We start from the raw sequence: 72,089 nt of genomic DNA, 5'->3' as shown, positions 1-72,089 counted from the left end.
TGTGTGCGTGTGTGTGTGTGCATATGGCCACATTCACTAGACCACCAATGAAGAGACGTCCAAGTCCAAGTAAGCACCCAGTTTCTGTTCTTCACTTCTTTTGAATTATCACCCAGACTACACAAAAAAACAGAATGCGAAAAAAAACAAAAAAACAGACACATGTCCCCCTTTCACCTGTGTATCTGCGGCTCATACCATGCTTGCAATGGCCGCAGTGACCTGTCTCCCTCTCTCTGAGTGTCTCTGTGTCCCTCTCACCTGCCACCCCCTCAACCTTCAAGAGGCGATGAAAGAGCTTTGCGGGTCTGCAAATATATAAAGTATGTAAATGACACGGGAGACTGACACTGCATTAATAATCCACAGAAGACATCACAGGTAATGCCGAACGCGGTGTACGCCGCGCGGATAAATAATGCATCGTGGGAGAAGATCCTTGTTTATTTTCTGACTGGTGTTATTCTTCACAGACAAATTATGCCACACCAGTGACACGGGCCACCAGAACAGACAATAACACTGAAGGTATGTCTTTGTTGCTTCCTCTTTTCAGCCGGGCTCGGAAGAGAAATGGAGGTTTCTGTGTCATTCAAAACTGGCATACATATTCATGTGCTGCAATATAAAACAAAACCTAGTTATCCAAGATACCCTGCCTATTGTATCAGAGACATGAAAGCAATTGTTCCTCAACTCTGCCTATGGTGGGGTGTCACTGGGAGTGTAATAAAAGTGCTGTATAGTGGCCATAGCAACAAACACGGGGCTGCACTTTCTTAACGGCAGATTATTCACATTGTCAGAAATACACATCTATTGCACCAGACTCACAGTCTTTACTGTCTTTACAGTACATATAGGGGCAAAAGGACTGTTATATTTGTGGACACTGACACATGGACAGAACCAGACCAGTGGAGGAACCTGTAAAGAATGTGCACTGGTAAGTGCATGTATCAAGGTAACTGTGGCCACGTTAAATATGACCGGTAAAGGATACCTCACGCTCCCTCACACACGTCGCCCGGCAACATGTCACAATTGTCTCGGACACCCAAAGGTGTGAACTGACTCTTCGTAAGGAGAAGAGTGGCGGCATCACCCAGAATTAGCAACAGCAATTAGAGGCATTGCACCAACTAACAGAAAGTAGCAGCAGCACCCCCCCCCCCCCCCCCCCCTTCCCAAAAATGGAAGGCAAGCACCTCCGTGTAAGTCTCCGTTTGGTCGTGTTTCCATTCCCTTTAGCCAAGGAAACACCAGAGCGAGTGACAGATCCTGCATTTGGGCCACGTTGCTGTGTGATCACTCACTCTGAGAGACTAAGAGAAGGGAGAGAGGATGGGAGAGCTCTGCCGGAAAACAAAACAAAAAAAAAAAACGGAGCCCGGAAAAGTGTTGAAGCCGTGGTGAGGGATCTATCAAAGACTAAACAGATGCCATGGGAGGCTGGGAAAGGGGAAGTAAGGAAAGAAATAAATAACCAATCACACAGGAACACCCCACCACCACCACCCCTCTCCCATCCCTGGAAATAAGAAGGGAGTAAGCACAAGTGCTCGGAAAACAACTGCAGCGGCAGCGGTAGAGGGGAATGAGAGAATCTGACAGCGTTGGTATGGAGTGAAAATAAGAGCATGGTTTTAAAAACCAGACAGGAGAAGACAGAGAGACAGAGAGAGGGGATGGAAGAAAGTAAATTCCATCAGCAGAGGGGCACAGTAATGCAGGGTGTGGGGGGGGGGGTTGAGTCTCGGAAGGGCAACGCAGAGTGGTCACAGGTGACTGTCATGTGTGATAATTATTATTACTGTACACCTGCTCCTCCACACTAATTAACTTTGGATATGCAAATCAGCCCTATTGCATCATGGCCCCTCTCTCTCCTCCCCTACAGATAAGAGGATGTTCAGCTGCTGGATTTAATTAGGATAATGAACGCTCGGACCACTGCGGCTTAGAGAAAGGGTGGGAGAGAGATGGAGAGAGAGAGAGAGGAATGGGGGATGAAGGCCGATAACGGGGGAATGGTGGAGGAGACGGGTAAGGAGTTAAAGGCTTGAAAGTGGGTAGGTGTGGAGACAGGAATAAAAGGAAATCGGGATTGTGTGTCTTGGGAGAGCCAAGTTTGGAAAAAAAAAATACAGGAGAAACAAAGGGAAGTGCCCTGGAATAAGTAAAAGAAGGAGGAGACGATGGGATAAACAAGATGAGGAGGGAGAGGGGGTTAAAAAGGGTGGAACTGTAAAAGACAAAAAAGAAAATGCATGTGTGTGTGTGTGTCTCTCTCTCTCTCTGTGGGTGTGTGTGTGTGTGCTCAGAAACCTTGAGAAATTGAGACAGTGTACATCATATTTATGCAAACTGCTGGAAAATGGCTTTAGTGGCGTGCCGTGGTCAGGCCCAACCCCCTCGATTGTTGTGCATGTGTGGCTGTGCAGAAACGTGTGTATTCCTGCACATGCGGGTGACCTCTCTTCTTGTGTGGCGCTGTAGTGGTGGGCGCGCTGGCAGTCGTCTCCATGCCAGCAGTGATGGGTCTGGATTGATGAGGTGTCTGTGTGGGAGGAAGGGGTTATGGAAGCGGCGCTGGCAGAAGAGACAGCAGGTGTTCTGACAAGGACAACAGCCTTCCTGCCTCCATGCCAAACCCCCATCCCCTTCACCGACGAGGGGCCCGCTTCCCAGCGTCACATCCCCCAGCAACTCTGCCTCACCATAACCTCAATTTAATTTCACTTTCAATCTCATATTCATTTGCCATCTCTGTGAACGTCTGCAAACATAAAATTAAAAACTGTACATTTACTATGAGAGTCATAACAACCACCACTGATCCAAATCATCTGTGAGGCATTTATGAATCTACTATATTTTAATATGATTATGACTTTTTAAAGACATTTAATTTCAAGGTAATGCAAGAATCAATGAAATCCTTTACAGAACCATCCTTTGTTTTCATATAAAGCCTTGATTACTTAGACTCAAATAGGCTAAAGAAAAAGAAAGCATAATTGTGTTCTGAAAGAGTTTGAAATCCCTTAGAATTAAACTATAATGGCATGCAAAGATTACTTTTGTCATAGTTACATAGTTCTGGTGCAGAAATGTTGTTACTTGCTGTAAATAAAACATCAGTATACACAAGCAGGTTTAATGAGTACTGCCATTAATAGCTATATTACCTGCATCACTACATGAGGCATTGCAGACAAGCGTTTTAACACTTCATGCACATTTGTAAATGAATGGTAGACTGTGCTGGGTAACTGTAATTGTTCATTAACAGCTCAAAGGAGGTTTTGTAGAGTGTCATAAGGTAATTAACCATGTTTTGTAGCTGTAGCCAGGGTGCTTGTCAGCGTGCAAATGGCAAAGAGCTTCGGGTCCTGCAGCCCATTGTGACAAATTGATATCAGAACACACACAAATGAATAAATAAACAAATAAATACTACTATTTTAAAGAACAAAAAAGTGCTCCACCCACAGGTCTTGCAATACCAATGTGTACTGTTCATAACTTTTGTTTTGTTGTTGATACTAATTTGTAAAGAAATTATTCTGGACATTCCAAGAACAGATATTGGGGAAACATTTTCCATATTTCCTCGGGCTGTTCAATTATCCACAACAACATTCATAGCACCATTGATATGTTTGGTAGTGACAAAACACTGACTTCCCCTGCCACATTATTATTTAAGAAGTAAACAAACCAAGGAAGACCAGTCATCATCCCCATTACAACATTATTGGGGCTACCATGAATGTACTATAAACATCTGCAGACAGGGAAAGGGGTGAACGTCCTACCTTCATGATGGTATACTACCCCAGTTATCATACAGTATAGATTTGTCAGGTAGCCAAATCTTGCACATTGCACACTTCAGTTTAAATTTAATTTGTGCTTTAGAAGATGGTTCCCAATGGCCTTTGTTGGACACCTGTCAGCTGGAAGGCCAAAAAGACTAAGTACATGCAGTGATCTATCAGGCCACATCTTAGCAGCTCAATACAACTACTTAGGAAGCATGCTAGAACAGGAAACATATTGAACAAAGACAGTCTGTTAGATACCCATTTGACACGTGGGGGCTGAAAACAGCCGTGGTGACGATCCGTGTGTGTGACGGCTCAACAGGCCACCGCTTGGGAGTGCTGCGTCCACAGTCTTTTATCGGCCCTTCAGTGCAAACACAGGCTATTACATCTGTGGCATTAAATAACACGCAACACACAGAGCAGAGGCATCAACAAAAAGATGCTATTAATTATTTAAGGCTGTTCCCACTTCTGATTCATTGCCCAGATCTCCCCCAGTACACAGGTAGGTTACCGGGGGGAGGTAGCATTTATCACTGCTCTGTACATGCTTCAGCACTAAAAATGTAATCAGAGTGTTATTAAACACACTCGCGCACACACACACACACACACACTTACACACAACTGCATGCTCAAGTCTTAATATCAGCCACCACATGGAAGGTGCAACATGAATGAAATTAATGATTTTAAGATTAGATTTTTGCAGTAGTGGCTGCGAGAATCCTGCAAAACCATTACACCTCTACATGTACCAAAGGTTTTTTTTTATTAATTAATTCATATTTTTTTTATTCTTAGTCTTTAGTGCTGCCATGTATCCAGTAAATATGTGAAACACATTTTGTTCTCTGCATGGTCTGGCTGTGCTGCACTCGAGGACAGAAAAGGCGGTCTTTAAAACCCACCGCAGCTTTTACCGAGCTCCCCGCAGTCTCCAGTCTCCCTCTCTTCCCCGTACTTTTAATCTTTCTGCTTGAAGTGATTGATTGGAAAAGGAATGAGCAGTTTATTGGATGCAAGGGAAACAAATTGCTGTTTTAAGTGTGTTGCCTTGATACCAGACATGACTCAAGATGAAGCATCTAGCACTCTCTCCCTGGTGCCCGCAATCCGCAGCCTTCATTTGGAGCCTTGCCACCGCAGCCTCACTCTCTGTACACACCGTCGAGGCAAACAGACAAACACGTGCGAAATTTAACACCGCTTTTTTTGCCTTTAGCGTTTTATTTCATAAAAAAAAAAAGTCATGTCCTTTCTCATATGACCACAATGAGTGAAACCTAAACACATTAAGACATATTGTATGGTGGGGAGAAAAAGAGTTATCAAAGTCACCTCTGCAAACCTGGGACTGCAAATTCAATCAGCACACAATGGCCAAGGCAGGAAGACACACATTTACACACAGTGAAGGGTCATTTTTCCTTCCTCCGTCAAACAGAATCAGCGATGACGGTGTCCGACTCAGCTGGGTCCTCTCATTAACGTGTGTTGGCAGATTTGATGATTATTGGACAGGCACCTGTCTGGACACCTTGGTGGTCTTGGGCCTCAGCCAGACATCCCACAGGCCCAGTGGTGTGAGGGACAGATGGAGCCATCTTGGCTCCGGTTCTCTGCACCCTGCGAGGGCATGCCCCATGGACGACTGGTCATAATTACCCTACATGACGATGAGCGGATAACAGGCTGACTGGAGATGGACAAAACTCTTAGCCGAGAGGACCGTTTTGTCGTGACCTGTCTGCAAAAGTGCCTCAAAGTGGCAATAAAAAAAAAAAAAAAACTAACAACAGCTTTATGCACCATGTGTTAGCGGCAGAGTGAATATTAGGACCTCCTCTTACAATCAATCAAAAGGACCAACACTTCTGCTTTCAACACATTTATTAGATTAAAAACTCCCCCTTTCTCTGTCACTTTATTGTTTTCTCTCCTCCATCCCTCCCTTTCTTCTTTTACGGCACAAACGTATGTGCCTGTTCTCAGGGGGAGTTTGTCACATGACCTACTTAATGACAATCTGTCTCCATGCTCACATTTCTCCATGCCTGCTTATTTATTTGATAAAGTGCGATGCCTTTGCTTTTGTTGCCCTTAATCGCAGCTTAACGTCTTTACTCCGAGATCAATAAACTTTATGAATTATTTTGCCGGCGTCTATTTTTATGGCCCCGCTCCCTCATTAGCATGCCTGGGTTTATTAGCTGAGGCTGCCAGTGTCTTTACCCCGTCCGGTGTTCCTTAGGTACAGTAAATATCACTCATGTTGTAATTAATATGCACACCCTCAGCACTAATTAAAACAGAGACCCCTCCAACCAGCTGAGCTTTCTTAGCTCGAGCCCGGTGCCACACTGCCGTAATGAACTTGTTGTAAATGTGAGCCTAGCCATCGGATATCATATCCCTGGGAGCTGACAGCCGTAGATGGAGGGGGGAAGTAATAAGATCTGTGAACTTGTTAATACCCAACCAGCCTTGTACCCTCCTCGTCCCTTCCCCTGCCTGAAAAAAAAGAGGATATTTTAATGACACCACTCTAATTAAAGCTTCATTTTATCTCCTCTGTTTGCTTAAGACTCTCAAGGTAAAGGAGCGGGAGAAATTATTCAGACTTCATTCTGGCTGAATTAGAGAAATGTGATAAAATTTCATTTAAGGTGGATACATTACACACATTAGTCATATATGTGACTGTGACTGGCAGAGAACTAGACAATTAGAAGAGGTCCCTGGAAGAGCTGACAAAACTAATTAGAGTGGCCATTGCATTAGATACACAAATGCTTTATATGGTGCACCTCCAGGTTTTTATGTAATCTAATTACCAATATATCAGATGGACAGATTCAAAGCTTTTGTTGTTCCCTTCTGACATTTAAAAAAATTGTTAGATCATGTTGTATCATAAGTAACGTACCAGCTATTTCTACTGAACAAGAGTTTTTGATGTTTTTTTTTACATTTTCCATCAAAAGCAGGGTCAATTCTGAAACAATGTGATGCCTGCATAGCATTATGCAATTTGCAACTCTTTTAGTCTCTTTTTGAGAGGAAACATAATCAGGTTATGTATCACACTCTATGTCTATTTAATGTGATAAAACTAAGACAATATTTACGTGCATCTAAAAGCTGTTGGCCAATATCACTGGCTAATCACTCACAGCCAATTGGTGCCAATACATAAGATATGACCATGAGCTGTCCCACATGCATAAATTAATTAAACGTCTCTAAAGGTGTTTCAAATTAACTCTTTATATTAAAAAGGTAATTGTGGCACTTCATAATAAGATAAGTCAATAAAATCCCTTAAATAAGTTTAATGAAAGGATTTGGTCTTCACAGCCTTTCATTAATACAGAAAGTTTACTTTTTATGTAAATTGTGAAGCTGGGTCTCATGAGTACCCTTCCTTACTACTTAATCTGTTATAATTGTAGCTTTAATAATCTGGCAAACAGTGGAAAAGGTCATGGGTTTTAGCAAGAATATAAAGGTGAACACGAGGAAAGAACACAACAGTCCTCTTCTCTTGCTCCCTCACACAGCTCTGCTTCGGCCACTAGTCTCTGCTCTTGCATCACGTTTCACTGCCGAGCCCCAGGCTCCTCAGTGCAGGCCAAAGGAATCTGAGTAGTAAGCAGTACAATAAATAAATTATTGCATTTTTAAAAATTGCAATGGTATTAATAATAACACATATTATTATGCATGTGTAAATCTAATTTATTTGTCTAAAAAAAGGGTTGTGTTACAATTAATATCTTGTTTTTTATACAATTTGTAAGGTTATCTGTCTATATCAGGCATAGCTGCATCATGTTTTTCCCAATTAATCCATTTTAATTTAATAATAAATAATGTACACATACATGTACATTACACAGTTTTTTTCTTTATTTGCTGAAAAAATGTGAAGTCATATCAGTTTTGCTCCTCCACCTATACTTCTGTAAACTTTATTAAACAAAGTTGCAAACAAACTGTCACCCAGAAGGAAAAGAGCTGTTCAAGTTATGAGAAGCTAATATCATTCTGAGCTTTATTCATGATGCAGCTAAACATGTGGTCCAAGTTGAGACTAATGAAGTCTTTAATTTGGTTACAGTTTATTAATGTCAGAGACACACGTCCATTAATCAACTTATAATACAACTGTGTGCTGAGAGAAATGGCAGCACTTCCTTTGGTAATAAAATCACATACATTTTAAAGGGCTGCCATTATCTCCACGGGTTTTCCAGCTCAAGTTAGAACTCCAAAAATGATTTTCATTCCAAACTCATTAATATGCAAAATTATTCAAATGAGATTGTAATTAAGCATCTACTCAGTGGAAACCCTTTTCATGATAATTTATGATAAATTCCGTAGCCGCTTTGATTGAGATTGATTTTTTTGTGCTGAGAAGCCATCGTGAATACCAAACTGTACCTAAAAAAACTGAAATGGCAGACGTAAGTTGCACAAAAAAAAAAAGATTTTTGACATGGGTTAGAAAATGTTTTTAAAAAGACAGGATTTGTAAAAACATTACAAAAATTTTAAATTTTAGTGGTTATAATTTACTTTAATTTCTTAAAAGTCCTGCTTTGACTGAAAACAAATGCAGATTGTAATACCAATGATGGTTGTTGAATTCCACTGGAAGTGCTTTTGACTTCCTCGGGCTAAGAGCGGGAGAGCGAGCTGGAGAGATACTTTTATCATGGCTGAATGCGATCCAGCATTTCTTGCCTTAATGGCGCAGTGGTGGCTGAATTAAAAGGCACTGTTAGTTATGTGGCCAGCCACAGCTCCGCACTCACTATGTAATGGGTTCTAATGCCTTATGCTTTATGATCTGATGAAGCTACATTAGACAGCACACTGAGCGGCAGTTGAAAATGCAGAATTAATAAGGAATCAAAGAGGGATGGGGTGGGAAGAAAGGGGGCTGATTGGGATGCCTACGATGGGGGTTAGGATCAGCAGGCTATGCTCCAGTGGACCGTATGGGTGATCCATCTGTATGGAAAAGCAGGCTGAAGCAGGGGAAAGCAAATGCAAAATATATATATTATAAATATAGTCTTTTTTATTTTTGTCTGGGCATTGCTCTAAGGAAAAACCTTTTTTTTCATTGTTCTGGATTCTATGCAGTTCTACATTGTGATAAACTTCAGCAACACTGCAAAAAGTAGATGTGGGTGGAGATATGAAAGGGGGCTAAGATGCAAATGATAATCGCCATTGTAATTAACAGTACACAACCAAACACCTCTGGGAGAAAGTATGTATTCATTGTTATTTAGGAGCAACATAAAAGGGAAAGGTAATCTTGAGAAAATAATATGAATGTAATTGGCATACATGGGTGTATTATGGTGATATTCCCCGAACTAGTTAGAAGCCCCATGTGTGATCGGGAGATAGTGTATTGAAGCAGGAATGACTCATGCGCATCTCTGGTGGCTTTGTCGGTGATCTGATTCTCATTTAAACAAGGAAAACCTTGAGAGAAACTGATGCTCCCATAGGGTTAAATCCTTGGGACTACAGCAGATGTACAGTAAGCTTTCGACTATTTATTAAGGTCAGAGTGATGAAGTTTTAGGTAAACCTGAGATTTTGCTTGCAGAATCAGCCTATTAAAACTTTTTTCAGGGTTTCCTCTGCTCATTTTCTGTTTCTACACCAGTGTGCACTCATAGTTCTGTCCTATGTACCATGGCATCCAGATTCTTGTCCTGTTTAACAAGGTTAAAGTGCACTTCTCGACTTCTAGTACAGTAATTCGGCACTTTGGAGCAAGTAAATAGTCTGAGCAACAGCTCACCACCTCTCTGACGTTATGGGAAAAGGCCAAGTGCAGATGTGAAAGGTCACAGATGCAGAGGTTTCAGTCTGAGTGGTTGACAGCGCTTAATTGTAATCAGGTTCTCTTCAGGGGGGTCAAGTGGCGACCTATGCATTTGGGCTGGCGTGGAGGAACCGATCATGTGGAGAGAAAGGACTGACCTGTGGCCAGTGTGAGATTAGCCTTCTGCCGCTGTAATGTAAATATCGTGACTAAATGAAGGTTGCAGCAACATAATGAGGAGGCCTCGACGTGATATGAAACTAATGATAATATGCAGGGAAACACTGCTACAGGAAGTGAAACATTCAGAATATGATATGCAGATGCAAACAAGGTCATAAGCTGCATCGCTGATATATAGAATTTATAATCATTTTATCTATTTTTTGCAATTGAAGGAATTTAAACTTCAGTTGCAGAAGGTAAAGATTATGTCAAGTGTTTAAATTTCTCTGTATTTTTTCTCTTTTGCACACACACATTCACACACAGATAGACACACATATATTAAGCTTGGGCCTAAGGGAGAACTGGTACTAGTGGTTAGCAGTCTCACTCCTCTCCTGCGCTGTGTGGTCCTAATTGGCTGTCCTGCAGGGCCAGGTAGGGAGCACCTATCTGGGGAGGTGGTGTCGACGCTCCTCAGCAAACAAAGACACTTTCTAGAGAAATTCCCCAGCGTCTGCTGCCATGGCGGCTCACCCAAGCCTGTGACCCCCGATCGATGTGTCTAACAGAGGCAGGGACTGGCCGGGTCGACAGCGAGGTTGACACAGCACTCAAAGGGCCAGCCTGTTTTTCCACAAGCTTCCAGGCAGAAGGCAGCAGACAGCTTAATTAACCCAGGGAAACGTCAAACCCAGTCCAGCACATCAGCGGCCAAGCCAGGCCCTCGCTGTGTGTGGCTGCAGAGTGGATGGTTGGCATGCACATGGTTGGCAAGTGTGAATTCCCATTGCTCTCTCTCCCTCATATTCTCAGTCCATATCTCTCTTTCACTCTCACTTTCTGCTGTTTCTCCTATCCCTACCACAGACCTCTTCCAAAATGTCACCGGAAAATAGAGCAATGGTAGACAAGTTGAATGAGCTTATTAGCCCCACAAAATGATGGAAACTCAGAGAGAATCGGTGTCTTCTTATTGACCTTTAATTTAGTCATCTCTTTCCATAATAAAAGAAAACACTGGACAAAGAGTAACACAAGACAAAGTCCCTTAAAAGCAGGCTGTTACGTGTCACTTATTCTGCATCGCAGTGTCCTTGGTGGAAGACAAACAAATAGCGGGTCTTTTGTTTTTGCCTCCTTGTCTTGTCATAAACTAGTCCTTCAGGTCAATCCTCCAGCTCACATGAAACACAGCTGCACACAGAGAATAGGAAATCACAGATGCAAGAAGAGAGTGGGCAAATCACAAAGAATATGAAAAGAATGACATCAATAGCCTTGGAAATACTAAAGTGGGGACAGATTCAAATATGGAGAAAGAATACATGAATGAGAATCCACATGGAAAAAGTGAATCATTTGTACGAAGCACAGATTTTATTGAGTATCATGTAAATAACAACAACAACAACAACAAAAGACAGCTTGTGTCTTGGATTAGGGAGATCGTCAAGAAGCATCCAGTTATAATTATATTTTTGTTTTTATTAATTGTATAGCATATATACTGATTTTATAGATTACATTGAACTAAAATAGTCAGAACAAATTCAACAATTCAAACTGGCAATACCCCTCATAACCCTAAATAGATTTTATTCATTTGTGTGATTGAGGTTTTGCATTGCACAGATGAAACATTTTGGTGAATCTGTACTATTTGTTGTACTTTGGAATCATAATTGTGGTAAATAAAATGTCTGTTGTACTGCATTTGCCTCAAACTCTGGATTTAAGAAAGGTGTTATTGTCATTTCAATTAGCCTGATTTTAAAATCACGAATCTGGGATTGATGCTTTCCATGACAGTAAGTATGTGTAACTCTGTGCAGCCTAAAATTGATTACATCTAAGTTTCGACTGTTAATAATGCATAAATTATTCCAGCATGAGGAAATTATTGTGCCAGAATTAAAGTGCAGTTCTGTGAAAAAAAAAATGCAGTTCAACAACGTACGCTTCTCAATATGCACAAGCAGCGCTGTGTCTAAGCAAGAAATTGAGACCTAAATAATGTTTGGTTTGAGGTTTTACATTTCTGTTTAGCCCCAGGTCTAAGAGACATTAAGGTCCTAATGTAAATTCTGGTCAGTGCACGCTCCCTGTTGACACTGGGGTTTATTAAAATCAGGCTGGCCCCTCTTCATAATGGCAAAACAGCCTCTCATTATTGATCATTATAATCATGTTAGTTGTGTTTGACATAGAAATAGTTTTCTTATAAATTAAACAGCTTTAATAAGAATGGAAAAAGGCACAGAAACAAACTGGCTTGTAATTGGTACCTGGCACAGAAACATGGATGCGTTTTCATGAGGGTTTCTTTTGGAATATAGCGTTATGTAATCAGGGAAGTGTCCTGCAGAAAGAAACAATCCCGCATCTGAACAGTTCAGGTATGATAAGTCCACATGCATTTTACAAGGCACCTTGCCATGCCCTGGATGAATGTGCTCTACATTATAAAACAGATGCAATAATCTGCATACAAAAAGTGGGCTGTTTATTCTGTTTTTTTTCAGTGGGGTGATTCAGACCAAGACTTCTCCTGCAGGTGCTTCTGGTGTAGGCAGTGAACAATTAAGAATGAGTTTTGAGTTCCAAAAGTTTTGGGTTGACGTTTTTATTAAAGGAGGGGAAATTAGTGCAAAGGCAATGCAGGCTTGCTGTGGCTATCATTAATTGATAATTGTGAGGGGTTGTGTGTGCAAGAGAGGCAATGAGAGAGGAAGCAAGCCATGACTTTTCTGAAGCTGCAGTGGCAGTTGCACGAATGCCCATTCATCAACCCATGATTGCCATGGTGGAAATTACAGCCTGCCTGCTTGTCATCCATATTGAGTATATATTACTGATGGACATAGCACATTAACTGTCTCATTATCTATTTCCTACCATATGGACCTGGGCTGGGGTGGGTCACAGCAATGGCAACCTGAGGTGCTCTGTCTAATTGCTACAATTATGCCATCTCCATCACAAGGGGCATTTACAGAAAATGGTGTTGTGGCCTATGAAGATTGGTGTCAGCGAGCTCTGGGCTACAAGTGAGCCTAAGAGGGGTGACCTGTGGCTCAAACATGACCTCAGGGTGCCCACATCACAATTACTCTGGCTGAGAGAAAATGGACTGGGAAAATGGACAGCTTGTGCAAAGCTGAAAAGTGTTGATATGGATTTTATGAAATTTCTAGGGAAGTTATTAATATTTATTGTAGGTCAAATAAGTTCACTGCAAAATGAAACAGCAATATTTCCTGCTGTGATGTGTCCTCCATGCAAAATGTATGGATTTATACAATTAAACTATAATCAACTGTTGAGTCGTATTCATTAAACAAAAACAAACTAACTGTAATCATTATTTATTCATATATTCCATTTATTCATTTCTTGCTAAAGAACCTTGAAATAGAGTTTTGCAATACATACACCACAGCATCAACCTAGACTGCAAACAAATTATTGAGGTATTCATACATAAAACCCAATATTAACATGAATATATCCCACATGCATTTGTGAGGAAGTGAACCGACAGACTTGATTTTTCTTCATTGATCTTTTGGGGTTTATTAGTTAAAATACCTTTTCATGCCTGATTATTTAGCGGTTCTTCCTGACTTCATATAACAGGCATTAATGCGCTTTTGAAGAACTCCTTGAGCCCTTAAATTGAGCCCAGAGGGTGCAACCTGATCAATACACTCCCGACAGGTTTGCAGAATGAAATACACCAATCCCATTATAGACTATGGTAACAAAGCTTCTTTCACCGCTGGGCTAACAAATAACAGAAAAGAATATCAGAGACTGAAATTAAAAGAACGACAGCAACATAACTTAAAACATCTAAATACAGTTTTAGTTCAAAACAATTGGGTGAGTATATTTAAGTAGAATCTGTATTGATCTGACAGACTATGTAAACAGGGAACAGCATCATTGAACTTTGAACATTTTTCCAATTGAAGTTTCAGCTAAATATCTGCATACCTACTGTTCGTGTCTAAAGGTGTAGTGTAAATATGACATTGCTGAATGATATGCAATATTGGAACAATACAAACATAAGCTTTGTACAATCTTGCATGTGGTCAAACTAAGAATTTGTCTGCTCATGGAATGGCACAAATTGTATATTAAGTAAGACATAATTAGTTGGTGTTTTTTTTTCTTGTACACTTGCTACAATTCGCTGATTATTATCATCAGGCCATGTTTATGCTGTACCTGTTATTCCTCAAATTTATTCAATTAAGTAATGACTTATGTACTGAACTCAGTTCGAACATCCCCAGCAGTCTGCAGATAAACCTAACATGTAGTCGAACAGTCGAAGCCGGTCAAGCGCAGCGTGCAGTTTGTTTGCCCGCCTCCTCCTTTCATTCATTGGCTGAGTCACGTGTCAATCACCTCAACTTTGATTCTCACTGGCCAACTTCAAGCCAGCAGGGGGACGCGGGCAACTTCAGGAAGTTGTCTCGGCGATGACATGTCCCATGTAGTTACGGCGCTCAACGTCCATGCTGATGTAAACGTTGCCAGTGTCCCCAGCACAGGTTCGGTCCGCAGCGCTTATTCACGTCGACGTGTTTGAAACGAGCCTCTCCCACGTTTTCCCTCGTCCACATGCCATTCGTTGCGCTCTCCGGGTGGTTCCCCGGTTAACCTGCTCGGTTTCAGTTTTGATTTCCGATAATCCACGTTCGGTTAATAACGAATGGACGCCGAACCGTTTTTTTTATTGAGCTCCACACGCCCACAGAGTTGAGTTATGCCCGCTAAAAGGAAAGCGCTGCCCCCCGCTTTGCCTGAAGGATGGATTCTGACCGACACGGAGAAGAAACGGTGGAGACTTGGCAAGGTCCTCGGCAGCGGCGGCTTCGGATTGATTTACTTGGGTAAAGTTAATTCCTCCGCCCGCTCTGCTGACCCGTGGCCTGGGCCGACCGAACGAGGCTCATTTGGCCTCTTTTAAGACGCTGGAAAAGTGACACGTTTAATTTGTCACGTAATTTCTTAAGCGGCAGATACAATACTGTTCAGATTTATTGTGGACCGTTGCTGTTTACTTGACTTGACTTTTTACTTTACTAGTCTAAACAATTAACGTGAACACGTCTGAAATGTCCCTGTCCCTGTCCCCAGCCTGCCAGGAGGGTGACACGTCTGCCAATGATGACGACTGGCGTTTTGTCATTAAAGTTGTAAGTACAGTGGTCACTGCAGACACTCGATGTTCTTTGTTTCATTCTCCTTCTGCCTGAGGTCCACCAGCGAGTTGCCAATTTGCTTGTGTCTTGTGTCCAGGAGTATCGGGAAAATGGCCCGTTGTTCAGTGAACTTAAATTCTACCAGAGGGCCACTAAACCGGAGATCAGTAAGTGAACCGTAATTTCTTACGTCAGGGTCAAGATTCAAGATAGATTTATTGTCAGTACAACATTATACACAGTACACCGTGTATTGAAACACTGTTTCACACAGATCCCCATTGTGCAATGGCAAAAGAAAGAAAAATATGTGTAACAGGCCAAAAGTTTAAACACACCTTCTCATTCAATGTATTTTCTTTATTTTCATGACCATTTACGTTTGTAGATTCTCACTGAAGGCATCAAAACTATGAATGAACACACGTGGAGTTACGTACTTAACAAAAAAAGGTGAAATAACTGAAGACATGTTTTATATTCTAGTTTCTTCAAAATAGCCGCCCTTTGCTCTGATTACTGCTTTGCACACTCTTGGCATTCTCTCGATGAGCTTCAAGAGGTCGTCACCTGAAATGGTTTTCCAACAGTCTTGAATGAGTTCCCAGAGGTTCTTTCTGCGGTCCAGCTCACCCCAAACCATCTTGATTGGGTTCTGGTCTGGTGACTGTGGAGACAAGGTCTCCACTTTTTGTTAAGTACACAACTCCATATGTGTTCATTCATAGTTTTGATGCCTTCAGTGAGAATCTACCAACATAAATGGTCATGAAAATAAAGAAAACGCACTGAATGAGAAGGTGTGTCCAAACTTTTGGCCTGTACTGTACACAATAAACTATACTAACTGAACCTTAAATACTGTACAGTACTAAGAATGAAAAGTAAACATTTTCTGTACACTGAACAAGAACAAACAGGACAACATGTCACGTCCCCGTCTAGGGGTTGGGAAGCCTGAAACAAGGGGAATGTGTGCGGTGGGAATACACAGATATCAGGCCCAAGTGAAATATTGTCCTTTTATTTACAGTGAGTAAACAACAACCCAAATGTAAAGTGCTACAACAACAACACAACAATCCACAGGAGGACAACACACCGTGAAACATATACAAATACACAACCAAGCCACAATCACACTAATCACTAACACACAACAAAGGCTTATCTGTAACTCTAACACAATCCAAAATTCCAACTCCAACACTCTACTCTCGCTTCCTCCTCCTCCTCCTCCGGCTCCACAACAATGAGCCTCAAATGGTGGCTGGAATGGTCCTTAAGTAGTTCTCTGTCCTGTGCGTTGATTGGCTGCCAGTTGACGAGGGAATCGGTGGGCGGAACCTTACTCCCCATCTCCGCCCAGCAGACAGCTTAAAAGAGAACACACACAACACCCCAAGCCATACTACGGCCCAAAGGACGTAACAAACATCATGTAAGATGCTTGTAAGAGGACATGCTGGGTATTTCAAACAGGACACACAAGATAAGACAAACATGTGCTGCTGGTGGACCACGTTTCGTTTTTTTCCCTTAACAGCATTTACCAAAACTTGTATGCGTTTACATGAAAAAGCATGAAGGCCACTTGGCCGCTCTGAGAGCGATGACACCAGGACTGCATGTCGCTCATGAAATTACCCTGGCTGGGTGAATTAATAAGCCAAAGCAAACATGCACCTCTGTGGTCGTTAGAGCAATCCCAGCTTGTTTTAGCACTAATTCAGAAAGAGTGACCAAATTGCAGATAATGATGCCGGTTCCTCCAAAGGGCCCCTGGCCACCTGTCAGGCTGGTGCGGAGCCAGTCGCAGACAGGACGCACTCTCCCTCCACCCAGACACGCTGTGTGTTTGAATTATTTTATTTTTTAGCCCCCAAATGCTTTTTTTATGCTCTGCTGCATGAAATATGTTAAATGAAATAATAAATAGGATATTTTACTGTGCCACTTGCACGGATGTTCTTTCCTTTGATGTTTTAGTGCGCAAATGGATGAAGGCCAGAAGGCTTGACTTTCTGGGAATACCGGCTTACTGGGGATCTGGACTCTCAGAGCATAATGGAACAAAGTAAGGATGGCAGCATTGGGTGCAGTGTTTGGCTTAGGATAGGCTTAATAACTATTGTTATTAATGATAATATTATGATGGATGTTATTGCATTGTTCTTATTCATGTCAGTTGGATGTGAGAAGTTACTGGTTTGTGGGATTTTCAGGTACAGGTTTATGGTTATTGATCGCCTGGGAACCGATTTACAGAAGGTCCTCCTGGAAAATGGTAGTCGGTTTCAAAAACACACAGTCTTGCAGCTTGGTGGCCTTCTGGTGAGTTTAAGAACATTCCAGGCTGATTTTGTGTGTTTTAGTTACATTATATGCAGTGTTATTTGAATTAGGTGATACATTTCTGAGGTGCAGGTGAATCTAGACCTGGTACTAGGTGCATATGTGTGTTCTGTGATGTTTCAGGGTTCAAACTCACTGCTTGTAAGCTCTACAACTTTTAAATATAATTTTTAATCAGCATTTATCAGTCGTAATTAGAATTTTCACAGGCTATCTTTTGCACAATGATATTTCACAGCAGTCATTAATTATAACCCATAATGTGTCAGAACCCATTAGAAGTTCAGTTTAGGAGGAGTTTAAATTATTAATCTTTTAACCTTGCCCCTTTTTGCCCTGCCCTGAGCAGTTGGACGTGCTCGAATATATTCATGACAACGAGTATGTTCATGCTGACATTAAGGCTACCAATCTCCTAGTGGGTCACAGAGACCCAAACAAGGTGAGTGGGTCTGTGTTCATGTAAACAAAATATGAAACATTGTCCTTTTAATAACCAAACACCCATTAAATGTTGAGCAATTTTGATCATGACCTTCAGTCACTGTAACTTTGAGCAAGGACTTCAGATGGAGGAATTACATTTGGCTTTCACTGGGGGAATTTTCTTTCTTTTGCAGGTATACTTGGCAGACTATGGTCTTGCATACAGATACTACCCAGATGGGGTGCACAAGGAATACAAAGAGAACCCAAAGAAAGGACACAATGGTACCATTGAGTATACAAGCCTTGATGCTCACCAAGGTGTAGGTAATAATCCATTTATGTATGGCACTTATTGCACAGCAATCACATTACTGGCTGCTATTCTCTAAGGGCATAATGAATTCTGTAGTGCTTTTTACGTCCATAAAATACACTGACCTTAACTCCAAAAGTGGTCTACATTTGTTCAATTCTAAACGTATATAGCTTCTTAATGCATATTACTCCCCTTCTAATGAGCCGCATTTGAACTCAGCCTCTCATATCTTAACTCTTAACTTCTGGCTCAGATATTGGAAACACATTAACGGGCAAATTGCATATAGTCCTTTTTATTGGACATTGATTGCTCTGACCATGTATATCTGGGCAGGCAAAATGAAACAATTCCCTAATTATTCCCTAAGTTATAACTTGCATTCTGTGTTCATTTGCCGTTAATCAAAGTTAGTTGCAGAGTTGACCCTTCTTTACTAAAAAAAAAAGTTCAAGCTATCTTGTCAGCATTAAAAATAAAGTGGAACTTCATTCTGTCAATAAATGCAAAATTCAATAGTGGTTTACGATGTTTAAATGTAATTTATTGTTGTAGTTGTTAAATTATTGACCTCTGTCATCATATGCAACTTATTCCTAACATCATGTTGTTGTTGAAAGGATACCTGAGATGCTGGTACATAAAAGGTAATCTTCAATTTGACTGAAAGAAATATGTTTAGGAGCGAGAGCTAAAACGATCATGTGATTTATTGTGGGTTTCACTAGAGCTTATACTGACATGAGGATTAATATGAATGAAAGTAAATCACATGGGGGTTCAGGCAAGGGTTTCTCTTCGCTCAATGACCTTCATAACATGCTCTTGCTTTGTGCAATTTGTTGTCTTTGCGCAGAGTTTGCACTACATATGTTCTCCATTTGTGGTCTCTCATCCTCAGACAGATGGGCTCTGTCACAGTGTAAATCACACTCTGCAACTCGCATCAGGTAGCGAGGTTGTAGTCTGGAAGAACTAAAACCTCAGATATCGGATGAACCTCGGTGTGAACATGAACACCTAGGTCATTGAGATGAGTGCATTCTTTGGTCAGGTAGCTCTACTTCAGTGCTGCTAATGCTGAGATATCATGTACGACCTTAACACGCCTGGATGTGAATGGCAATTTTTCAGTCCCACACCCTGCCGAATACACGCGTCCCACTGCGTAGACGTTGATGCGTTACCATGGAGAAAGGAACAGAGAGACAGTTTGCCATGTGTCCCGCTGAACTCGACGCTAAAGGCCTAATTATCACCAGTGGGGTCGAAGGGATGTGGCGGAGATTCTAAAGGAGAGGTTCAAGAGTTTGACACGGCGCTTTGGGTAATCTGAATAACAATGGGCCGGTAATTATGAACAACATTCGCGCGGCCACGTTGTTGTCTGTATTGTTCCAGCAGATCCACCCTTACAGCTGGGGCTATGTTGGGGTCTGCCCTGTTCTCTCTCCGCCTCGCCGTCTGTCTCTCTGCTAGACACACACACATTCACGCTGACAGACACAACATGTAAACGATGAAAGCTAGCATGGCTGATGTTGTGAGCCCTTAATGCAGGAGTGTTAAGTGTCCAGCAGAGCTGAAATGTAATTGCTGTCCCTTATAATTGCTGCAATGTTTTAATGTTGCATGAGCACTGTTTAGTGTAGCACTACGGTCGGTCCCCAAAACTTTCTTATGGCATTTAATTACAGAGATGCACCTGTCCCTTTCGTTAAATTTCATTCTAAAGTATAAAGCATACCGATAAAACCTGTTTCTCTGATGTTATGAGTGTTATTTTTTTCTTTTATCATAGCCACTTTGAAAATGCATCTTGCTACTGACCTGCCCTAACCTGCTCATACTGGATATGTTTGGGTGGACCAGTTAAACAATCACTTCATATTGGTGCCATGAATGAGAATAGCCTACTGCATACATGACATCAGCCTAACAGAAAATGGCCCTTGATTGCAAAAGTAAATCTCCAAAGCTTATGATAAAGTATGTGTACCTAATAAAGTGTCCATTGAGAGTACAAACACCTGATAGGACTGGTAGGGGGGAAAAAAAAAAAAAACATAAATTAAAGCTAATAAAAGCCACTGCTGTGCAAGTTTGGGCCCGGGCCTTTGATTGTCCAGCGGGCAGCGTGGCGGAGTCTGTAATGGGCATGACTGGGATCAATGGCCACCATGGATTGAGGCGGAGATTTTTCTCCTTTGATGAATGCAGTCAATAGGTAATTTCTCAGGAGATGTGCCGCAGTTACAGTATTGAGTTGATAAAGCTCTCCAGGCAGGAACCTGAGATGGGCTTAATTTACCCTTATTGATGGACTCCAGCTGGAGTTTGGGTTTTATATGAAGGGACACGCATGTGTGATTATGTTAACTTCTCCTTTATTTTGTTTAAACTGGATAGAGTGTCTGCGTTTGATGATGGATGCAGGCACATTCATCAGCATTTCACAGATGAGGTTTCGCTGCATGCTTTTTCATATTTCTGTTCAGGCAGCGCCAATGCTAATGAAGGTCACCATTCAAGGCCTTATCATTGGTGTTCATTAAACTAGATTATTCTACAGATTCGCAACTGACATATCTGCTTGTTTGGACAAGCACCACCAAACCTGAGGCTCTATACACAATCCAGCCCAACTGGCAGAAAGGATTGTTGTGCAGACGGCAGATTGGGTAATGTCTGCGAATTGCTAAGCCAAGATGGACTCATCCTGCAGCTGCTGGGTGTGCGCAGTGTATGTGCCATCTCCTATTCTATAAGCTTTGGACCTTGTGGGCTTACACAAGGTCTCCTCTCCACTCCATAGAGGAGGGCAGTGGCATTGATCTCACAGCTTCTTTAGCATGTTGGGCTGAATTAAGCATGCTCTGGGCGCTCTCGGAGTAAGACAGCGCGATCAGGGAGATGAAATAAAAATTTGGGAGGGTTAAAAATGAAAAAGCAAGCATGAATCTTCTAGCTCACATGGGCTGTGGGACCCAGTAGAAAAAAAAAGCAGAGTTAAAATCCTTTGAGCATATGAACTGAAGGAGGATGTGTTTACACTAGATGGCAGTTTTGTAATGTGCTGTGAAGGTCCTGGGCATGCAGGCATATCCTCTACTCTCCGGGTCTCCTAGTAAGGCCAGTACGGACCTCACGGAATCCAGGAACATGTGGGAATAATTTGAGCGTAGACATTTATTTCTTTGTTTTACTGCCTGGCTCTCTATCGGAGAAAGTGTCGAGCCGGGCCACGGGCTGTCTGGATCATGTCAGAGGCCGTAAGGATCAGGTTCCTGGGACTAACCGCCAGACCGGGAGATGAGGGGAGCGAGGGAGGGTAGAGAGAGGCAAGGGCTGTTTAGATGAAGCTGACCGGCACTCTTCTGCGCACAGCACCTCTGAGGGGGGGGAAAAAAAGGGTGAAGACGGGACTCTTTACCCCTGAAATAGGCCAGGTCTCCAGCTGAGAAAACAAAATACTCCTCTTTATCACCCCACCCCCCCCATGAAGACATATTTTACCTGAGTGACATAGCCCCTTAATCAAGGCCTCTTTTTTACTGTAAGTCCTCATGCTCACCTTTAACCTTCTCTCCTTTCCTGTCCATCCCTCCCCTGTTGTCTGTCTTGCAGCCCCTTCCCGCCGTGGGGACCTGGAGGTGCTGGGTTACTGCCTGCTGCATTGGCTGTGTGGGACTCTGCCCTGGCTCTCCGTCTTGAAAAACCCACTTTTGGTCCAGGAAGCTAAGGCCAAGTAAGCACTTCCCCTTTCCCCAGCCCCCCAGCTCCAGACGCAGTGTATGATGTGGCGGCCTGTGCTATGTACAGTGGCTGCTGCTGACAGGCTGTGGGTCATCTGTGAGGATCCATCACGGATTATAAAGTTAGAATGTATGAAGATGGCAAGGACCTTGAAATGTCCTGGTCACAAAAAAATAACTGTCTCCTTATAGATAAGTTTTTAAGGTGCATTAACATGTTAATTTTTTTAATATTATTTTGAAGCATTACAAAAAAAATGATAGTTAAGGTAAATTTGTGATGTTTGATGCATTTTCCCAATTAATCATGACAGAGTGAAACAGACCATGCAAGTCTGTAATCAATATTGTATACTGAATATTGTAATATTCAGTAATATTCTGAATAGCGTAATCTTAAAATGAATATGCAATATGTATTTATATACTATATACTTTTTTTTTTTTTTTTGTACTTAGGCTGATGGCGAATCTGCCTGAGTCGGTCATTCAACTGTCAACTGCAGGTTCGGGCACTGGTGAGTGTATTGCCTGGGTCTCTCACAACCACCATTACATCAACAAGCAGCATCATAGCCGTGGGCTCACCCTGGAGGGCAGATAGCACCTTCCTTGCTCCCATTCCTGCCTCTGACTGCACCCCTCCACTACAGCGCAATCTCTGTGACCGTCCTCCATCAAAACATGGGAAGAAAGAGTCCTTTTTCAACCACCCCATTATCTCCCCTTTCCCTCAAAAAAGGAGAGGGCAGGCGGATCGCGTCAGGGAGGCGTCTTGATCTATGATTATTATGAGGTCTTTTACCCACACCTAGCGGAGCAGTTTCCAGCTGGAGTTGGGAGATAAGACCTCCAGCATGCATCACGTCTACGCACGAGATATACATTCACACGCTTCTCCCCACCGGCCTGCGTACATGCGCGGTGTTTTTATTACCATGAGCAATGAGAGTTGCCATGCTCTTTAAGTGGAAAAAGTCACAGATGCGTGAATTTTGAGCCACGCCCAACTCCTGGCTCCCTCGTGCATCTGTAGGTGCCTGGGAGGTGACATTTCACTTTGGTTCTAAATGTGAGAAGTTCAGACTGACACAGGATGATTCAGAGCCGCTGTGAAGTTACGAACCATGTGAGAGCTCTCACCCTGAGTGCACTTGTGGCACTGAAGTAAGGCTGTTGCTTGTGGGGAAGTGATGCTTGATAGTGTAGCACCAGGAAAACAGACAGAAGTGTTGTCTGCTCTTGCATCTGCAGAGTGTGAATGAAATAGGGTAGTGGAAATAGTCAATTTCCGGGGGTAACTAGTGGGGTGCTGCGAAGAATTGCTGACTTTGCTGTTTCCCTGTTGTTCATTTCTCTCCTTCAGGTGAGCTGGCTCAGTTCTTGCTGCACGTTAAGGCACTGGGGTATGCGGAAAAGCCGGACTACGAGGCCTTGAGAGTGGTGCTGAGCTCGAAGGCAGCATGCAGCAGGGGCTTCGTGGACCTCTCCAGGCCAGGAGCAGAAGACCAGTCAAGGCCAGCTGCTCTCAGGGTGAGTGCGAGTGAGAGTGTGAATGTGAGAGGGCTCCTGGCCCATCGTCAGTACTCCTGGCTTAACGGTGAACAGATGGCGTCCGGGTCTGGAGCGTTACAGCAGCCACAAGGGGCTGCGTCAGATTTATCTGTCTGGGAAAGAGCGAGAGAGGAGCTGCGGATGCCTGGGTCTGAGAACCCTCCAATGACCCTTTACAGATCCAGAGAGCCTCACTCCTTTGCTGATAGCTGTGAGATTCCTCAGGCTGATTCCTTGTGCTCGTCTCGTCTCAGTTCTGCTGCTCGTGGCTGCCTCGCCGGGCCTGAGCCCTGTTGGCAGGGGAGATTTATAGAGTGGTGACAGCAGCAGGCCTGTTCAAAACCCCTCCGTTTGGAGCTGCAGCTTTGAGCAGCGTGGCCATGCAAGAGAAAGCCTTTTAATCAAAGGCCTAGTTATTTACTGCAAATCATAGACACTCCATAGGCCATATTTCACCTGATATATGGCACTTCTGGTGAAAACCCAACATACTCAAAATGTGTGTGTTGCTACACTTTTATTTGGTCTGCGCTTCAATCTGTAGAATTATGAGATGACAAAAGTAACCCCCCCCCCACCATAAGAAAGAAGGTGGTGAATCTTGACTGTCATGTCCCAGGTCAAGGGCGTCCGGGCTTGTGAAGAGGTCTCGAGTGGAGGGGGAGCTATCCATTCATCTCTGAATCTCTTCACAAGCGATCATGGCTAACTTGAACCACTGAACTCCACAAAAGCCCAAGCAGGCCAATTTGGAGAGTTTTGAATACACATGCTCTACCACAGGCCAGGAGGTCGCCCAGTGGGATTGCTGTTATTCTCCCCCTCCCCCCAACATGCTTCAGTTTTCATGGTGTGTGTGTGTGTGTGTGACTCCACAAATACGTGATTCATGGCTAAATGGCACTGAAGCATCAGAAGGCTAGTAAATAACATCAGGGGCAATTTACTGACTCTTCACATGCAGCACTTAGATTTCGTCATCCCAATGACCCATCCATTTAAAACCATAGACCGGCTGTTTGTTAATAATTTTCAGGATTCACTTTGAAGGTGCTAGAAGGAGCACTGACCACCTGTGGAATCCATACTCGACACCAAACAAGTAGGAGCATCTTGTCACCCTAAATCCCAACCCAATTTAATTTTCATTTCTTCAAGAGGATGTGCTGTATGTTATAGAACACCAGTGTATTGTTTCTATTGCAGCATATTTTATCATTTCTCATCACACAACTATAAAGAGAGAGTTTGGCCTGTGCAATTAAATCTAAGTAGTGGATGACGACCAGTAAAATAAGGTAAATATGATGTAATGCGGTTTTAAGAGATGGCATCACAGTGTCGCTATTGTGACACATCTGACTGGCTCTCAAACAGCTGCAGCGAAAGAGCAAAAATAAATGTTGAATAATTCGTAAATGCCACAGCTTTTTAAAGTCTCGCTTAAAGTTGTTCTATTTGACATTAAAATGGTCTCCGCATGAAGAGTATTTTATTACTGGAGTTAAAAAGTGGTCACATCCTTAGTGGACCGTTGTACGAAAGTCTTGTATCAACACTGTATCAATCCATTGTTTTTATTGACCAAATGTATATATTATGTTATATATAGTTGTGGATCTTGTTGTGCATTCAATGTTTATGCAAACACTGTAAATAAAACTGGTGTAAATAATTGATTAGCTGTTGCTATGCCAACACTGCACTTGATATTCAGTTAAATACAGAGTAAAAGCATGTGGTTTCAATAAGCATTTAATAACTTCATTTATTTGAAATTATTGAGGGTGTAATCATGAGCCATGTGATCATGTTGCGGCGATCACAAGGGCTCTGGAGTGGACTAGCATCTTGAGAATAAAAGGCTAACCCTTTCCTACTCTACAAGTCTGTCATTATTCAATTTATCATTGATATATCCTTACAGAGGAATGTTTGAAGCTTTGTTTCTGTTACACAATGACCTGGACTGTATGCAGATGGAAAATATTACTTTTTTTCTGCTTCTGTTTGTTTCCATCTGTGAGGTCAAGCATGGAGTTTAATTAAAAAAAAAAGTTAAAACAACACCAATGTCACCCTGCTGTCTCAGCCCTCGTGTATCCATGTCACATGGGTGAGCTCCAGCTCAGCTCTGCTCCCCGCACTAACCCTCCTGCAGTTTATTTTGCCTGCACCTGACCTCACCGGTGATCTGTGGCCAAATTTAGTTTGGAGAGTTGCCACCTTTGGGAGAGCAGTGTGGGCCATTAATCACAGTGGTGGTGGGGTCTCGTCCTCTCATAGTTTAATTTTTTTAGAATGTAAGGGAGTCATAGAGGAAAGTATCTATTGGCCATGGCTTTTGGCCGTTGACTATTACTTTCCATAAATATAAGGGAAGGTCAGTGATCGGAGGTGAATTCAAAAAATAATCTCCTGAAGTAAACAAGCGAAAAACATTGTACACATGTATTTCCCCACTGTTAGTTATTAAAACAGTCATAAGTCATTATGCGTATATGAACTTTATAAATGACCAAAGGAAGTTTCAAAAGCATATTTTTATGGTCTGTTCAGACAAGGCCTGGAAAAAGGATTACTGTACATTTATAGTCACTTTTTAACCAAATGAACTCTTCTAAAATATCTTCTCCTACCTCTTCCTTTCACAAACACTCAGAATGTAAGACAAGCAAAGCCTGCTGCAAAAAGAACAGCCAAGACAAAGGGTATTCAGTTTGGCAATGATGAAGATGCTGTCTCTGATGAAGGATATGATACCAAACCAATGGCGGCAAATAAACAAGTGAAACCATCATCAAGGTCTCAGAAACAGGTAATGTCAACCCACAGTTACAATGATTACGGTATACTTCTAATAAAATACACTAAATGAATACACTTAAAAATGCACCTAAACACTTCAATCATATCAGACTATTGTAACCAACTGAATGTGAAGGGTTGGGGTGACTCTACCTATGTGATGGACTAAGCGTGGTGACCACTGTTAACACAGCGCCATATCTGATGTGTCTGTTGGGAGATAAACATTCAAATCACCCCTCCAGAACTTTTTATTTTGACTGCGTACCTTTTATGGTCATTGCTCAGTATTCTGTAAGAATACTAAATGCACAAACAACACGCCAAATACTTGTGCTAAATCAACTTATTTGTATTACAGACAAAAAGCAGCCAAGGAAATGGAGGTCCCAAACCAAACCCAGTGGTGGTAGAAAGTGATGAAGACGTTCCCAGTGAGGGGTCCATGCCCGTGCTAAACATTCAGAGAGCAAGTCAGACACAGGAGCATGTAATGCTAAGTCACATTTATTGATTCATATATAATAATTTATGATTCACATTTTTATTTCTTATTTCCAAAACCAGAAATTTAGTAATACTGAACGAATTGAAAACCTCAAATGGATATCGCCTGGAATGGGAAGGATTTCTCAGGAAGTGCACTATTCCAGTAGAGCAAGAGCTTGTCCCCTGCCAAAAAAACAGTTGAGGAATCCCACTCAAACTAACAGCTGTCAGACACAAAGGGAGAATAACAGCTGGGAGTTTGCGCCGTACCAGAGACAACGCTGGAAGAGCTCCGAGCACCAGTACGCTGAAGATCGGGAAGAGCACAGTAGCTACTCTGAGAGCTATATTTGTTTTTCTGGTGAACACACTGGCCAGTGGAAGCTTAAGTGGCAGGATGTGCTTATTATGGTTCTCCTTGGTCTCCTTGTAACTGTATTTGTGCTCTGTTGCCTCAGGTAGTCCATAAGCAGTCGGGATGCCACTTCTCTGTACTGTTTATGAATCTAGTTTATCATTGTTTATGGACTGCTGTCTTCACTGTGATAGGCTGAAATGAAAAAAATACCTGGTTAAAACATGTTTTAATATGCAATGAACTTGAGTTTGCAAGCCTCTGTAGGCTGCGTCTCATGAAAAACTGTACTGAAGGAGCTCAATGTCACATCTTATATTTTATTATATTTATAAAATTATTTTCCTGGACAAATTATTCTGTATAAAAAACCTTTTACAATTCACAAGATTGATCTGCAAACATTAAAATAAATGTTTTAATATACTATTACTATGTGCTCTTGGTATCAGGTTATTTTGTTTTTTCCAGGCAGAGTTATAGAATGCTGAATTTCTGCAACTCCTTGACTGACCAGTGCTGTTTTTTGGGGTGCTATTTAATCATACTAAGCCAATTTAAATTTAGAATGAATTACTATGATGTGGCTATTAGGCGTACTGTACCTTGCTGCAGTATGGACACTCTCCAAACACTGTGTTGAAGCTCTGGCGGCTGGTAGGCAGTCCTCTCAGCCACTGTGGAGAGGAGAGGACAAGGATGCTTTAGACCAACCCCATGCCTTCTAGTAACAATAATAAAGTAAAATAAAACAATAAAAAAGTAATTACAGTACCGCTCTTCCATATTTTCAATAATATTGCACTGCTGTGTTATGTAATAAAATCTATATTCCATCAGCTCTCACCTCATACAGACAGGCCTGGTGAAATGGCTGCCCACAGCGAGGGTCATTGCACACTTGGTCTGGTATGGCAGACTCCAGCCGGAAGGAGTAGCAGATTCCACACTCTGTGCTGAGACTCTGGTGGTATTCAGCACCAGGCATGCACACAATATTTAACAAGAGGCACAAAAAGACCATCAAGCCACAATTAATCTCTTGCTCTAGAGTAATTTAAAAGCAGAAAAGTCATGGAAGAACTTTTCACTTGTCCCCACCCCCTCCTCTTATACCCATTCATTTCCTGCCCTCAAATGAGCTGAAATGCATGGGCTCCATGTTTGTTTAAAATTGGTTAATAAAGGCTACTGGTCTTATCATACCTGGACCGACCTGAACCCACCCCCCCACTTCAGAAAATCCTCCTCCTTAGTAGCACCATCAAACGTCTTTCCCCATTCCCACTTTCTCTCCTCTGCTCCACTCACTCTGTTTGCATATTGCTTTTCAGATAATTAGGAGCTTTTTTTCGTGAGCAATCCATTAAAAGGACTGTAGGTAAAATTTAAACATCTGGTCAAGTAAACTTTTCGCTCTTCAGAATGTTAATGATGGTGGAGCATTAATCACTGGTGCAGGCTGCGGATAAACACGCTGCCCTTTCAACCCACCCACACAAGGGGGGGGAGAAAAAAAGATAAATGTGAATCTATGATTAAACAGTTCTTGATACTGCAGAGGATTCAGACACCTTTGTTTTTGTAATGATCTTATCTGTAAACAACCCAATTAAAGGAAAAGCGTACCCACCTCTACCAGCTACTTGGGGATGGGAAGGGGGTGTAAAAAAAGGAGGAGGTAGCAAAGAGGGGAAAAATAAAATATGGTAATTATAAGGGCTTGTGTATTATGTTTTTAAAAAAAAATTGCTACGTACAGATTTTTCGTGGGTGGCGGGTGACGGGAATTCTATCTCAAGCACATCTTTCAAATTCTGTAGAACGCCGCAGTCCGGATTCCTTTAAGAAAATCGCAACAGTTACAATTCATGGATTAATTAAATGGACTAATTACATGTAAATGTAAATAGTGATGTGTAAATGAATACGACTTTACAATTAAACCACAAAAATCCTTATACTCTTGAGAAAAAAAAAATTAATGGCTTGGGACAAGATATTTACAACATTTGCCTTATGAGATTATGGCTAATTTTAAGAGCGTATGAAACATGGGGCTTACAGCATGAAACACCGTTCAAGGGATTAGGAATTTGTAAATAAACACAAATTTGTGTCTCAAAACCATATCGGACAGGCAGAGCATAATCCCATTGATTCAGTGTGATTTTTATCTTTTGCAGAGAGGCCTGCAATCAGTTGGAGCAGGGCGTTTAAAAAAAAAAAAAAAAAAAAAACAACTCTGTAACCTTACCATAAATGCATGTTAGTGTTCAACTTGCTCCTCAGGGGGGTGACCACTGCAAGAGAATAGAAAAACCACAATCATGCAGCATGTCCTTACTACATTACACAACACGTACACACACGTTTATTTATTGTTATTTTATTTGTCGAAAACCAAAAACATTTTGGACAGTGGGACAACACGGTTGGCATAAATCATTTCAGCATATCTGTGAATGACAGACCTGCACCGGGCTACCGCGGGAGATTAATGGCAAGGCTTTTGGTCATCTGCTTGTAAAGATTAGTTTCAATTAACTGTCTCTTGTCTTGTCGTCTACCTCAGTTTAATGCGTCTATTCCGTCAGACGCTGGGATGTGGAGTGTGCAATTCCATACCCCTACTGTCTATAACAGACAAGCGGCACAAAGCGTTTTCTACATTTGACAAGACCCTGACAAGCAGAGAAATATTCAAATCATTCAAATAAAACGTGCTCGGAACTGGCCAAGCCGCCTCCGAGAGATCAATCTTGTGGGAGCGTGATAGCCGCTCCCTCTGTTTTGTCATTTGTAAATGCAAAAAGCAATATTTCTGTCTGACCCCACTTTTTTTTAAGGTTCAGCGTCTGCCACTGTCTTGACTACTGAAGTGTGGATTTAATATCAATGAATAACATTGCTAGGCAACCGACGGCATGTTGCCATGTGACATTGTCAGCCATGCATGACCTTGGATTTAAAGAAACAATCATAGAAGCTTAAATAGTACAAAAGTGCTCCATTCTCAGGCTGAGTAGCCACGCACATTCCTCCAGAAGTGCGTCGGCATTTTTGACTTCCGACGCATGTTCAGCGCAATGTTCAGTAAATGTTTAGATGCATGTTCTCTATAGGTGGTCGCCTCTCATGTGTGAAATCCTACTGAACTTGAAGGTGTAAATAAGCAGACAATGGACCTGGAGGGAGAAGAAAATTACCCACCATGCTCTGCTCCTAACAGACAACAATCTGGCAGCATCCTGGGGTGTCTGGGGTCAATCTCCACCTTTATAGAAACGTTGTTCCCTGTGCAGACATGATAGTATTAGGTCAGAAATGATCTGGTCCACTTGTGTAATTATCCAAAGCGAAGAAGTAACCGTGCGTGGCTGCGAAGGTCACCGGATCGCACGCGTTCCACATCTAGAGCCGTGTGCCTGGTGCTAGTTTAGAAGCTGCAGCCTCTAAATAGGCTGCGCTGTGTTATTTACCGGCATCAGTGGAAGTGCTGGGGCAGGAAAGGGCAACGAGTGGATAGTCTGGGTTACGGGCATGATTCACTGCCGAGTTTAGTGGAGTTGGACGTGTCATTACCGATGGCGATCCTTCTCATGGTGTCGGCTCGGGAAGGCTTCTCCGGCTCGAGGACCCAAGTTTGCACATCGATCTCATCCAACACAGACCAGAACTCAGCCAGACCTTCCAATTCAGCCAGAAAGCGCTTGTGAATGTGGGCCAAGGTACTCTGTGTGGAGGGCAACAGAGCAGCCAACATGTTTTTATCAAAGCACACAATACTGTTTTAAAAGCTAGAGAGTCCTTAATAATCATCTAATTTCATTATCATGACCTCTGGATGAGGGTAGAAATTAAATGGTCAAAAAATACATAAATAAAAGTGGCACAATGGCAACTGAGGCTGACTTTGTTTTGGATAAAAATTTTTCTTTGATCCCAATCTTGTATTTCAACCAGTGATGCCTGTGACTTTAAACCAATAAGATCAAAAGCTATCCAGTCGCAAAATGTGATCTTGTAAAAGCTACATGGCACCATTTATTGACATACTGGTGGAGTGCAAAAAGATACATTATTCCATAATCAATGAAGCAAAAGACCGCATCAGAAGTAACACTGTTCATTTGCTCATTGTCCCAAAACCTCCCCCCGGTCTTTTGCAATGGTTTTGCACGAGAAATCACATGCTTGGCATTCAGACACATATAAAGCTATGATGATTTCCTCTTAAACAGCTGGTACAGAATTGCAGAAAGAGGGGGGTGGGTGTCTACGTCCATCTGTCTTGACTGTGATGTTGTGCAGTTCGGTGCAGACATGCGCACGCTGGTATTTTTCTTTACCTCCCACTCACACAGAGAACGCCCACATAGTGCCAGATTACTGCCTATCGGCTAAAAAAGGAGACTGAACCAACTTAATAAGAATGAATTAACTTTAAAATAAAAGCTGTTTCCCAGTGTAAGGTGCAATTACAAATATATAGGTGCTGGTCATTTAATTGTGGTACATTTATTATAAATGGAACAGATATCTTATATTTACATGTTAAATGATACATGATATGGAAAATTGTGAGAACTTGTGTCATTTTTACACCTGTGTCACTGCTGGCAAGAGGGTGGTCCAACGCCTAAAACTAAGCAACTAGTATTAGTCTTACGGTCAGAAATAGACCACAGATGGTAAGAAATGAAACACTGTGCATCGAAACAAACCTGAAGTGTCCAGTACAGGCCAAAAGTTTGGACACACCTTCTCATTCAATGTGTTTTCTTTATTTTCATGACCATTTACATTGGTAGATTCTCACTGAAGGCATCAAAACTATGAATGAACTCATGGAGTTATGTACTTAACAAAAAAAGTTGAAATACCTGAAAACATGTTTTATATTCTAATTTCTTCTAAATAGCCGCCCTTTGCTCTGTTTACTGCTTTGCACACTCTTGGCATTCTCTCGATGAACTTCAAGAGGTTGTCACCTGAAATGGTTTTGAAGGAGCTCCCAGAGGTGTTTAGCACTTGTTGGCCCCTTTGCCTTCACTCTGCGGTCCAGCTCACTCCAAACCATCTCGACTGGGTTCAGGTCCGGTGACTGTGGAGACCAGGTCTCCACTTTTTGTTAAGCACATAACTCCACATGTGTTCATTCATAGTTTTGATGCCTTCAGTGAGAATCTACCAATGTAAATGGTCATGAAAATAAAGAAAACACATTGACCAAACTTTTGGCCTGTGCATGTTCCAAAGACGGGTTATGTATGCTTGTTATTAAAAAAAAAAAAAAAAAAAAAGATGGAGCAAAGATAAAAGGAGCAGTTTGCTCCTTTTATTTCTGTTAACATATAAACTTGTCGTTTTAAGCTGTTGCATGTGACCTGTTTGTCTAAAATACTGTTTGTCCAATCCCCTTTATTTGTATCCTTGAATATATAGAAATATAATCCTGAAATACAAGTCCATAGCACATGACAAAAAGGTGTATACTTTGTTATATACAATTAGTATAGCCAAAACCTCTACGATGATTATATTTAAGAGAACTGTGCACATTCCTTTGAAACATTATACTGTGCATCCATGTGAAAATGTGAACATTCTACTCCGTTCAATAACACACTTACTGTCATCAAGTTTTGGTTATGTCTCTAAATGCAAAAAACCCTAAAAAAAAATAAAAAAAATTTATACATCCTTTGATCAGCACACAGACACTGCAGACAAAATTTCAGTCCTACTGAATGGTTTCCTATGCTTCTTGTTTCAATAAACACTTTCCCCTTCGGCTGTAATGGCTTAAGTATGTGCAGCCATAAATCACATCTGGTGATTGACAGACTGATGGCGTTTGGCTTCACTGTCTGCTGTCAGTGTGAGGGAAGGGGAGGTGTGTGGAGGGCGGTCGGCCGCTCTGCTGGGCCTCGCCACGCGCCTTTAATCCACGGGCTTCCTGAAAAGACTCGGTCTGGAGACCAAATCCCCCTCAGTCCTCACAATCAGCACCGAGCCGCTACATTTATTTTTAGAAGAAGAGAGTGGAGGGCTGTGATTGGCCCCATCTGCACTGCCCAGCCAAAAAGCAAACAGAGAATGAGTGAGATGAAGAGAGATGGGAAAAAGAAAGTATAACGGAAACAAAAATAATGAAGTGTGCGTTTGCATATATTACAGGCATAAGGGTTGATTTATCTTTTATCTATCGACTAACGTCACGTCTGGTCAGGAACACACTGGACTAGTCAGAGTCTCCCAAATTAACTTCAATCTGAATCAAAAAGAGCAACCATTCTGCAGCCTAGAACCGAGGGCACCATTCCCAAACGTAACTACAAGCTAATGAACTGACGTGACACCCAATCCACTGTGATGTGGGATACAGAAGGAAGACAAATGGAAAATAAAGAAACTCTGGAAGGGATATTTTCGCTGTGCTATACAATATGTCACCCCCATTTACCAGTGGCATTAGGGGTATAGAAAATGGATGGAAACAAGGGAGAAGGACATTATGCAGATGGTCATTGTGCTGTGTGATGTTTTTAAATCATTCTGGTAACTCCCACTTTATATAAAGTTAGTCTAAGTTCACCTTCTGGTCATCAGAAAAAAAAATCATCAACAATAGTTAGTTCCTCTACAAAGTTTGGATAACTAGCAAGCTGCCCTATTTACATCTATTTTGTCTGACATTAGTCAACACTCCCCACGCTCAAGTCAAGTAATTTCTCCGTAGATGGTAGACAGAACAAAGTAAAATGAAACAACGTTTCTCCGGAACCAGGTGCCACATGTAACAAAGTTACATACAATCATAAAGTGCATGTGTGCAAGCAAGAGTGACATTTAAATCAAACAAAACATGTAGACAACAGAGAAGACAAACAGCGTGTTAACAGTCTCATCTAGCGCCACAAAAATCTGGCCCTTGATCAAGAGAGTAATAAATAAAAAGAAAACAATATAATAATAATTAAAGCTCTCGTCATAAATCAGAAGAGACAATGAGCCACAATTTGAACTGAAACGGCTAAGCATTTATTTGTTTAAAGACCATAGAAACAGTAAGAACAATGAAAAACAAGAATTTTTATTGCAAAAATGCAATATAAACACTCCTTTATTAGATCAAATCTATTTAAAAGATTGTGACATTATTAAGTAATCCTGTCCAAGGATTACATTTACAGCATTTATCAGACGCCCTTATCCAGAGCGACCTACAATCCGTAGTTACAGGGACAGTCCCCCTGGAGCGACATAGGGTTAAGTGTCTTGCTCAGGGACACAATGGTAGTAAGTGGGATTTGAACCTGGGTCTTCTGGTTCATAGGAGAGTTTGTTACCCACTAGGCTACTACCAGCCCACCAGATACTAGCAGCTACTACCAGGATCTTTACATCTGTATGTATTTTTTGGTATCAAAATCAAATGAATTCAATTCAAATGATTTAAAGACATTTATTTAGAAATGCCCACTCAATTCCCAATACATTTATCAGCCCTACCACACAAGACGTTTCCAGCACTCTTCTTGTACCTACCACTTTGGATGAGACTTTGACAGTGATCAATGCAGGTAAATAAGACATGGAGGGCTCTATTGCTATAATTCCTTATCTTGGAATACAACACACATGCCGATATATAAAATATACCTTAGTACAAGTATAACTCTAAATTGTTTACTTTTGAGACTATGGGTGCCTACCATGTGATAACCTATTATGCCAATGCTGAGAATTTCTGAATAAGGCAAACTCATCATAAATACGGTTTCTTTTCAATGACAATAATTTCATCTTAATTGTGTACGAAATAGAGTCCTTGCAAAAGAGAAGCTTTGGAAAAAATAAAAAGGACATTGCATTATGAAACTGAACACGCAGGTGAATGTTCAAATCCCATCCATCATTGGTAATTTCCGTCCATTGTAATACCCCTAACTACATAATGCAGCCAATCTGGGCAGAATTCTGCCGAGAACAGCGGCCATGTTTAGGCTGTAATTTTGTGCATTTACCCTTTGTAACATAATTTTTGATAACGTTCCCTGACACCTTTCCGTATGCATTCAATTGGTTGGGGGGTAGAACGATGTGTGCTGAATACAGCCACCATTAGAAAGCATAATCAACAGCAACAAAACATCAACAAATCAACGTCTTTATGCACAAAGAGCCAAAGCACAAAGACATGAGAAAGGAGGGCGGCGTAAAGCAGAAGGCGATAGAAGTAAAGAGGAACAGAGAGAATAAGGTGCAGGATATATGAGAATAAATGAAAAAAAGAGAACAGTGAGAATAAAGCTCGTCATCCAATCTTTATGGACTTTATGCCATAAAAGCACTTCTGTTCAAAGGGAAGCAGCAGGCACTAGCACCATATACACACACACACACACACACACACACACACACACACACACACACACACACACACACACACACACACACACACACACACACAGTAATATGAGCATGGATACACACACACACAGCCACAACCACAACCAAGACGAGAGGAGGGACTTGACAGGGGAGAGACAAAATGAACCAAAACTGATGGGTCACAGTGACGGCAGAGTGCACACAATTTAGCATTGCACAGGTGCAAAGATGCTGCAATTACTTTCCAATTAATGCCAGTCGTAAAATTATAGTTGTGCTTTTATACAAATATATGGTCTATGCAAAATGCAGTTGCCAAGTTCCTTTTGGAAATCAAATTAGGTATGGAAAAGATGAATGAGCAAACACTAGTATTTCTCAGTTAGCCATGAATCTTCTCATAATCACAGTATTTGTGTATTAATCGTTATTTCACAGAGTGGCAATTACTAATTACAATCCATAACATGTCTGCTCCTTGCTGAAAAATGCCCACGATAGACAGCTCAGCTCAGCTGACCTCATAAAAAAAATCATTCTGAAATTAAATAAAATCAATAAAACGTTAAGCCATTTTCTATGCTGTTCTAAACTGTCAATTATGTTATTTGAGACAGACAGGTCCAACAATAAGATGAAGGGAAAAATAATAATAAAAACCCACCAGTCAAGACTACTAAATTCATAAACTGCCATTTCATCTTGGATGAATTTTTTTGATTAAAGTGTGGCTATACAATACACATATTCATGTAGATGGCCCATTGCCTCTTTAGATTAAGGTTTTTAATTATGTGTAATGCTGCCCTGGAGCTGCCCTACTACAAAACTCTTAACGCATTAAAAATACACAGCTAATTCATAACCTACTTATAAAGTTTACAATGTTTGACAATGGACAGCATGTACAAATAAAGTATAAGAAGTGTCTCCCTGCCTGCTTGCCTGCCTGTCCCTGCCTCCCTCTCTCGGCTGGTTGCTGGCTGTGTTGTTCAGGCTATGGCTGAATGGTTCGGCTCATGCTGGGACACACCTGCACTGATGGATCTGGGACCACACAAAGAGACCAGCCAGCCCCTCCAATACACAATGCATATCCATCTCACTCCCTCGCCATCACACACAATTCTTGGCCCCACGATGAGACAGGTAATAATTACTCATTCAAACGATCATGTGAGGACGGCGTGCGGACAGGCCGTTCCCACGGCAGCGGAGGGGGGAAATGCATGAAGACATCAGTGGCCCAGCGGGAAGACAGCCAGCAGACGGCTGCCCTGTGCTCGTCCTCTCCGCCCGGCTGCCATGTAGCTGCACCACACACCGCCGCGGCCACGAGTTACATGCTATTAACAACATGCATCGAATCCATCAGAACTAAGAAATACGACCCAAGAGCAAAATCGCTGCTAAGACACCCTACTTGTTATGTCAGCATAATAACAGAAGTCTTTCCTTCTGCGCATGCTGTTCTTAATTACCATTCTGGTCTGACAGCTTGTTATGCTAACTTTTTAGTGGATTGTGTTTTATACTATGGGTTGTTTTATTACTGTCTTTGGAAATGATATTCATTTGGGGGATGGGGGGCAAATAATAACAGCAATTTGAAAGCAGATGTAGCTGCGAGACTGGGAATTTGGGAATACCTGCAGTGTCCAAGTGACTGAAAATGGAACTGGGAGGTCAGCTGTGTATTCAGGAGCTTCAAATGGATACTAAAAGCAAAGGAAGAAATGAAAGAATGAGTACAAAACAAATAATATATGTAGACTACAATTCAAATGTCTAGGGTCATCTACAGATGTCCTTGTTTCGATGTTTCCAGAAAAAACATCATATGACTCAAAACTGCAGTCACAAAACAGTTCATGTTTTAAGTGACTCTGTAACCTGGAATTGTCTGTTACTAATGGAATATCTGCAAACATGAAGAGAGGAACTTTGTCACCAACAATTAGTCTAGAGTTCCAATGGAATGCTGTGTGTTTTAACCCAAATTGGTTACTTTAAAAGCTTCATTCATTATTAGAAAACCCTTCTTGAAAACAATAAAACTGGCCAAATTCACAGTAGTAGAGTATCAGCAATTGTGGGTTCAACTACACCAAACTATTTATTACTCTTTTTGGTTTTCCATTCAAACCTATTTCTTGTGTTTATTCCAAGGAAATTTCTAAATGACCCCAAACTGGTAGTGTATATTTTACAGTATAATATCCCACAGATCATACAACTGTAATGATCTTCCCTGAATGTTTAGGGGAACTTATTGAGTTTAATAAAAAAATATCTGAACATGCAATGCCAAAGCCCATGACCCAATGCCACCAGCTTGGAGCTCTCTGTGGGTCAGTGGTGCCTGGCAGTACCCCCGCGCATTGGGCTGAGCAGATGTTCCACCAGGGCTTCGGATCTATTTTTACACTCACAGCACGCAAAATGGGCAGGTGGGCACAGGGGGATCCTCACGCCCCGCTGAATCCCATCAGGACCCCATACCTCGCTGGGGGGGGGGGTCTTGCCCACCTTAGAGCTGGCATCTCGAACGTACCAGCATGCCCACTATTGCTAACACCCATACTGATAAGTGAACTAACATCGCCCTGCACTGCAGACGAGTGACAAAAATATGCTGTAGATCTCGGGTGTGGGTCTTGGTCTCCTGTAATCGTGTTAAGGGGATCACACACGGGCCTTATCGATGCTTCTCCACCTCTCAGGTGCCACATCTACAAATGCATCTCATCGCCACAGCAAGTTAGTCTCGCTGGGTGCAGCTTAGTTGAAGAAGCACTATAACTTTGCAATCTATTTTAAAGCTGTGACGGGGGAGCAGCATGTATATTTGACCTCTTTTAGCTGACATCTTTCTCAACTTTGGCAAAAGTGACTTGGATGAAGGGAAAAAATTATTATAGGACCTTGGGAATTTGTGTGCAATTCCCTAGGTCCATTTCAGTGCAACATTAGTCAATCACACGTACAATAAATGATCAGCAGTTGGATCAGAGTTCATGTTCATCATGAAACCATATTTACAATTAACTAAAAATATCCTAGACAACACACTCACACATAAACACTTTATAATTGCCAATCCACTTAGCAGAAATGCCTTTGGATGGCTGGAGGAAACTGGAGAACCTGGAGTACACCTAGGGGTGGGACGATACACGTAACTCACAATTCAATTTTGTGGCGATATGTGGCCCACGATAATGATTACATCACGATTTGCAATATCTATGGTATTCAATATATTGGAAGAAATTTCATTAACGATATATATCACGATATATGTGACTGAAAAAGAAAAACAAGGAATAAGAAAATAATAAGGAAATCTTATGCATTTATTAATGCCATTGTGCGAGGAAATATGCATTTGCATAATAACTCACTGCCTCCTGGTCTTAAATGTAAACACTGTACAGCTAGACGGATAAAAGTTCATGAATATTAAAAAACAACATGAACATTAATTAACATGTGTAAACCATGTTACTGAAACGTCAGTAGTAAGTTACTGTAACTTACTTGGTTTGCCCTCATTATCACCTGAGAGTAGTTCACCGTGATAGCGAACGAGGTGCACTTGCAGATTTGTAGTGTTGCTGTTATATTTTATCTTTGCAAAGCAGTTCTTGCAGATTGCATACTGACTGCATTCCGTCTACTGTCTTGTAAAACCTGAAGTGTTTCCACACTTTAGAGAGGAAACTAGCGGGTGGGTCTTTGATTGGTTTATTATTATTTTCCGCCGTTCTCTGCGCTTCTTCTCTGTTGTTGTTAGTTAACTTGTGTTCTTCACCGGCCGCTGTTTGCGCCACTTTACCCCTATTTACTCGAACAGCACCCCCGCAAACAGAATGGTAGATATTGTGTAGTGACAGAGACACTGACAACGGGTAAATTAACCATTTTGTGTTGTAATAAAATATCGATATTGGCCGTTAGTGTATCGATTATTTATTGCGACAGAGCACAACAATATATTGCAATATCGAGTTCTTTTCCCACCCCTAAGTACACCCATGCCAAGAATGAGAGAGCATGCAAACACACACACACACACACACACACACACCAACTGCTACACCATGCTACAGTGGCCATACACAACCCATTATCGATCAATTCATTATCAACAAATTAAGCACCAGCTCATGAATAATTATTGTTTTTGACATTTATGCATGGATCACTTACTATGTTGTAAAAAAATAAAAAATAATTAACAACAAACATTTTACCAACGCCACATGCATACATGCTTTATAAATCCCCAAGTCACCTTTGGCTTCAACTTGACTGTAAGCACATGCTCGTGGCCAGAAGAGTCCACTCCCTTCAGCCTGAGTGTGCAGAACTCTGTATCAATGAAGAGTAACCTGTGAAGGCCAAGCACAAGCACATAAACACACATAAATACCCTGTTTAAACCCAGTGTTCATGCTAAAGCATAGATATTAACAACACACCTAAACAGTACTTCAGGGATATGTACGTTTGATGGCTTTACCATGACCTGTGCGAATTGTGCTAAATAGATTGATTTGAAATGCTGGAACAGGATGCTCTCTGATGTCCGGAAGTAGTGTTTCTGCTAGGGCTAAGATTAATTACATCAGCGAAACCGCACCAGCCATTTATTCCAGATGCAGCACTGTCTTAAATCCTACTTTACTCTTTAGCATTACACCTGCTTCACACACCCACGTACTCCTGAGAGGTTTGCTGACTGCGTTTTTGACCCCTGCACAGCAGTTTGTATATACACGTACAGTAGATCGGCATTACCAAACCTGCAATGCAATAAATGCACAATATGCAAAAATCAAGGAATAATTTGGTCAGAGAATGGGCTTGGAATTAATATGGGTCTCCAGAGAAAGGTTCTGTGAATGAAATCCCAAGCAGGCATATCAGCTTCTACTCGTCTCAGGCTCTGCTGATTTATGTATCCTAAAGACTGCATGTCCTGAGTGACGCCACTATATTTCTGCCACTTATTTATGAGACGTGCACGGAGGCATGTTGTACTGGTCAGCATACCCTACCCACTCACATGTTTGCCACACGCTCCCCTCAGGCAACAGCTCTAGAGTGAAAACAAATGCTTTATGGCACTCCACACTCACAAAAACACCCCCACACCAACACTAAGCACAACTCAGCACTTCTCAGCACCTGATAATGATTCATAGTGAAACAGATACACTCGCTCTTGCTTTCTGCAGCCCAGCCTCTGCTCAGTGACCACTCTTTCTGTGTAGTAACTCCACCTACCTCCCTCCTCCTCTCAGTATTTCACACTCTCTGCTTCTCTTCAAAACCCAATAAAGCTAGAGTGGATGCGGATGCACAACCACCATTATATTAGCTTATATTATACCAGCAGAATTACCCACAGATCCTTGTCCTTTCTGTTGGGCCACTATCTCTCGTCCCGAGATTCAGTCTCACACGGCACGTCTCAGCTCTGCATTCTAGAGGGATCGCTCGCTACAGTATTAGCCGTGCCAGCTTTCACTCGGGATGATTGAAACAGCTTGACAGCTTGATGTCGTGCTGGGAGGATTGATGAGAGCATTACATTTGCAACTACAAAATCAGCACTGCTTATAAGCGGCTGAGGGAACATTTGGTGCACAAGCATCTCTGTGTGTGTGCCTGGAGGCTTATATGTGTAAACCAGATACAGAATACATGACAGTACATAAGTTCTATATAGAAAGCTAAAACGAGCAGTATGGGAGCAGTGTTTAGGAATGGCGCTTTGCTCAGTGGCACCTTGGCGGTGGAACCGGCAACATTCTGATTACGGGTCCATTTCCTTACCCGCTAGGCCGCCACCACTGCCCCACAGTACATCCCTTACACAGGTGCAAACATGGGTCAGATGCTTTGAGACACAGCTATGGGTTTTGCTAAGACAGAGAGATCAACCAATAGGAGAGCTCTCCCTAAGTCATTATCCTTGTAGGGAGTTAAAGACTGCAGAGGAGGTCACAGTTGCTACCATGAAAAAAAACGTGAGACAGCGTCGCAATGGGACTTCAATGTGTTTAACATCAAAGACCCCTTTTAAGACACACCTATCAGGATGTTTGAATGCATGTATTAAAATATGCCTCCCCAGGTACAATTTTAAGGAAGCATCTCCTGGTCAAATCAAAGGGAAAGGATAAAACGGCCACACTGGAGAACAAGATGAGTCTTTGTGGGTTAATCCATTATTTTGCTTAATATCTGACACTTCTGAGCCATTCTAGGCATGAGAGGGTGGAAGGGGGGGAGACTTGACACTCATCCATACAGTAATTAACACCAGGCGCGCCTTCTTCAAGGCAACTAAAACTCATTAAAATGACCAGGTTCTGCGGCGCTTTCCCTCACCTTAACCAATCACAGTCCAGGATTATGCCAAACTTGAGGCTATTAACACTGATACCAATTAAGAATCTTAATTAATCTCAAGTGCATTTAACGATAGAGCAGCTGTATAATGCTTCTGACCGCAATTCGGTGCTGAACACGTTACCTTGTTTCTCCTAACTTCAAAATCCTCCCATTAAACTTGAGTGTGGGTCTCCAATTAGAACAATTTGCATTTGCTAATATCATAATTATATCTCTAGTCATTAATAGAGAGTGGAAATGAGAAGCCCACTAAAGTCATAACTAGATCCATCACAATCTGACAGAAAATGCATTAGCCCTCACTGGAAATAGTTAAAAATACACAAGAGTTTAAACTTGTATTCAATTAATAAAAATAAATGTACAGTGGCTATAAATGACAAAAAAAAAAAAAAAAAAACTGCCATTCACGGTCCATGATTTTACAGAAATGCCACAGTACATGTGCAAGCAGATGAGTAAATGGTACGAGAAACATGGCCATACTTATCCCATCCCAGGCTCTCCAGCTCCGCAATCAGCTGTGAATAATACTGAGGCGGAGGTATGGTTACATGGTCCGGTCTGTTTTTCAATGCCACTTCCTGTCAACAATGTACCCCACACAGAATGAGGAACATGTTAGGCTTTAATACAACAACTAATAATAACTACAATAATCTAACAATGAATGACCATGACCTTACCAGTACAGTTTTAAGCTCCAAAATGAAACTGCCTAGATCAGATGAACGTTGCAATCGCTTCAGAGAGCAGAAACATGCAAACAGTGATAATGAGATGACTTGCATACCGGCACCAAGTAGCCCTAACAATCAAAACCACTGTCAGAATTTTGATTAATGATGGTGACCACCAGAGCTAATTATTAATAATCGGTTACGTGCATGAAAATAATGAACTTTAAAGCCTAGGGTACAACATAAATCTAAGTCTAATACCCCAAAGGAGCACTTAAAAGAAGAGATTAAGCTGCGGGGTAACACATTTAATTGTAAATAACTAAAAAAGCCAGCAATGCATTGCAAAAGGCAAAATGTATGTTATAAGAGAATGAAGTGTAACTAGAATATATTTCATATTACGGGTGGTAGTAGCCTAGTGGGTAACACACTCACCTATGAACCAGAAGACCCGGGTTCGAATCCCACTTACTACCATTGTGTCCCTGAGCAAGACACTTAACCCTAAATTGCTCCAGGAGACTGTCCCTGTAACTACTGATTGTAAGTCGCTCTGGATAAGGGCGTCTGATAAATGCTGTAAATGTAAATGTACTCTACCTGTTTTAAAATGGGTTGATATGCCTTCAGCAACCTTTTCAGTTGCCAACAGCAGTGAAGCCTAAAAGTAAAACGATATGGCTTTAATATTGGACAGGCAGGACTCGATAAACTCTGATTAGTTTGTTTTGTTAGATAAAAACGTGTGGGCTCACTTTGCTCTTTTGAGTTGCAGATCTGGTGGTAGCGATATTCTGACCCTGAAATCTCTGTCCTGCGGCATTAAGGATGAAAGAGTCCTGGGACGTGACGTTGTAAAGAACTGCATTTCTACATTTCTACAGTCCACCCACCTGTACTGTTATGAAGCCGTCATACACCGTCTTCTGCTTATTTAGAGGCAACAACAGCGGACTCTCTTTCATTAATAGCGTTTCCATTTTCAAGGGATACTTGCTAGGAAACGCTGAACATACAACTCATAAATAACTAAAAACGACAACCTTAGCGCTAACTTGCTAGCCTATGCAAGCCTACTAACCAGCCTAGAAACCAACTTCCTGGTTGACCGTAAGAGGACTGTGAGGCTATTCACAACGTTTTAATACTATTTAACTGAGTCGATATGCCGAAACTGTCCTCGTATGAAGAAGTGTGTAGGTTTCGCGCAGATACCAACGTGCTAAGCTGAGCGTACAGAGCGAGCAGCGCAGCGCCGGCCGGTGCGGCGTTGACCGCGTCAGATTCGAACGTCCGTGACGTCATCAAAGTGAAACTCGATTCGTTTCCAGAATGTTCTACAGAACCGCGGGGCATGAAGCGATAAAAAAGAAAGCACACATTCGTTCAGCTACTTGTGTGAAAAACGACACAAAATATAACATAATGAAATTGGAAATAGAGGCAAAGCAGATTTGTTGAGCAGGCAAGTGTATTCTGTGATTTGCAGTTTGAAGTAGCCAGAATAGCTAATATTCAGAATTAACAACAGAAATTGTGTAAGACGGGATGAAATGTATTATGAAAAAGAAAACAAACTCCGAAAGCTGCTAAATTAATACATTAATGGTGCACCATTATGTGTGTGTGTGTGTGTGAACTGTGCATAATGGTGCTCCATTATATATAGTTCATGTTTGAAGGGATGTTAAATGCTTTTAAAAGCTGATTTATTTAACATTGCTTCTTTTAATAAGCTTACTTAGTCATAACTTTCATGTTCAGGACCATTCCCAAAGTATTTTTGTGTCTGAGTGTGGTATTTGAAAGTCATTTTAATCCAGTGGTGTTTAACCTTGACCCCCCCTGACAGAAAGTTTTCATTCCATCTCCCACTGCTTTCAATCAACCACTGACTGACCACTGGTCTTAAATGAAAATATTCTGGCAGGGGTTCCTCCAGGAATAGCACCGAGTACATTTACAATACATTTCATAGTATGTTGTAACCAAATAAATATGTGTATGGCGTTCAGAGGATGTTCATTTCGAACGTCTGTGTGGACGAGGCCAAACTGTATTCTGTGCGCTGATTAGGCTGCCACAGTCACTTCCGGCACTACGTTTTGACTAGAATTTTTATGCTGCCAACAGGAAATCAACAAGCAATGTCATTATGATTTAATCGATTATGTTCTGCACTGCTTTACAATGCATTGATTCTGAGATTAATTTCAAAACCCCCAACGTGCATCCCCAGTGGTTGGGTTACTACGTGTAGTAAATTTAGTTTACTATGTTTAATAAGTTTAGATAGTTGACTTTCAAAATTCATGAATATATCACACCATTTAGCAACAAATGTAACAAGATTCACAAATATAATTTATGACATACAAATAAATGTAACACCATTCACAATGCATGTCTCGACTCGAAACATTTTTACGTGATTCACAAATGTTTCACAAACCAATAAACCTGCTTTTACAAACCACTGTATATATCTGTTAATAACCTCACATTTATTTGTGGATTTGTGAAACTTCCCTGACGGTGCTTGCTTCACAAATGTAGCCAATCAAATGTCTTCAAAGTTTTCAGCTAATTTTCAACTGAGAGTTTGAATTATTGTTAACATTGCACTACTTTCACGTATTGTTGTGGTCTTTTGGAAGGAATTGCGAAAACACAAGTTTCATAAAATGAATGGTAACATCCTGTGTTAACTTGAGTCGGGTCACATTTTAACCTTTTCACCCTGCACATACAGACGCGAATACATGCAATATAAAATGGTCAGGTGATGGACAATCATAGTAGACAGCTTCACTTGAACCTCCTTTTTCATTGGTTTGTAAGGATTTTGCTGTTAACCTGTTCAGAGAACTTCATATTGTATACTTGTATCCAGGGTATATCCAGACACCAGGCTGTCTGTGTTTACGTGTGACTGACGGACACCACTGGGTGGTAGTAGCTTAGTGGGTAACACACTCGCCTATGAACCAGAAGACCCAGGTTCAAATCCCACTTACTACCATTGTGTCCCTGAGCAAGATACTTAACCATAAATTACTCCAGAGGGGGAATGTCGCTGTAACTACTGATTGTAAGTCGCTCTGGATAAGGGCGTCTGATAAATGCTGTAAATGTGACATGAGTGAGCAAGGAAAATGTTCATTTAAATTAAGTAGAAGCTACCTCAACAAAACACTGGAGGATTTGCGTTATATTTTTCTCAGTTCAGTTTATGAAACTTGTGTTTTCACAATTCCTTCCAAGAGACCATGACAATGCTCAATATTGTTAACATTAAATTAAACCCTCAAACATCAGTTGATGTGATTGGCTGAAAATTTTGAGATATTTGATTGGCTAACTTGAGAAAAACAAACATATTTGTGAATCAAGCGGCGTCATGGAAGTTTGTGCAAAAATTTACAAATAAATGCAAGGGTATTCACAATACGGTGGTTTGTAAATGCAGGTTTATCGGTTTGTGAATTGCATTTGTGAGTGGTCTTACATTTATTTGTAAGTCATAATTTGAATCTTGTTACATTTGTTGCGTAATAAGAAATAATATTTGTGAATGGTGTGATATTTATTCGGGAATTTTGAATCTAGCTCCATAGTTTACCACCTAAGACTACATATTTCAAATAATTTGAGTACGTATAAAAGGCGGTTTGTTATTGTCTGCAATCTAGGCATTGTTGATTAGTCATAGTGCATGTATAACACCCATGCAGCCTTTTTTTATGAAGTAATTGAATGTTTTCAAAGGTGGGTGTAGGGTTAATCTTCAACGGCTTCATAGTACGCATCAAATGTTGTGGTTAATTAATCAATCAAATTAAATTAATGTAATTGGAGACAATTTCATCGGCACATCAGTACTATATCTCAGTTCAATTCTTTGAATGAAGAGGTTCTGATTGTGTGATGTTGATAATTTTTCATTAAAATAAAATCTCATGGCTAGCTTATATGGTCTTCCATGTCTATGCTTTTGATATTGTTTTCACAGAGTAAATATTTACAATATGTACATAAATGTAGGTTGCAATCCAAATGGTATAATGGTATAATTTAAAAAATCTGTTGACCATGAATCACATTTCTTATTGTAATAGTAAGAAATTAGCCTGCCCATAAACAAAATTCTTCTATGTAAATGTACATATGTGCTGTCATACTTTCCATGCAGAGAACCCCTTTGTTCTGCATCTTCCATTTTAAACATCTAATTAAACAATGTGTGTTTTTTGTGCCACCTTATTGCTGCCAAATATCTGCACGTTCTCGTTTGTTGCCATGCTCCCTTTAAACAAATATTTATCGAGACAGCCAAGATGACTGTATTGGTGTTTGTGATTATATATTGCTTGTAAGGAGTGTGTCAACCGTGCATGCTACACATTGTGCCTGGAGAGATTGATGTTTTGTCATCCACCTGCTTCAAAGCAGTAAAAACCTGCCGCTGCAAAGAGAAACCTACCAGCTTCAAAAATCCAAACGAAGAAATCTTACTAAGCTCTTTACATATCAGAGGAGGAATATCTGAGCTTGTGTTGACGTGGTGCTAGAATGCTTGAAAGATTTCAGTCCCCTGCACGACGGGTGAGTGTTAAATGCTTTTTTTGTTTGCTGCAGAGAGGAACAGTTTAAGACTGTTTTGCTCAGGCTTTGGTTAAAAGACGAGGAGTGGCGGTCTGGCTGTCTCTGCATGAAGTAAGATGCTTTCTCTCTGTCGGCTGCAGGCGTTTAGAGATTCGTAGAGGGCTAATAACATTGTAAATTAAATCTTAAACAGTTTTGCCATGCCACGGTGGTGTCTTTCTCCCTCAGCTATTCATCCTTTGCTCTGGCTTGTGGTGCCGCACTCTGCCTTTGAGCCGAATGATGTATTGTGCATTGTTTATTGCTAGCTGTGGTCACTTATCTGGAATGCAATTGGCTGGAACTACGTCGTGTGGGTCTTGCTCCCTGCGTTTTTTTTCTCCCGTCTTGCTCTCTCTCTCTCTCTCTCTCTCTTTCTCTCTCTCGCGCTCTTTCTCTCTCTAACTGATTCCTTTGAAGCGAGACGAGAGCAGGGGTGCCCAGTTTAACGCTTCTCTTATTTCCCTTCTCATGCTCCTCTCAGTACGCATGCATCTGAATGAGAATAGGGGCGTATTGTTCTGTCTAGATACCGATGGGTCTGATCCGGACGCAGTGGTTACGGAGGAAATAAAATAAGACCTTTGTGATGTCAGATTTGGATTTGTGTGTGTATTTTGCAGGAGGGGAAGATTATGCTGCAGCATTTGAATGCAGCTAACAAAACATATTTTTTCATGGTTATTAATTTATTTCTTTAATTTTCTTTCTTATTCAAATGTACCACTTGCTTTACTGCTGATTACGATGTTGTTGTTTCCATTCTTTCCATACGTGCAGTTTACACTTAGATTTTGTACATTTGTAATAGTAATTATAATTATATGGCAAGTCCTTTCATTTTTTTTGTTAGACCTTGTGTGTGTTGGCCAGGGATGGTGAGCCATGCTGAAGACCTCTGCTTTACACATTATGTCCAGGTTTAGCAGCGGTCCTGTAGCTGCCCATTATTTGAATGACTGGAGTAATGATTCGTATCAAACCTTGGTGCAGCACTGACCAGGGAAACCACGCGTCCCAGCTATTTGGCCTGGCCCCGGCTCCGTTATTAGAGCCCTTTTCACAGAGCCACTCAAATTCTACGCGAGCCACAATATGTCAAAGGAACTTAAACCATTCCAGCAAGCGCTGTCACTGTTCCTGCTCATTTACTCTGCGCAATGACACAACTGGGCACCGTGCAGTCCGTGTCTGGAACTCCACCATCCTCGCCACTTCATCCTCGGCCAAATAGTTAAGAGATTATGCATTGTTTGAAGACAGGCTGCCAGTGGGGGAAAAAATATAACAAGCCAAAAATTTTCAGAGCAAATAGACTGAGCAATGTGTGTGGCTAAAGTTCAATTCAATTCATTTCTTTTCAATTCAGATCAATTTAGTTATAATTCCATGCAATTGCTTAGCAATTGCTTGCTTCTTCTTTTGTTTGTGCATTGAGCATCAGGCAGAAGTTACTGTCAGCCTCATCTAGTGTTTCATTGCGTCTCACTCACATGTGTATGTTTAGGTGTAGAGTGTGTTATGGGTAATTTCCTGTGTCACACGCTGGACCAAACAGTTTCCAAATGGAGGTGACGCGGTGAGTGTGAAGCCTTAGCCAGGATTACAGGACTTTACAGATAGGACTGTCTGACATGAATTGATCGGATTAGAATGGGTGGATTCCATCCCTAAGGGGCAGCCGGGAAAGTTGTGTATAATTGACTTTTTTCCCTCTAAGTCTTGTGGGCTTGCTGCATCTGATGAAGGGGGAATACTTCGCAGGGTAAATATCTGAGAGGCCCGGGGTCTGATCAGGTTGGTGGAAGCTTAGGAAGCGATCAATATGACAGTGTGGAGATTCAGATGGAGACTAGGCAAACAGTGGAGAGGAACATCTTCCTGTGTGTGTTTCAGTGTGAAGTCTGACCCACAGAGTCAGCAGGGTCTGAGAGGTGCTCATGAAGGTGTAATAATATTCTTCTTTTCTTTTTGTTTGTTTGTTTTTTTGGCAAATGGTTGCATATTCACAAGAAGTGAATTTACATTGTTCTTTTGCTGTTCCACACGAGAATAAAGACAGACCAATGCTGTGCTGTAGAATCTCCGTGCTTTTTGCTTGCATTTTTAATCATGAACACTATGATTCAATGGTAGAATAATGCTTTCCATAAATGTAATAGCATGTGATTCATATCATATTACAAACATGTTATAAGAAACCCATTATTTTCCAAAGTCTAGAAAGTGTAGGAGTAGTATCAGTAGGGATTTTTCTTACACACATACATCAGTTTTTCTTCCTAGACTTAATAAAACACAATACAGCCGTTGACGTTCAGAAGAATAATTCTATTTAAACTATTTTGGTCTAATAAGCAAGAAATGTGTTGTATTTCAAACTGCCAGTGTCTGCCTGGTGATGAAAAAGAAACACTAACACCTGAAGACGCAAATATATATATTTATTTTTAAAATCTTTATTAATTCAATGAGCCCCATTTCATTTTCAATATTCCTGGGCCTCCATGAAATATTGCAATTCTCCACATAATCATCTGTAGAAATGGTGGACCTCTACAATTTTGGCAAAGAATTAGGTTCAGCTTAATGGATCAATTCTTTTATTATTAAAGCTGGTCTCTGTGGTGTAGAGAAATACATTCAGCATTGATCTTTTGCCATCTTCTTATTGCCATTACTTCAGCAGCATTCACGTTTAAGATATACTCACAAGAATAGACATTTTACAAAGTGATTCAGGGTTAAATACGCTTAAATTCTACAGGATTCTCATATTTTCTGAACAAATATAGGGTAAAGGTGGTCAGACATGCCAACACCATGAATTTTTTTTTTTTTAACAGGGTTGGTACTTAGGTGGCATAATTTATGGTGTCACTTAGACGTGTCTGCTTCTGGATAGAGATTTATAAACGACTAATGCATATGACTACACTTTCCTGCTGATATTGATGATGAGTTGCATCTGTACTGTATACTGGAGGAATAACTAAAAGTTGTCTTCACTCTCATTTGCAACCAGAAATCGATAATAATGCTGTTGGTATGAAAATGATGCATTCTTTGCATGAACAGTGCACTGTTGCAGATGCAGAGCCCAAAGCATGGAAGGAAGCCCATATTGACCAAACATATAAAAATGAAGCCTGCAGTTCAGGACGTAATGATTGTGACACACAGGCCCTCTGAGGCTTTCCCCTTGGGTTCACCAATCAATATCCCATCAATAGCTTTTTATTAAAATTATTTTCCAGAAAATAAAAATCTATGTTTTTGTTTCGGGTGGGGGTTGGGGGTAAACTATGCTATTTATTTTACATGCAAGGGCCATCTGACCACAGCGAATTGCCATTAGACTCAGGCAGTGGATTTAGAAAGGGCCAGACTGCCCTCATGACATCTTTACATTTATTTCAGATGGATTTTCATTAAAGATGGTTCTATGATTATCTTGTTTTCTCCCCATCTCAACACAGGTCAATTAACAATCATGTTACCCTTATATTAAAACTAGATTAATAACACATTAATTATTGTGCTTATGAAGGTAACGATAAGCTGTTGGGACCCTACTGATGATACTGTGATGCATTTGGGGAAAATATCAGGGGAGGATTGCAGTCAGTAATTCGTGACAGTGCTTTCAGCACTAAATAGTGGTAGAATGGTATGAAAATAATAATGAATATATTTTAAAAGAGAGAATGAAAAAAAAATCATAGGAGAATTAACCCCCCCAAACAGGCTCTTCTGTTTGCGAGCCCCCCTTCTTATTCATTGTTCACTTTAACTGTCTCTAATCCTGCTCACCGATAGACCATTAGACAAATAATGGAATTTGAAGAATAGCCGTATTTAGATCTGTCATTCTCTTGCATTTCAAAATATACTGCCCACCTCTCCCTTTACTGTGTGTTCACTGAAGAATAAGTCACGGAAAAAAACAGAAGGCAAACAGATAGGTGTAGAAACACTGAAGGATATGCAGTGGCTTACAGTGCCTGGGTTTTTATTTCTTATCTTTGCAGAGGACGTGGAAAATGAAAACGGCAGAGCCCCGCGATACGCCAGAGAAACAAATCAGGATGTTTTGGAGGTGAGCCCTGGGATGGAAGAAGGACAGCTTCCTGTTCTTGTCAAAATGACCTGCAGGTCTTGGAGAGAGGGAGAGTGCCTTCAAAATGAACGCATTAAGGATTAAAAGACAGAAAATTTCAGCTTCCATCTCACTTTATTAATCTTTTTTTCCCTTCTTCTTCTTTCTTTCTTTCCTCTTTGTGGTGGGGGGCAAGGGTTGAGGTGGGGGCGCGGGCCGACATTGTTGTTGTCAGGGGGCACGTTTTGAATGTGGTGGGTTGCTAAGGTTCTTTAAGTGTTTCATCACCTTGGAAACCCTCTCTTAATTTCTAAGCTTCTGGTGAAGTGCTGCTTGTTTTGTCTCTTGTTGGCTCGTATCACGGCAGTTGTGTCTCTCTCTACATACAAGTGCCAAGGGCACTGAGCTCCCTATGAGAAGTACTAGTGCTATTGATTGATTTTTCCTTTTGAATACTGTATTTAGTTTTACAAGGAAGCATGAATAGTGAGTTCCTCTGTGCCTGGCTTTGAAACTACCACAGACACCTTTCTCATCTTTGTTTTACATCACACATCCTCATCGCATTCAGTTTATTTATTCATGTGTTTATCTGCTGCTGACTTATTTTATAAACGAAAATATACACATGTATTTTTCGAACGTACTGCTTCCTATTATTTAAGGTGCAAATCAAGTTGCTATGTGGAAGTGTCTGCAGTTGCACATGCCTGCCAAAAGAGGGCAACATTATTTCAGAATTCCTCAGCTGGTGCGCACACGCTTGTGGGTGCTGGGTTAAACGTGTAAGCAACAATAATTTACATTTACGTTCGGAATGGCTTTCCTGCTCTGTCAGGCTGTAGTTCAAAGTGGTCCACTCACTTGGCAACAAAGACGGCTGTTGTCACGTCCCAGAGATATTCCGCGCCGGAATGAAGTTCTTCTCAGTCAAGGCGTTATCATGGAAAGACCTTGCCATGCAGCGGATGCTGGGTATAAACAATGGAGGAAATTAAATGTGCCAGTCTGACTCCTCCACACTTAGTGATGTTGTTTGCTCATGTTTTTTTTCTTACCTTTTTCTGTGCTACCTTAGTCATGATACGAAGAACAACTTTAGTGTTATGGGATGTAATGCCTAAAATTTGTTCTTGTTTTGTTAAATACTGAAAACCTATTTATCTAGTCTACACCTGTGACTCTTGTGTAAGAGTGACTGCCTTGATTCTCTCCTCAGCAGTTGGTTAAGTAAGTAACGGTAATTAAGTAGCAGTACGTGCCCGGGCATTTACGTTTTTGCTCTGGCTTGTTTTGCACATATAGGTGTAGGTTCATGGCTGAAGGGTTCCGACTGTGTCACAATGGTGTTAAGCACTGAAGCACTCCTCTGGAAAAATGAACACCTGATTTGGCACAGCGAGCTGCCTTTGTTCCTTGCTAAAGGCCTACTGGAGAAAGTCAGGGTCAGCTGCAGTTCAAGCTGCAGCCAGCAGAGGGAGACGTCCGTGGCCTCATGGGTACTCGAGGGCGGCGGATTAATGGAGGGGACAATGCTATCATGGCAAATCACTGATGCAAAGGAGGTGGAAGAATGGGGCACATGAAACTTTCAGTGCGCTTTTGTGTGAAATCCCATTTTTTACCAGATATTTTACAATGAATCAAATGGCAAATGATTGAGCATTATTAACGAGCCTTGCGGTTGCCGCAGCAGCATCTGTTTGAATCGCTGAGTAATTTGTGGAGTAAGCTGCAGCGTTTCCCAGATTTTTTCCTGCTTGGATTTGTGCCGCGTTTTGATGCCATTTTCACTTCTGTCACTTTTATTTGCATAAAAGCGACGCACACGTAGAACAATTCAATTTGGCTGGACATGCTGTACAATTAGACTTTCCTGTTATGGAATTTTACGCTAAATTACTTGCATATTTGCCAGTGATTTGCAAATATGTAGAATCCATTTCCATTGTTTCTGAAGTCACCACAGAGTGTATTTCCTGTGTGTCATATCATCACTATAAGCACAAGACGTGTTCCACATGTAAAAATGAATAATTTCTTTTCTGAAGCAGGTTATATATATAAATATATTATATTTTCACACACACTGGACTATTTACACTACGTACTATGTACTAAAAAGTGTTTTGTAAAATATCAAATGAAAAAAATCTTGGTTAAACACTTCTGTACCATAAATTACATTTGCCTTGTGTAGTGCTATTTCAGCCCACCAGAGTAATTCATTACAAATGGAATTCCTGTTTTCTCCTATTGTTGTAAGTAGGTTAATATAAAATGGATTATTATTACAGAGACTTGCTGAAATAAACATTTTGTGTAGCACTAAATAGAGAGAAAAAACAAATACACACACAAACAAACTCACACACACACACACACACACACACATTGCTTTTCTTTTTTCATAGGGCGCACGGCTGTTTCATACTTTTAAAAGCGATTTGTAAACTGCAGCTCTGTAGAAAACGTGTATGAAATGATTTTTATCTGCAGAACGGCGCCTTGCCTAAAACACCTGAACCAACGCAAGCGAAAAAGACGGCAGCCATACGAGCGAAAGACGCTGTGTTTAATTAGAGGATGCTTACTTGTGCCTGTGCGCGAATTAGTCTTCATTGCTTATTCCTTGCAGTTTTGCATGTGGAGCCTTGATGTGAAATACTTGCTCCCCGCAGGTTTTGTATACCTGGTTTAACGACATTTCAGACACACATAATTGAAATTCCTTGTCGCCATGTTACAATCGCTCCCGACGCTTCTACTTTTCAGGGGCTTCACTGAGATCAGGTTATGAAATATCAGAGCGAGCGCTGGGAGTGATGGTTCGCTCTGCATGTCTGACTGTCACAGTTCTTCAGTTCTGCACCACACGGCAACAGTCAAAACAGCTACTATAGAGGCCCAATCCAAAGATGTGTCTAATCGGAGCTGGCAGAACATTCCCTGCTTAATTTTAGGCATTATCACTGTGTGTGTGTGTGTGTGTGTGTGTGTGTGTGTGCGTGTGTGTGTTTTGGGGGAAGAGGTGGAAGCATACTTGAAAGAGAGAGAGAGACAGTCAGAGGAAAGAAGAGAAGTTGAAGGTGATTCGATTTTTTTTTTTTTTTTTCTGGAGAATCTTGGCCGAGGAGGCAGGAACACTAATCCTTGCTTTGGTTGGAGCCATTTTGCGCAGTAGGTCCCTGATTCCGCCCCCTCTCAATTTTAAGACCCGTGTCAAGCTCAAGCTCCGCTCCTGCGCCTCGCTGCTCTCATTTCCCATGCCTTCTGGCGAGCCCTGCTATTTATAAGAAATCATTTTTCTTCTTGCTTTTATTTAATTCTTTCCTACTTGTTTGATTTTCTGCCCTGGTTAGGAAGGTGGCCAGATGAGTGGCAGCCATCCAGGGGGCTCTTCCATTGCACCCGCTGCCTGCGCACATCCTCACTCCCACAATCCAGTGCTCTACAAATGCCTTCACTGCAGCCATGTGCCTGCCTAGGCAGAGAATCACACCTGATGTCTTGTGTTTGCTGCTGCAGAGCGTATAACCTAGTAATTCGTAGTTCTGATGTCATTCCTGCTCACCCTTAAACCATTTAGTAAAATCAAAGAGCACCGCGGGACTATTTCATTGTGACTTTGTGCATTTCCACAAATGTGCAGTTTCTTGTTGTGCGGCTCAATATTTCTTTACTGCTGACCTCAGCAGACATGTCCCCTATGCTGGAGAAGTATTTAAAAAAAGCATTTGCTATTATCTTTCACCCATGATTATGAGTGATTTCTCCAGTGGTAATACATTATTTAATGTGAATCCATTCAGTGCAGATGCTCAAATGCTATACGTGTGTTAGCTGCACGTTTCAGAAGGCTTACACCTTCTCAACATCCCATTGTACTGCTACTGTTCCCTGCTGGCCATTTAGATTTGTACATATGCAAGGGCAGTGGCTGGTGTTCGTCATGGTAAACCGGGGCACGTGAAGACCATGTAATGAAAGCTACATGAGACAGAACAAATGGCGACTGCTGAAATGTTTTATATTACATGGCCCTTATTGTGGTTTCAGTCATACCAGTGCTTTCCCATCTCTCTTCTCTATCTCAAACGTCAACCCCCCCCCCCCCCCCCCCCCCCCCCCCCCTCAACATTCAGTAAAATTAATTTCCCTGACCTTTGAGTTTCCAGAGCAGCAGGGCTCAAATTCCACACTTTATTATTGCTCCATTTTATTTTACTATAAAATACGTGCAACAGGATAATGAGGGCTGAGGGAATCATATTATTGATTTTTATTCCATGGCTAGAAATGATAATTAAAGAAGAACAAACTGCCACCTGGTCGTTTCGGGGGAGTGATCTATGAAAAAGACTAAAGTTGACTTTTTTTTCTATGTGACTGCGCACATCTACTGTGAACACATGCAGAACACTAACAGTCAACATACCACCTCCTGCTATACAGCTCTCCATATACCAGGCCGTGTTTGGTAATATCTGGCACCAGGTGTTGAATGTAAAGTGCGCTTTCCCCTCCCCCGCTTCATTTAGGCCCCAGAGTGGCACATATTTACCTGGAGCTAAAACTCATGAACATCAAAAAGCGTCCTCAGCAGCTGCTTCACGTGAGGCATCAAGCCCAGTTATTTATAGAGCTAAGCCAGTGATGTGAAGACGGTTCCGAGCTACATGGTGGATCATCTGCACAATACTCCTTCTGGTGTATAAAAATGCTTTGGTTCTCCTCCTTCAGGAACCCATAGTAAAGAAAGTTGGCTGAGGGACGACTGTCAGTGCTGTCACCTTTGTTCCACTGCTAATGGTCTGAATTGAATAATGTGCTCAACATCCCCTGAAATAAGACGTTCCATGGGTTTTTTGGAAGCGTTGTCTTTTAAGTGCTGCCACCGGTGTCCTTGCCAGGGTCCGTCTCCATCAATCGCCCGACGATGGCCGGCCGTGATGGCGGTGAGATTAATGAACTGAAACTTTCAGAGGTGCCAGTCGTCTGACGCGTGGAAACTTTGACTGAGGTCCCACTAATGCAATTCTCAGGCGGTGCATGGGAGGACAGTGTCTGCCGAGAAATACTGATAGATATTTAATAAAGGTTTCGGGGGGGGGGGGTTCGATGGCACCTAAAACGCTGCACTCATAATGCGCTCTGACAGTATATTTGTACTAATAACCCTTAAAAGTGGTAATAAAATAGTGGGTGCTCCGGAGTGGCCGTGATTAATGTGGCGGGAGTAATTAAATTCCATTAGGGCCCTGGTTCACCTGCCCGCAGCTGAGGGTGCCAGGGCTGTGCGGAGACAGCCGGCCCAGGACCCAAAGACTAATGCTCTTTAAAGCTGTGCCCCCTAGTCCCTGAGAAGGATGTGCTAACACAGGACATCTGCTCCCTGTTGATGGCTGAAGGTATTGATGCATTGGATCATTAAGGGGCGGGTGGCGAGGGTGGTTGGGGGGTGGAGTGTTGCAGAGGTGGGAGGAGTGAGCTGTGTAAACCTGTGTTTTTGTGTTGACGGGAATAAAGGAATCTAGCAAAACTAGGAATTGATGTTTTTTTTTTTTTTGTGTGTCTTCTGTCTAGCGCCGCCTGATCCACCGGGAATCGCTTGGGGCTGTGCTGTGCTTTGTGCTCAGTGGGAATATGTTTTCCTTGCATACGATGCTGCGTTGTATTTATTTTCTCACCAAACATGGGTTCCAGTCCCAGCCCCATGTTCGCTGCCGTTTGCTAGCAGTTTCCTGAAGACTGGCATCGTTGCAGCCAGAGAGGGGCCTGTGCCCTTTGCAAATGGCGACGGTAATGACCCACTTGGGAGGAAATGGTTGGGTATAGCTGTGGATGTGTCCAGGTGCCGCAACATAAGCATTTCATTAAATATTGAAGCGGCCACTTTCACTTACAGTCACCAAAAAAATGCATTCTGGCAAAATTCCAAAAGTGAATAAATGTATGTTCGCTTTTTTTTTTTTTTTAACCACATCTCTTTTTTTTTTTCCTTTTTTATCTCATCATACTGCAGCTTCCTTTCTAATCACTTTCTGGTTTTACTTGACCTTTCCTCTGCTAATTAGTTGCCTTCTTGAAAAGCATTATGGGTAATATATCTTGGGTGATCCAGCTTCCTACTTTCCGCTCCGGTAATTGTTCTAAATGTATGAATGATTTATTCAGCCCGGCCATTCCTCACAATCTTAAAATACACAAACCATAAAATACTGCCCAATTATTACCTCAGTGCTTGGAGCCTGAGGACGGTTCCCTGCTTTTGTTGTGAACCGCCGTGACACTGAGGCAGAATCCAGCGTGTGGCAGACTATACGAGACCAGGAGGGAGTGATTGAAATGACTGCAGATTACAACGGTAAATGGACGGTGTGTGTGTGCACGTTTCCGTAGCGTTACATGTGGCATTCGGAAGGCATCCTCACCTGGAGCGGTTAGACTTTTACTGAGACTCCACGACAAGAGGGCAGTGTGGAGGCAGGCCAGATATCGACCAAAAAGTGTTTAGTGCACTTTATACATTTCACCGCAGTCACTGATAAGCCTTTGAGCCGAATTTACGGCGGTTAAGGGTTAAAGTTGTCGTACAGTATGTCAGGAACTGTCAGTGAATCGGTGGAAGAGTGAATTGAAGCTGCCCTGAAGTACTTATGGGCGTGACTAAATGTGAGGAAGTGCACAGGCGTTCATTAGACAGTGAATCAATATGAGTAGAATGAGAGTACAGAAATGAAGGTGTGTGTATTTTGTGTGTGTGTAAATCTGTCTGTTGGAGTGGAAGTTCAGGGCAGCTCTTTAACTGCCAGATTGTGGGTGGATGGATTTCACAGTGAACAGAAATACTTCTGTAGGAATCGTATTTTTGAGTGTGAGTTGAAAATGGTATCACAATATTTCCTTGCATTTTTGTGGTAATTATATTTATGACAATACTGACTTTAATAAGGCAGTGAAATTAATCAGCAAAAAGTGCTGAAATATGATGACTGATGCATTCTGTGATTTATCTGATTAATTTAAAAGACATATCAATGGAAGTGAGGTAAAAAGCAATGTAAAATATATTATTTATGCTAGTAATATTAGAATTGATGACAATACCCATTGCTTTTCTTTTACAGTGTATTGTCCAGGCCTGGTGTGCACTTATTTGTATGTATAATTCATTGTATTATTACTCACAATTATTATTATTATTATTATTATTATTATTGATCATATTATTTGTAGATATTATTCACATGGCTATTGTCATTTTAAATTTGACACTTGTATACTCTCTTTGTATTTGAGTCAGATGTATCAGACTACAAATTGGAACATGCATTACAGTTTTTTAAAGGACATATTATGCACTATTCTACATAAAATATGCATCAATTAAGCATGATGTAAAGAGAAAGGACAATTTATTGCTCTAAGGATTTATTCAATTTAACTGTGTAATTGCTTGCAATTCACATGCTCATTATATTACAATTTAGTGCATTTAACACCAGCTGTTTTAGAGTTAATGACATGCACTACAGGGGGACCATTCCAGGATCCCAAATGACTTCTCACAAGGTATAATTCGAGAAATTAAATTGAAGTCGGATTGAGCAAACTGTTAACATTTCATGCTGAATATCAAGTTAAAATACAATAATTGTACACGTCTCTTAGCATGTTAGGGTGTAACTTCTAAGCCAGTTTTGACACAAAACAATCACTATACATTAAGTTATATTGTTAACATAATGTGCGGCATTGCTTTAAACACCACTACAGTTTTGCTTTTTGGCTTAGTAGTGCATGTAGTCTTAGAGTAGAGCCCAGACACAAATGTCCAGAAATTGATCAATATCAAGAATCAATATCAGTCATTTGCTCTGGCCAACTTGGCATTTAAATGCCCATCATGTCAGAACATGAGCACAGAGAGCAAAATACTCTTTCTTCATGTGTTTATACTCCGATCCAGCTGTTCTGCAAAAACATTTATGCCCCCATCAGAACCGCTTAGCTTTGAAGGTGCCAGAGCCATTTACCCGCCCCAGATATTACTCTATTTTCTTTTATGAGATTTGGCAAAGGCCACTCCATTTCATTTTTCCCCCATTTTATTAAATCATAGCGTACATATTTTTACAATAAGTTCTCTTTTTGTATCGTGCAAGGGTTTTATTGAACTCTTAAACATATTTATTTATATTTTTATTACTTTTAAGGGTGGGGGAAGTTGTTCTGGTTAATCTGCCGAAATGTTAATTGTGTTGCTAATTAATAATGCATGTTGCCTTGTGCAAGATGTCTGCTCTCATCTGTTATTATTTATTTATTTATTCTTATTTTTTCGCCCGTGTGCATCTGTGTGAAGGGCTGCGGGGGTAAATGTCAGCTTTCGTGTAACCCCTTCCCTGTTTTGGATCCAATACCAAACCCAAATTCTTACGATGGCTTTAGCCTGTGTGTGTGTGTGTGTGTGTGATTGTTTACTGCTCCTTACTCCCTCTCTTTCTTTCCCTCTGCTGTAAGTATAAAATTTTAATTACGGGGTCTGACAGCCACGGTGCGTGATGCACGGCCTTGCATCCATCACGGTGAGAGGGGCCGGTGGCGGCCGCGGCGACGGCTCATTCCGGAAGGTGGGAGCCAGGGCCGAGCAGCAGGTGCCATATTACTGTGTACAGAAAAGCAATTAGGAAGCATATTGGATGAATGAGGAGTGCATTAATATTAGCAAGTACATTTGTCAGTTGGGTTTGATGCGGGTCTTTTTCTTTTCTTTATGCAACATTAAGATTGTGGCGCTCATAAATTCTCCGCTTAAATTGCCATCTGTTCCCCTGTCAGGCCACACTGAGACACCGAGGGGAGAGGAAGTGAGCGAGGGAAGAAAAAAAGAAAGAAAGAAGGGTGGAAAAGTTCTTTTCTATTCTTTTCTCTCCTTCTGCCTTGATGGTTCTATTCTTCTTTTCATGCGGCAGAGATGCGGCTCCCTGGATTTATGGCGAAGTTGGACAAGAATCAGAATGTGGAGGTCCTAAATCAACCCGCCTTGTCCAAATCAGATGCTTGTATTTGGCGCGGGCATAAGAAAAATGTACATTATTGTAGCAAAGAGATACATTCTACTTGTTTTTTTTTTCTTTTTTTCTTCCCTTTTTAATTAACTCGGAAGCGCAGGCAAGAGCGTGCCCGCTGGCGGCGGAGTTTTTCTGAGCGTGAATTATAGTTCAAACTGTATGAAAATTCCTCCTAGGAAAGACAAACGAACGCCGCCTCTCCTTGTCCCTCAGCCTGTGACTCTTTGTCTTACGGCAGGAAGAGCTCACTGCTCTCTCTCTCTCTCTCTCTCTCTCTCTCTCCCTGGCACAGCGGCCAGATTCTTTGGGCTATCATCTCAATAACACGGACGGCTTAATGACGGCACGTCCAAAGACTGTCACTGGGAGATTACTGTCACTGTCTCCCATGCCCACAGGGGATGTGGGGGCGCGTTTAGCTCGGGTGGGGAGGGGAAGGAGGACGGGTGGTGGAGATGGGTAATGGGGGTTGTGGTGTTGAGTAAGGGAGGGCTGTGTATGGAGCCCCCATGGTAATTAGCCAGCTCACAGTGAGCATTAAGCAGACTGATCCGGCAGCGCGGTGACAGAGCGGTGACGGGCCGCGGGGCTGGAGAGGGCCGCTCTCTTTGTCTGTCACCCCGCCACGCTCTGGACATCACAGATGCGGGCTCGGCTGCAGAGCGAGTGCGGAGTACGTCGCGGACGGGAGAGGTGGCGTGAAGTGGAGAAGGGTGTGAGGCTCTCACCCTTTCATCATCCACTAAGGTAAACTGACAAGGAACTGAGGCCATGACCTGTTCACCGATTCCCCACACAACCATTTCTTATATTATATCGCTTTCGGGTTTTTTTTCTCCTTTGTGGCTAAGCCGTGCTATACTGGCTGTGCAGTAAAGTCAGCGGTGCAGAACCCAAGGATAAGGGGGATTGCATGTCGTTTACCATCATCTCTAACCCCTACCACTGCTACTGACACCAGATCCGCCGCTGCAGAACGTCCCAGACTCTGTGTTTTATTTAAATGTGAGCTGACTATTAAATCAGCGCAGATTCCAGTGTAAATCCTTGTTTTTCTTCTCCTTTCCAAAGGGCTGATTGGACACGTGTTGGTCATCCTAAAGGGAGCCAGTGGCGGCTTCTTCAGAGGGAAGGCCTGTTATTAAAATATTTAGCCTTTAGGGAATAATGCTCAGACATTTCCCGTGCCAGATTTGTCAGCCAGCTGAGATTCAGCAGACTTGTCAGTAGCTGTCGCAATAATCTGTAAAGCAGACATTGGCCCTGAGATTAAAGATGGAGAGGTGGGGGTAAAGAAGAAGAAGAAGAAAAGTTTGGCTACCTTGTGCAAAAATTCCGTTATAAATGAGCATGTTTAATGTGGGTAGCTTTTAACAGACCTCCCTGCTCGATGTTTATGGCTGGAAAGCTACAGTGCCCCCTTCCCATTTTGAAATCGAAGGCAAACTTGGCACATGCTCTGCCTAGTGTTCTGAATTAGCATGTGCCTTTTTTTTCCTTCTCCTCAAAAAAAAAAAAAGCGTTGGGCCCTTAAATAGAATAACTTGTGAAAACTCTACTGTGCAACACTCTGCTGTGTTCTGATACATGTGTGGTTATAAATGTGTGTTTATGTACCTTCACCGCTCAGCATGCAATATTTGCTGAAGCGAATTATATGCATCCTTTGACACCAATTTATCTCTGTGTGTGTGTGTGTGTGTGTGTGCACGCGTGTGTGTGTGTGTGTGTGAGATTTTGTGTGTAGTGAAGTGTGGCTTCTCCCTCTTTGCACTCATCTCTAACAAGCCATGGGTTTATCTCAGTGCTGTAGTGTAGCTGGAACCTTCAACAGGTTTGTACATGATCCGGGCCTATTACTCTGTCTAATACCTCCTCATTGTTATTCATGGGCTATAACATGGCAGAGTGTTTTTCTCCCCTGCTCATAGCTCCATTTATGAATAGCTCGGTAACCTCTTTTAAAGAGTGCCACCTAATTGATCTAATTCTGCGCTAACGGATGTTCGCTGGTTTGTACAGATGATCTTGGAAGGCAAAGTTGGAGGAAGCGCTAATAGTCTATGCCCATTTTGCCGTAGCCCGGCACGCCTGAGCACACAGAGGGGAAGTCAGATTGTCCATAAGGGGCACATGAAGCTGTTATTGATATTAAAGATTACTGTTCGGCACACAGTTTCTCATCTTAACTAAATTGGGCTCTCTGTATGTGTATTGTTAAAAATGCATCTCTCAAAAAATAAGTTGTTACAGCTATCTTACCACAATTTGAACCATATCATGTTCAAATCTAACTATATATAAACAATATGACAACATTTATATTCATTAAACTAATAGTGCATATACGATAACAAATTAGTATTTCTTTATTCATTTCACAGGCCTTTTTCGCTATGGTCATTAAAAACCATAAAAAAAAGTCATGGCATTTGAAAAAAGAATTTTCCAGACCTTTGAACACGAAATAAACATATAAAGTTATGGAAAAGTAATAGAAATCTGATTAACACATGAATGCATAATGAACTACATAGTGAACTACATCACGTGGTATTACGTGTGTTCCTTCCATATTCCAGCACCTCCAAAGCTGTGTGTCTCCTTTTAAAAGCCATGTAAATTACAGCTGATGATCTATGCGTACCTGATGGAGGCCCATTTTACTCTCGGCTTACGTGAACTTGAAGGAAGAAGTCGTTTAAGTCAAGCTTTTCAGGGTTGTCATAAGTTTAGTTAAACAATTTTCTGTTAGAATTGTCTTTTTTTTCAGATTTGCACAAAATTTCAGAGAACATATGGTCGTGGAAAGTTGCCTTAGAGTAATTGAAAAGTCATGGAAAACTGGAATTTCTTTTGTTAAATTGTGTAAGAACCCTTTAAATAATATACTCCAAAATCAAATGTGTAAAACATGAAACACTTAAAAAATTAATGAAACAATGGCCCACATTGCTGTATGAATATTTCTGTAAATAATTCCAAAAGTCTGCATTGCCCCAACTTTAAGCAGATCCAAAGAATTTACCAACAGCAGACACTAACAGCATTATTATCTATTATCTCATCTTTTAACACATGTCATATCAGCAGATTTTGCAATGTGACAAAATAAACAATAATATGCTATTATACAAGTTTTTTATTTAATCTGAAATGTTTTGTCATATTGTCCAGGGTATATAGTCCTTTGTTTTAACAAAAATAAAATCTCTTTTTTTTCAACCAAGCTTGTGAGTTTCAAATCTCGTTCCTGCTCTGTCTATGTGGAGTTTTCCCCATGTTTTTGTGGGGGTCCTTAAGGTTGTCCAAAATTGGTAATGGGTGTGTGTGAGTGAGTGATCTTTGGAATGATTGGTGATAGAGAGTGAGTGTCTGCTGACCAATTCAGTCTAGATATTGTATTTAGAATTTAAAGGTAGTTGCTCTTCATCTTAATACTCCAAATGATTTATTGAGTGAAATTTAACTTCAGTCATTTATAGTTGTTTCAAGACAGTTAAAAGAGATTAACTTACATGTAACATTGGATGTCAAGTGTCTCTAAAGTCATAATTTTTTTTTCTTTCTTTCTTTCTTTCTTTCTTTCTTTCTTTCTTTCTTTCTTTCTTTCTTTCTTTCTTTCTTTCTTTCTCTCTTTCTTTCTTTCTTTCTTTCTTTCTTATCCTAATTCATAGTGTGGGGACAATATGATGCGCATCAGTCAGAGACAGACCTTTCAAAGCACTTCTTGCCGCCCACTCCTCTGGCAAGGTCGCCAATAAAAGCCGTCTCACTCCTGTCCTGATGCCTTCTCCCCCTGCTCAGCCACACCCGCTAGCCCTGAAATATATAATTTTCTTCAGATGCACCTCTCGGACTAGTTTGTCTATTTCCGCTGTGCCCTTTTCCAATATGAGCCAGCGACTCTCCCGCGCCACACCATCTCTCACAAATCACACGGCGGGGTTTGGATCTGAGAGGAACAATTTGCCAGTGGTATGCATGAGTAAGCAGGGAATTTCTTCATCCATTTAGACTGACCAGGCTGCTCTCCGGCTCTGCAGATGAGAGCGCATTCCGTCTCCGAGACACAGAGAGAGAGAGTGGGAGGGAAGGGAAGAGGAGAGGACAGGGAGGCAGCAAGAGAGAGAAAAAGGAGAGAGGTGTTGGTGCCACTCGATCCGGGGTCTAACTGCAGTTGCCAGCTGTAGCTGAAGGGATGGGTTGGCCCTCAGATGGCTTTTGCCACGTTTGATCATCATCCTCTCCCTGATTCCTCTGTGACCGAACAACTCTGGCTGCAGCTGCCAGCGTCTTACTGAAATGGGGGGAGGCGTGCACATGTCCTTACACCAGGCACCCACATGTGTGTCTGGGCGAGTGCATGTGTAAAGTGAAGTGGGGAGTCTGCAGTTTCTTTATGAACTGTGACTGCTCAGCTAAGAGGGGAGAATGTATCAAGTTTGCACGGTGCTGGGAACTTATTTTCCTTAATTCCTTAAGTTATGTTTTAAAAAAACAGAAGGTTAGAAACCTGTAGGGAAGACTTCATCTCCAACTTTGTCTTTACATTATATTAAAATGGTCAAATTTGGGTGTTAGTCTTGACTAAAACTGGCCTTTTAAAATAGATTTAAATGTGATAATGCACTGAATTGAACTTTGCTCAGGTCTACTGACACACCCAGATAATGCAATCTGGAGCTTGTGCATGTGCATGTTTAGCTGGTTTAATTCATGTTGTTTTGGTCTCTGATGTAATAGAGTATTGCCACCTGTAGTGTAGTGGCCTTGGACATTCATAAGTCAATAAATCAACCCCATCCATGCTTGCTTACTGGTAGTCTGGTTAAAGAACCTGTACTCAACCCAGAGTACAACTGTAACTCTGTGCATGGAAACGTAGTGACTGAATGCTCTGTAGGTCACAGGTTACTAGGTCACGGGGGCACTTTTAATCAGCGAATTAAACTTTGGGGTAATATTTAATGTATTGGTCATATTAAATATTCCAACATACTTCTAATCATTCTAGAGAGATTTTTTTTATCAAAAATAAAACATAATAACAGTGAAGTCATGTTTAAATTGTTAACGGGGCAGTCTTCCGTAGCTAAAGAGCCCTGTTCCTGGAAGGAAATCTCTCCAAAGGTCAACACGGTAAAATAGAGCCTCAGCCCAAATCCAAAATGCTTTTCCCATATGCAGTGCCTCAGCGGTGAGTTGAATAGCAGACAGGCTTTGGCTGCAGGTTGCAGTTTAACACACTGCAAAAAAAAAAAAAAAAAGGTCCCATGTCTTCCATGAAAACATGTGTAAATCCTCCCATTCTCCCAGTAAAACTCACACAGACTTAAGAGGTCACTTAAACCCTGGTGTAGGTGCTTCCAGCGAGACATTTAATGCTCGCATTATCACTGCTGCAAGGGTAGGAGTGGCACAGAGTGTTGGAGTACCTACATCAAACAAAACTTTGCCAAGTAAACCTGTATACACTTTGGGGTTGCAATCTACATTACTTTTTTTTGTTGTTTAAACATACTTGTGTGTTTGTGTGTGTTTTGGCTTTTCTCTCCTCAATTCCACTCCCCCTTCTCTCTGTCTCTCTCACACCGTCTTCCTCGGAGCCCTGGTCGGCCCGTGAGATTTCCTTGTTAGCTCAGATGCGGAATCCCATTTCTGTAACAGACACCTACTGGAGTTTACTGTTGGATGCCCTAAAGCCAGCCGTGCAGTCAGGGATGCTGCGGTTTCACTGAGCGCTAACCTTGATCAATACGCCGCCGCGGATCCCTCAAACCCCGCTGCTCCCCAGGACTCTTTACTTCAATATCACGGCTGTTTGAACACTGTAGCCAGGGGCCCTGTGCTGAAATGGGCTCTAACCGGCCCCTGCCAAACGCTCTGTGTGAAGGGCACGGTGCAGAGGAGAGCGTTAAGGGCCCGCAGGCAGAGGACAGCCGTGTCGTTTACCTGCGTTCTGCCCTTCTGTGTCTGTGGTTGGGCTTGGAAAGAGGGAGGGAGGGAGAGCGAAAAAAAAACTTTTCTTTTCGCCTCTTAACATCCAAAAAAAAAACCCATACACGTATCAAAATCTGAAATGAAGGCTTATTATTTTACTGTTGGAAGTCTGGGACTTAATCACTCCTACCATGCCCTCTCATACCTCTGTCTTTCAATTCATCTCTGAATTTTCCTACAAACGAGGATATAACCATGAGCCCTTTTGGGATTTAACCACAAAACTACCTCTTGCAAAGTACGCCTCTGTTTAGCACAACTTTTATATTTATTGTTGTGTTATGTTTTCATGTTCTGTTTATGCTACACTTAAGTCCTGTTGCTACTGCTGTTTCTTTTTTTTCTTTTATAGTCCCATAAGTTTCAGGTAAACACAATGTAAGAAAAATTACTGGCCCTTTTTCACCTAATGTTCTATTTAGAACTTGCTGAAGTATAAAATAAAAGATTTGCCTGTGTTTTAATTTGAGTTACTGTGTAGTATTAATGGCGAGCATTTTCACGTATCATCGGATAATATTTATGATCAGTGTATGATCTGTAGTGTACACTGGCGACGCGATTTTACGGAAGGTGTGTGTGTGCTGGCGCTCCAACAGAGGCAGGCCCAGCGTGTGAGTAGGAGGAGTTCAGAGCCTGACCCAGATGCATTTAAGTGGGTCAAGGGAGGTAGAGCGCCCCTCGCTGGGGGCAGGAAGCAGGGCCGAGGGCGCTAACCCGAGATGGGTGGGGGCGGGATGGTGCCCTGATTAAAGCCAAATTGGGAATGTGATGAGACCCTGATAGCCCCCTACTAAGCATTCTCTGTAGTCATGCCCCTCACCTGCTCCGCTCATCTCCCTTAATAACCGACTGACCTTTCACACTGCTGGGGTGCTGCTATGGTAGCCCAGCGTGGGCACAAAAGCAACATAAACTCATATCTTTCCCATCTTCATCAGATACATACAGAGTTCATATTTGCAGGCCTGCATCTGCATAACATGGTTGTATCTTCATTAGACACTGTTTTTATCTGCTTTATCCACTGATGAAATATATTTAAATCAGACTTCAAACTATTTTCCAATAATCACAATAGATGGTTTACAAATGGTTTCAGGCAACAGTCAAGAACAATTTGACTATTGCCATCCAATTTTTAGCAAATTTACTGTTATCCTTGCTAGTATGGTCACATGGTCTTAAAGACAAACTGTTCTTATGTAATTAAAAAAAAATTTTTCAAGGAGAACCTTTAACCTTTTTTTCACAGAAAATGTGATGACTTGCGCCAGACACTACTACAAGTTGCAGAGTCATGAGGGTGTGTCCTAAAATAACATGGTATTTTCATGAATGTGCATTCCATAAGCCATGATGAATTGGAATATAAATAGGTGGGTGTAGTGATTAATTAACTTCTTGTGATCCTATCATATAACAGGTCTCAGGCATTTCTACAGCTGTGCTAAGCTCAATGAAGAATCCTGCTCTCCTAGTGAGTCAGCATCAAGGGTGTCAGCATCAGTATTTTTTAGTTTAATTATCCTTTCGTTTTTTATTAATTTATTATTATTTTTGAGACGCAAATAATTCTATGTAACAGCAATATATGTATTATTATTGTGTGCTGCACACTGACAGGTGAAGAAATTGTTATCTTTGCTGTTACTTTCTTCCTTCACCAGCTCCTTGTTCACAATGTATTTAACATCCTGGCTTCACCATCACATATTAGGTGGACACAGATTACTCACCTTTACTCAGTAGGCTAAATAAATTGTGTACACTTAAAAAAAACATTGAATTAAAGCATAACATAACACATTTTCATCGATCCATTCAGCTCTGTGATTGTTAAGTAGGTTGTGAAATGGGTTGTTGAGGTATATTGTAAGGGGTTCATGTGAAGTCAAGTGTCTTTGTGAAGCCCCATTATGCAGCTATTAGTGTGCAATTACAAAAATGATATCCTACTGTAGTACAGTACCAGAACTGGGTTGATTTTTTGAGAAAATAGTTCCATAACCCAACACTTTCCTTAAAATTAAAGTGCATCATTGAGTAATCACCCGATATTTTAACCCTCTGACTTTTTAAACCTTGATTCTCATCATCCCATCCTATCCCTCACAAACCTCCTGCCCTGGTGCTACGTGAAATGCAGTGCATTCATATCACCATGTAAAATATCACAATATATTGCTATATCAATATTTTCACCCCTATTATATATGTTTGAAAAAGTTTGCTGGTATATAATAATTTCTTTACTTTTACTTTACTTTACTTTATTTTACTTTTTTATTCAAAGCGACTTTCAAGAGGAAGACACCAGCAATTCTTGTTCGATTTGTATAGATTTTGAGTTTACAAAACTAAGAGCCCTGATAAGACCTAACTTGTCAGAAAAAGAACATGCTCGGAAATTGTTATGTGCTAGACTAAGACATTTTTTTATTTTGCGCAGTGTGTGTGCAAGTGCATGTGTAAGTGTTAGATTAGTCTGAAATTCTTTTTGAACAAGTGTGTTTTCAACTGCTTCTTAAAGTTTCACCTGATATTATATAAAACATTGTTGTTATGTTTATATTTGCAGAAAACAAAAAGAGGAATGCTAATAGTGACTGGGCGGTGTCAGTGGTCATGGAGCTGGCTATGACTGAGTTTGGAGGACAGCCAGCGTCTGCAGACAGGTAGGAGTTCTGCCAATACTTTCTACCCCCATAGATTGTGCCTGTTCACATTCATATCTTCCATTAGGACTATTTTACTCACCTGAAACAATGTGAATTTGACTCGGCCTCTGTAAAGTTATAGAATCTAATTATATCAAATTATATAATATAGAATCCAATTACAGTGGTTGCGTGACTGAACCGGCATCTAGATTAATACTGTAATGTGAAATAAAGGTTGATATTGGTGGGCACGGTGGCCACTGTTACTTTCTGTTGTTGGGTTGGGTGCCAGAACTGTGCCTCTCATTGTTACCTAATTATGTATACATTATGTAAGAGTTTTTGCTTGATCAATTGTGGAAGGGATAGGGAGAGTAAGGGATATGCAGGCGTGTGTCAGCTATTGAAGTCTTTGGTATCAATCTTTAGCACAGCCCAGTGCCCAGCAGGCCCAATGAGACTTGCATAAACAGATTGAGGAGGCCAGGTAGCTAATGTCTTCCTGTAAAAAATGCTTGACTCATCCAAAGGACCCTGCAGCTCGTCTTGCGCCTGCGAGACGAACCAATGCATGGCCAGCCTCTGCAAGCTGTTCCCACGACCCGGGTCGTATTGCCTGTGAACACGTGCCAGGCACAAGCCGGCCAAGTCCAACACTCCAGAACGGGTCGGCTCACCACAGCAGCTGGGCAAACGCTGCTGGCAGGAGGGGAGCAATGCGGGGAGGTCAGCCCTCATTTGCGCCTGTGGGGGGTGAGCTGGACCTCGGCTGGCTAGTCTGCAAAACCTCCCCCAGGCTGGTGCAGCACTGGGCCAGGGGAGGTTAGCTGGACTGAGACGTGACGGGAGGGAGGCTTGTGGACGTTGCTCATATGGGAGCTGTGTGGGTTTTGGTATCAGTGGGGAAATGGACTGGAGCTCAGGCCTGGCTGTGAGAGACAGGCGTTTAAACATCCCCAGGCTGGCTGTACAGCCAGGGCAGCTGGACTGTGGTGGAGCTGGAAATAGAGGAGTGAACAGTTTGTGTTTACACTGTGGCTTTTCTACCACCAGCTCTCTCTTTCTGTCCCTTCATTTCCACTTATTGGTCAAATACTGCCCTGCCTTCATGAACCTCTATGACCTCTATGACCTCTTGTGGTTTTTAAACCCGTGGCTCCCTTTCCTCCTTTCCTTAACTCCATTCCAGTGCCAAGTCTAGAGATGGCATGCTCCTCCTGAGTTGGCGCACCACGCCCACTGCTTGTTAAAATCCAGGTAAAGTATCCAGGTCTATGTCATGAATGCATTCTCATCCAGGAAATGACACGGACAAAACAAATCACCCCTTTGCCACTGTCCACTGTTGTGCCAACAGTGCTTTTTCACACAGAAAAAAAGGAAACTTGCAAATAGTAACGCTGAATACCATCATTTTTCTTTTTGCTATTTGTAGTGATATAGTAATGAAATGAGATATATTGCATGAAACCCAAGGCCGAGTTGAAAGGACTTGTAGTGGGTTCCCATTAAATAGCATGCAGCTAATTGCTTTGTCTTCTTTTTTGTCCCGCTGTTGTACATGTTATTAAGCGTGTTTCATATATCTTACGGTAATGAGCAAAACCAGGCTGGCACCTGCACTGAGTAATTAAACATATAAATTCTCTCTTTTTTTGTGGTCAGGGCCTTGATTTATAAGGGTGGGCAAATTGCAAATGTTGAGCTTGTTTTCTTTTCCTGAAAGAGGCTTAAAAAACTAAGCCCATTCATCAGCTTCCTGCAATAAGTTGACTGTGTGTAAATATGCATTTCTTTTCTCCCTCTGCCGAAACCGTCTGAAGTCTCTATTAAAACCGCGTTAGGTTTCAGAATGTACTTTGATGCAATGCCCCGCGGGAAGACAGGTAAATCACACTTCCAAAACATGACTGTGTTTTATTTTTGGCTAATCAGATTATGCATGCTATCACTCTCAGCTCAGTTCCTCGGGATCACTTTTGTATAGTGCATTAAAACATCATTTGTAAGTGATGCTTTGCTCTCAAGACAAGAGGAGCCTCTTATTGTTGAGAACCCTTGCAGCTTTTCATTTTGGCGACATGAGATTGATATGCATTAAAATGGCTTACAGTTTCAACCTGTTTGCGGTTCAGTTTTGGTGTTAGTTTTTCTATTTAAATGTAGTTTTCAGAGAACAGTGTATTAATTCAGCACAGTACAAAACACAAGGCATACTGGACAGTTGAAAAACAGAACAGGAAAAGGGCTGGTTAAATATAAAAAAAAAACACTAGTGGGTCAAAACGATGAGCCCAAAACGTTACATTCTGCTAATGTCTGCACCATTTTTTTGTATTTTTTTCCTTAAGTAGAATAACACACAGCACGTAATAGAGCCCAGCTGAGTGGAGTGCGTGGCTTGGTCACTCTGAGATTGCTCTGTCTTATATTATTAATCACTCTGAGGCCCCAGTCCAAAGAGTAATGAAGTGGCCTCGATAATTCCCCGAAAAAAGCCTCTCACCTGGGAGGGACTGTACATCTCTGAAGATTACTTACTGCACTGTTTATTATTTATTGCATTGGGGGGATTATTAATTGATTAAATCTTAATGATACATATGAGCTGCAGGGCTGGAGAGTGTGCTTGGGTTGGGCTGGTGTGTGTTTGTTTGTGTGGGTTTGTTTGAGACACTCTTTTCTTGCTTGTGCCCTTACCTGTACTTCAGGTTTGCACAATTACTGGAATTAATTGCTTTTATTTGCCTAGTACTACACTTGATTAATGTTGTTATCTATATAATCTATAAATTTATACTGCACAATATACAGCTATATTATAATGACTGTGAGATCCATGATAGTCACCCACAAATAATGAAATTCAAGGAAATGATGACACAGGGGAGTGATAGAAGCTTTATTTTTTAAATAAACAAACAAGAATAGTGATGATGCCTACACAAAAACCTGCTTC

The 72,089-nt window shown here is 41.5% G+C and overlaps 2 protein-coding genes across 5 annotated transcripts; one reads left to right on the top strand and one right to left on the bottom strand.

The window, feature by feature from the left end:
* Window positions 1-14,304: 14,304 nt before the first annotated feature.
* Window positions 14,305-27,568, top strand: vrk2 (VRK serine/threonine kinase 2). 2 transcript variants are annotated; one of them, XM_028989318.1, is made up of 13 exons: window positions 14,305-14,762; window positions 15,010-15,068; window positions 15,172-15,241; window positions 17,064-17,151; window positions 17,300-17,408; window positions 17,779-17,871; window positions 18,050-18,182; window positions 21,802-21,922; window positions 22,389-22,447; window positions 23,296-23,462; window positions 26,146-26,301; window positions 26,653-26,781; window positions 26,859-27,568. In XM_028989318.1, exons 1-13 carry the CDS (start codon window positions 14,636-14,638, stop codon window positions 27,240-27,242), a joined length of 1,695 nt encoding a protein of 564 aa, XP_028845151.1. In that variant the 5' UTR covers window positions 14,305-14,635; the 3' UTR covers window positions 27,243-27,568. The 2 variants fall into 2 exon arrangements, with proteins under 2 accessions (XP_028845151.1, XP_028845152.1); XM_028989319.1 differs by lacking the exons at window positions 26,146-26,301; window positions 26,653-26,781; window positions 26,859-27,568 and adding an exon at window positions 24,520-25,063.
* Window positions 26,783-43,934, bottom strand: fancl (FA complementation group L). Of its 3 annotated transcripts, XM_028989320.1 has the most exons (15): window positions 43,538-43,934; window positions 43,400-43,458; window positions 43,245-43,305; window positions 42,648-42,704; window positions 42,448-42,545; window positions 39,833-39,929; window positions 37,185-37,253; window positions 30,721-30,871; window positions 30,349-30,432; window positions 29,393-29,438; window positions 28,896-28,977; window positions 28,769-28,777; window positions 27,983-28,099; window positions 27,741-27,812; window positions 26,783-27,330 (listed from the first exon to the last, which is right to left on the bottom strand). In XM_028989320.1, exons 1-15 carry the CDS (start codon window positions 43,622-43,624, stop codon window positions 27,295-27,297), a joined length of 1,125 nt encoding a protein of 374 aa, XP_028845153.1. In that variant the 5' UTR covers window positions 43,625-43,934; the 3' UTR covers window positions 26,783-27,294. The 3 variants fall into 3 exon arrangements, with proteins under 3 accessions (XP_028845153.1, XP_028845154.1, XP_028845155.1); XM_028989321.1 differs by lacking the exon at window positions 28,769-28,777; XM_028989322.1 differs by lacking the exons at window positions 26,783-27,330; window positions 27,741-27,812 and having other exon boundaries at window positions 28,015-28,099; window positions 28,769-28,780.
* Window positions 43,935-72,089: the final 28,155 nt, after the last annotated feature.

The sequence above is a fragment of the Denticeps clupeoides genome, chromosome 8 (genome assembly GCF_900700375.1).
Source record: "Denticeps clupeoides chromosome 8, fDenClu1.1, whole genome shotgun sequence".
In the NCBI taxonomy this organism is placed as follows: domain Eukaryota; kingdom Metazoa; phylum Chordata; class Actinopteri; order Clupeiformes; family Denticipitidae; genus Denticeps; species Denticeps clupeoides.
Note: the sequence above shows the minus strand (reverse complement) of the source record. Positions and strands in the feature narration are given on the sequence as shown.

Excerpts from the sequence above, each read along its gene's own strand:
- vrk2 (XM_028989318.1), top strand. The coding sequence starts at position 14,636 with ATGCCCGCTAAAAGGAAAGCGCTGCCCCCCGCTTTGCCTGAAGGATGG. Across the intron at positions 17,872-18,049 it reads GTCACAGAGACCCAAACAAG|GTATACTTGGCAGACTATGG; the intron begins GTGAGTGGGTCT and ends TTTCTTTTGCAG. Across the intron at positions 18,183-21,801 it reads TGATGCTCACCAAGGTGTAG|CCCCTTCCCGCCGTGGGGAC; the intron begins GTAATAATCCAT and ends TCTGTCTTGCAG.
- fancl (XM_028989320.1), bottom strand. The coding sequence starts at position 43,624 with ATGGAAACGCTATTAATGAAAGAGAGTCCGCTGTTGTTGCCTCTAAAT. Across the intron at positions 29,439-30,348 it reads TCTGTTAGGAGCAGAGCATG|TGGTCACCCCCCTGAGGAGC; the intron begins GTGGGTAATTTT and ends ATTCTCTTGCAG. Across the intron at positions 27,813-27,982 it reads ACCAGGCCTGTCTGTATGAG|TGGCTGAGAGGACTGCCTAC; the intron begins GTGAGAGCTGAT and ends TCCTCTCCACAG.